The sequence below is a fragment of the Protomyctophum bolini genome (assembly GCF_963924005.1).
Source record: "Protomyctophum bolini genome assembly, chromosome: 18".
Taxonomy (NCBI): Eukaryota; Metazoa; Chordata; class Actinopteri; order Myctophiformes; family Myctophidae; genus Protomyctophum; species Protomyctophum bolini.
This window is the reverse complement of record NC_137879.1, coordinates 39,053,257-39,125,172: the sequence shown is the minus strand read 5'-3', so window position 1 is coordinate 39,125,172 and position 71,916 is coordinate 39,053,257. Positions and strand designations below refer to the sequence as shown.

The 71,916-nt window shown below is 45.1% G+C and overlaps 3 protein-coding genes across 7 annotated transcripts in view; 1 reads left to right on the top strand and 2 right to left on the bottom strand.

Annotated features, from left to right (window-relative positions):
• The window catches only part of vps35l (VPS35 endosomal protein sorting factor like), a 36,570-nt gene extending 31,978 nt beyond the window's left edge, over positions 1–4,592 (bottom strand). For all 4 annotated transcript variants that reach the window (XR_013965814.1, XM_080789933.1, XM_080789934.1 and 1 more), the window contains exons 1-2: positions 4,561–4,592; positions 1,494–1,593 (exon numbers count right to left, since the gene is read on the bottom strand). Coding sequence is in view for 3 of the 4 variants with exons in the window: in XM_080789933.1 (XP_080646059.1) it covers positions 1,494–1,593; positions 4,561–4,577 (117 nt within the window). In the remaining variant the exon portion in view is untranslated. The remainder of the gene's footprint in view (positions 1–1,493; positions 1,594–4,560) is intronic.
• A 288-nt stretch (positions 4,593–4,880) lies between these two features.
• zdhhc16b (zDHHC palmitoyltransferase 16b) lies at positions 4,881–29,653 on the top strand. Its single transcript, XM_080789562.1, has 11 exons — positions 4,881–5,004; positions 14,822–15,024; positions 16,855–17,033; positions 18,646–18,840; positions 19,990–20,078; positions 20,455–20,483; positions 21,020–21,153; positions 24,702–24,787; positions 24,892–25,015; positions 26,234–26,304; positions 27,681–29,653. The coding sequence occupies exons 2-11, from the start codon at positions 14,916–14,918 to the stop codon at positions 27,784–27,786; spliced, it is 1,122 nt and encodes a 373-aa protein (XP_080645688.1). The 5' UTR covers positions 4,881–5,004; positions 14,822–14,915; the 3' UTR covers positions 27,787–29,653.
• Positions 29,654–35,879: 6,226 nt separating this feature from the next.
• Positions 35,880–69,828, bottom strand: mms19 (MMS19 homolog, cytosolic iron-sulfur assembly component). 2 transcript variants are annotated; one of them, XM_080789558.1, is made up of 31 exons: positions 69,723–69,828; positions 67,466–67,514; positions 66,035–66,135; positions 65,339–65,424; positions 64,500–64,589; positions 63,980–64,049; positions 62,448–62,576; positions 62,268–62,329; positions 60,444–60,530; positions 59,337–59,411; positions 58,790–58,867; positions 57,673–57,811; positions 56,701–56,855; positions 55,418–55,496; positions 54,713–54,835; positions 54,063–54,139; positions 53,294–53,390; positions 52,517–52,681; positions 50,903–51,058; positions 50,273–50,369; positions 49,598–49,700; positions 49,106–49,177; positions 47,241–47,367; positions 46,369–46,472; positions 45,147–45,203; positions 44,816–45,002; positions 43,176–43,258; positions 42,146–42,310; positions 40,469–40,528; positions 38,996–39,096; positions 35,880–37,355 (listed from the first exon to the last, which is right to left on the bottom strand). In XM_080789558.1, the coding sequence occupies exons 1-31, from the start codon at positions 69,814–69,816 to the stop codon at positions 37,325–37,327; spliced, it is 3,099 nt and encodes a 1,032-aa protein (XP_080645684.1). In that variant the 5' UTR covers positions 69,817–69,828; the 3' UTR covers positions 35,880–37,324. The 2 variants fall into 2 exon arrangements, with proteins under 2 accessions (XP_080645684.1, XP_080645685.1); XM_080789559.1 differs by having other exon boundaries at positions 64,500–64,574.
• Between the last annotated feature and the right edge of the window lie 2,088 nt (positions 69,829–71,916).

Here is a 71,916-nt window from a genome sequence, read left to right as displayed (position 1 = left end):
GGGCCAATAAGTGCCATTGGCCCTTCAAGACAAACATTTGACAATTAATAATAATAATAATAATAATAATAATAAAACTTTATTTGTATAGCACCTTTCATGACATGAAATGCAGCTCAACGTGCTTTACAGAAAAATGGAGAATAAAAGAAAAGCAAGGCAACAACATTAAAAACAAGCAGTAATGCAATACAGTGAAGACATGAATAACAAAATAAAAAAAAAAAAAGATCAATTAAAAGCAATGTTGTAGAAGTGGGTCTTGAGCTGAGCTTTAAAAAATTAATGATAATTCCACTATCATAATGAATTATCTTTTAATCTGCCATCAGTCAGTTTTAGTTTCAGAGTTCAGACTAATGAGAACATATTGCTTATTTTACTGTTCAATGACATGAAATGGCACAAGGGAAGGACTCCACAAAAAGACCACCCCAAAAATCGGCGCGCGCTATGCGCGTGCACACATGTGCCCTTTTCTGGAGTTTGAGCCCCTGGCCCCCCAGTGCTCTCTGCACGGCCCTGACTGTCATAAACGTGCATGGTCGCCACAGTGACAAACACAGACCGAACAGCAGGAGGAGATTGCAAAACAGCATTTTGTCACAGGCTGTGACAGTGACGTGAGCAATGTTATTTAATTAATGCTTCACAGAATCACAGGTTCAGGTTTTCGTTCACTAATCTTGTTGTATGTTAAATGCATAAAGACTTTAATAATTGTAACAACACACAGTGACAGTTGCTTGCAAGTATGTGCGTGCGTGCGTGTGTGGACATGATAGCCAGACAAGCGAGGCAAGAAGAAAACATGTTCAGGGTAAAGCCATTATTTAATAGAACAGCTATTATTTAATTCATGCAGGTGTTCGCTCTTTATTTATTTAAGATACAACACACCATGGGCTTGCAGGTTGCGTGTGCGTGCGTGCGTCTGTGTGTAGGCTATAGAGGGGGGGGGGGGGGGGGGCAAGGCAAGCAAGGGGAAACTTTTTATTGGCTTTTTTCCATCATGTAACCATGGTTTCCAACTTTCTGTTCCGTTTATGACGTTGTTTGGTCATATTGCAGTTGTTCATGTCGCAAAAACGAGGGCGAGGCTTCATTTCATATAGGGCGTGGCAGATTGATTTCAGCCGTCACATTTATCACTGCTGGATCAGCTGTTTGCGATCACTTTATGAATGCGGTGGCGGGCGTGAGTGTACTACAAAACCTACACTCGAATTTGGGGCAGATTTTACACTCAATTGATAAATGAGGGCCATAGTTTTCAGGAAAAAAACATATGTTTCTACAGTATCAGTGGTTGCTCATTTAATGTCAAGGACCCCAAAAATGATATGTACTGTATCTGGCCAGAGACCACCATGGCAGGCACCATCTGAAAATATGTTGTTCCAGGGACCCCCCCAGAAGCAAAGATTCAATGTGATTTTTTTTGTTTTTCCTCAAATGGTGGAGAATGGGTGTTAAAGTGCCGTTGGACTCACTGTGATGGCTTTGAGAGGATGGTAGTCACCAAACTCCACCGGCACGGACTCCAGACGACAGCTCTGCAGCTCCGCTTCATATCGACGCTCACGCGAACGCCTTGACACGCAGGAAACACACACAACAACAACACAGCCATTTATGATTAAATCCCATTGAAATTAGGCTTTTTTTCTCCTCTGCAAATGTATGCTCTGCTGATGAATTTAATACACAGGAGTAGGACCACATACTTTTAGCCTAAATGTTATACTGTACCTCCGTGCTGTTTATTATTTATTTTATTTTATTTTATTTTATTTTATTTTATTTTATTTTATTTTATTTTATTTTATTTTATTTTATTTTATTTTATTTTATTTTATTTTATTTTATTTTATTTTATTTTACGATTTTGCAACTAACCCATTTTTTGACCCAGTGTCAATTATCTAATGTGATCCTGGGCGCTACACTTCCTCTGCCAACCTGGGGGGGGCAGCGGACTGACCTCATGCTTCCTTCTATGCAAGAGGAGACCAGTCTGCGTCTTTTCACCTGACAGGGGGGAGTTTCCCTGGTTGGACGTAAGCACATGGAAGGAACACGTTATTCCGACCAGTTCCTTTCCCCTCCATCAGGCGCCCTGTCTGGCCAGGGGGAGGTAGTTTAGAGACCAGGATTACTTTTTTGTGAGGGTACCTATACCCTAGGGGACACGGGGAGAAGATGCAAACTCAACACAGAAAGGCCCTTTCGCCAACCCCGCCTCGGAAATGGGCACTGATGAGGAGAGAACACGCCCCCAGCACCCACAGCGTCCCCTGTGGGAATTGAAACCAGGACCTTCTAGCTGTGAGGCGACAGCACAACCGACTGTGCATTACCCCTGCATTACATTTTTGACTAAGGTCACATTCTCACCTAATACTTCGGTAGACTCGAATGCGTATGGGCGGGGATTTTGGGATTCTTGCATATTTAATTGGCTGCGGTTTGCCTTCACACTGTCATTCGCAGCAATTGGAAACGCAGCAGGGGGGGGACCTTTATCAATGTGTTCCATTCATAAACTAGCCTACACAGTGAAATCTATGGTAATAAAATTACACTCATAACGTGCATGTGTCGTGCAGCCACACACTGTTCTTTTGGGCATGGAGGCACAGCGCTGCATGAGCGCACTGATATAACTCCCTAGTCCCCACACAGTGACAGCACTGCATGTTTACGGCACGCACAGACAGACAGACAGAATATTCTGTAGGCTATAATAGGCTACACTGCAGTGTTTTTATGTGTTTTCTTAAGCAATTGATTAATGTACACGTCCTCATTTCGATCAGGGCTTCAGACAGTCTCCTCATTCGACCACGTCTATCCACAGTAACGGGACATCTTTGCGCTGCGTAAAAGATGCCTTCTCCGTCTCCAACTGTGTTCAGCTCCTCACCCGCCACATTGTTTGCTTCATTTCCTTTATTTACTGCGGATTGCATTCACACCTGCACCGAATCGTAGTCAAGTGCGATTGGAAGCGAAGCGAAACCCCCGTTTTTGGGCGGAGTTAAAATGCGGTTCTTTGCTGCGCATTAGGATTCGAATGAGCCTTCACACCTGCCAAACGAAGCGCACTTTCTGAAATGCGCAGCAGGATTCGTTTTAATCGCAGCAAAGCTCTCTGGTGAGAATGTGACCTAATGCAGTATTCAATCAATCAAAATCAAATCAATTTGCAAAGTAATTCTTGAACACAGATTAGAATATACAGGGATAACTTGTCTTATTTAGTTTTGACCAATTCTTCCATCTAAACCAAATATCTCTTTGGCAAAAACAGCTGACCTACTGTACAAGCTAACAATGTGTCAACGTGGTGTGAGCTTGTAAATTAACCATTCTTTTGGCCAAAGTTCCCCAGGATGCTGGACGCTGGTTGACCAAATGTTTTTCAAAGACCCATTTTGGGACAATTTCTGCATACATTATGTTTTCCGTTTGGAGATGTAGCCTACAAACTGTTAGTAGAGATCAACCGATCGGCCACCAATCGGTGATCGTCCGATATTCACTCCAAATGACGTCCCAAAAAAAAAAAACCTGGTGGGAGCCTCCCTACTGTACTGTACTGTACTGTGCAGCATTAATCCATTTGTGTCTCTCACATGTCTCTCTGGGCAACAACAGCAGTCCTCCTCATTAAAGTTGGTCTAATCCATTTAAATGGTCATGAAGTAGAGTCACATGATGTCACATTAACACAAGTCTATTAGGTCACTGGGGTCCTCAGTGGAATGCAGAAGGGAAAGATAGTGCATTCACTCAAGTATTGTTCACAAGTTCACTTGTATTGCGAGGACCTTTTTACTTTACTTGACTGAGTATTTCCATTTTACTCTCCCCCCCCCCCCCCCCCTCCCCCCAAATGTATTACTTCTAACGCTGTTACGATTATTCAATAGCTGTACTTACTAGTTACATTGCAGAGTTAGACTTCTTTGTACAAAAACACACATTGGTAAACTGGTAAATTGTAGAAAGCAACAGGTACAGTAGCACAACATATTTAAAAGCAGTCCCATCTTTACCAGTTGCTACAACATCAAAGTGATGAACACATTATTGCTATGCATTACTAATTCATTACAATACAATAATAATAATAATGGTAAGTGAAATGGGCCATTATGCATGAATGAAATACAAATAATTGGTACTAAAAATGTTTGATGGTTGCACCTTTTCTCAAGTAAAGTACAGACTGAGCAACCCAGTATTTCTAAAGTGTTGGGTTTTTTTTTGCACTATTACTGTAGAAAACATGCCTACTAAAATGACACGACTAAATAACGTGAATCTTTCTATGTTGTCCTAATAAATATTGACTGTATAATATGACAAGTCTTATGCAGACTAAACAAAACAAGTCAACACTTAATTAAGACGTCGTGCACAAGCCTCATCCATTACTGCGGCATCCTCTGGGATGTCATTAAACGTGGTGCGACTGAACGAAAAATACACGTACAATAAAAATGTAAAAAACACATTTAGTTGTAATTTGATGATGATAACAGAGCATCTTACCACTGCACGGCCGCCATGTTGCTTCAACTGTCTGTCACATGACGTGATGTCTCAACACTTCCTGGTTCAACTTTTTTGGAAGATATGATATTTTATATCAAATATATATATATATTTTAACTTGTCCAAAGCTAATAAATAAAACAAACAAATGTTTCGTTCGCAATGTCGTGGACCGTGGACGTGGATAGCTGCGTTTTTTGTTCAACAAAATGTTGCCGGAGAACACAAATAAAACTACATTTCCCGTGATCCAACGCGCCTCCTTTTCCACCCGGACAAGACGGTTGGTTCCTGCTGCTGCACACTGCTGTGCCTCTCTGGCTACAATGAAGATTTATTTAGACAACAACAGCACATAATGATACGTTATATATTGTATTATTAATCATGACCTGAGCATAGTGTGCACGTGCATCCGGACCGGACATCTCTTATTGAGAGGTAAGTTGTTCACAATAGGCTGGTGATTGATTGTGGCGCCTTACATTTATTCTAGCTATCACCTTCATATAAGCATGTAATGACAACAAGCTCTGCTTTTGTGCAGCCAGAGACAATGCATTGTTTGTGAATGACTGAGTGACAAAGTGAGAGATCAAGCCATTTTTACATCCTTGTTTATGATGATTTCCTGTTTTTTTGGCTATAATATAGAAGTGTGTACGTCTCTATTAAATGCTATGATGAATTGGAAACGGTGGACCCTCTTGTAAACAAATGTAATGCTTAATTATGGTGTCCACTCACAGTTAGATTTTGTATTGAGTTGTGCTTGAAATGTAGGCCTGCCGCCTACTGTAATTGTGCAAACTGTTAATAAATACTTCAATCAATCAATCAAGCAAGCCTGCTGTATGTATCCTAAAGCTATATCCATACGATCAGAATAAATATATGCCTTTACATTGATATTTATGATGATAAGACTATATCTAGACATACTGATGCAGGCTCTATTATATACTGGAGGTCATTAGGTAAAAAAGATAAAAATAAAAAAAACAGATAATCACACTTGTGTGAAGTGAGGGGCGCCCACTGCATTTATATCGGCCACATGACGTTTTACGTCGTCATTCAGTGTCCTAAATTATTTTAAAACAAATCTTTAGAGGTCTACTTCGGCTGAAAGCTTGTCCAAATATGGTGGTGACTGGTGTCATAGTAGTGATGTCATACAGTACATGAGTGATGTCATAGACTGGTCACACGGAGCTATGTGGGTGGGTGGTGTGTCTGGCTGGGTGGGTGGTGTGTCTGAACACGAAAACAGCATGGTTCTTGTTCACCACCTGTGTGCAACCTAACCTACCACACACACGCACACACGCACATATTAACTGTATATATGGTGATTTTGGGTGTGCCAGTACAGTACAGAGACCGTACAGTACAGTACTGTACAGTAGATGGGACCCCCAAACGGTAACTCTGTCAACTCTGTCATTTCTCTGTCGTTTCGGACGCGGGGCGGCTCGCTGGAATCGGGCCGGCAACCTGGAACTTCCCACCCACCACACAGAGTTGCACCACTCACTTCACACGGGTGTGATTTTTCCTTCTTTTAGTGAGGTTGTTGGCACTGAGCTCATGCTTGTTATTTATTCTATTGTTGTTGTTGTTGGTTGTCATGGCTGCCAGTTCCGACCTGATGTTGTGTGGGAGTTCTGATTGGTCCAGAGCGTTCTGAATAACTGTTTGCTTACATAACATCTTAAAGGACAACTTTCGTTTTTTTCAACCAAGGTTCATATTTTAGGTTGTTATTAGAGAAACTAAAAGGTGTGTGTTAATTTTCTTTCATTTGCTGCTTTCTTTGGTTTTGGGGATTTTAGCAGTTTTTGACAGGGGGCGGGGGCATTCGAGCATGGGGCTAAATATGTATTTTTTTACAAAATATTATGGCGATTTCTTTTTTTTAATTATTTACTATAGTCCTATAAACATTCACATTCACATTCAGTAGATCCTGTGATCATCCCACAATGCAACAGCACATGATACCATACATTCGACACGGTCCTTTCCTCTTAGGCTTAACCTTCTTCCGGGAGAAGGTCTCTGGACTGATTTTCCACAAGTCATCGTTCCAGCCAACAAATATGTACAGCTCTGCATTGTAGGTAAATGCTGAATGACAGAAGCGTGTTCCTTGTAGAAGCTGTGCAGAAGGTGTGACCAGCCAGGCGTTGGTCTCTGTGTCAAACACTCTGATGGTGTAGACCAGCTGGTCCTCCCCACGGCCCCCGAATACAAACATCTTTGTCCCGGCAATGGTGGCATAGTGACCTAATGAAGCAGGAGGTGGAGTTCCTCTGGTGTTAATTAAAGACCTGACCATTATGTCATTAGTGCACATGAGTCCAGTCAGCTTGGTGTATCCTCCATGGATAAACATGACCTTCTCCAACACACAGGCTGAGTGGACACACCTCACCTCTGGAACAGTCCCGGTAACTCTGTGTTTGAACCATCTGTGGGTGTCGACGTCGGATGCATAAAGCATGACATTTTAGACCTCCCCTCTACATGCCCCGCCCCAGATGTAGACTTTATCTTCCACCAACACAGCTGTGTGGTAGTCTTCTTCCAGGTCTCAATGGAGGTTACTTCCTCCAGCATAAAGACACTGTGTTGAAGACATAGACATCCATGTTGTCCATTCCTCCAAAGGAATACAGTTTGTTTCTCACCGCTACAGCAGCATGATAGGCTCGCTTTGGTCCTCCTGCTTTGGAAACGGTCCAAGACAACATCTGTCTGTCTGCTGACACAAGCTGTTGCCACGACGCCAGTTTGTACAGCTGTTGTAAACTGTTGCTAGATTCCAGTTGTGAGTCAGTGTGTGAACCAGCGCCACTCTTGTCCGACACAGAGAAGAACTCTTAACTGCCAGCGATGCGAGCGAGCGATGAAAGCTCATTAGAATACATGTTATTCAATAGAGCGTCGCAGTCCCGCCCCCTCGAGAGACCCGTAAAATAATTCCCGTTCATTTTCCTCAGACTTTTCAAAAAGTATTTATTTAAAGGTATTATGACATTATTTTTAACATAATTTTAACAACATTAAAAGTCTTGGCCATGGTCCTTCAAACGTGTCTAAAAAGTTTGAACTTTTTTTGAACACTCCAGTATTTCTTGCCAGGAGTTTTTGTGTGTATGTAATATGCATCCTGAGAAGGCATAGAAAAATACATTATTTTAGCCTGTAGATGTCGGTAATTCCCCCTTTCCTGTCAATCACTACCCAGCTCCGCCCCCCCACCCCTCAAGCCCTCCATACCTCTCCGCCCCCCTCAGAGAAAGGGACTGTTCTTTTGTTTTTCCTTTACAAGTTCACAGCATCTCAGCCATAGCAACGCTGCCAGTGCCAACGCACGCAACTTCTTCTCCTTTTATAACTATTTGTTTATAGTTTATATAAAATGTTATTTATAATAAGACTATCACTGCATGTATGTACTGAGGGGATGGACAACAACATGTATTCTCTGCTGCAAAAGGAGAGGAGACTGGAGCAACACGGACATTTAGAGCCTTTTATTAAGGTGCTGAGTATACAAAACGACTAACGTTTCGACCTTGCGGTCTTCATCAGAGTCCACTCTGATGAAGACCGTCCGCAAGGTCGAAACGTAAAAGGCTCAAAATGTCCGTGTTGCTCCAGTCTCCTCTCCTTTTGCAACTTTGATGTCCCTGCACCTGTGAAGCACCGGATCAGCCGTTTTAGGCTTGAGGCGCGTTGGTAGACTCCCTTTGTAACATGTATTCTCTATTCAACGTCATCGTACGAGCAACAGTTGGTAAACAAATAAGGCACGTTTGGAAATACCGCACCGGAGCGCACTCGCCTATTAGTTTGCATTGCACAGTGCCAGTGGGCTTAGTGCGCTATTTCCGAACGCGCCTATGAAACTCCTGCAATATCTCACCCCACGACCACGTCGACATAAACTTGTGTAATGTCATCGTCATCGATATCATACTCAATGACTATAGCCTATCATTATTCGCCATACTTTTAACGTGGATTATATCACACGAGCGTTGCTATTCCACTGTATCGCATTACAAGAACAATAATGAGCACATGCAATCTACAACAGCTGGTGCACGCCACGAATCAAAGATTAATAATAGTCAAACACACAGCTAATGCGGGTAGTGGCAGTGATTGACTATAAATTAAAAGTAGGCTACCATGAAGCATTTCGGAGTGCTGCAGGCGATTGATTTTTTATTGTGAGTCCACTCAAATAGTACTGCACAACAATTTAACACAAATCATTGCAGTATAAATACTTATAGTTGGGATTGGGACACGAATGCTTGGTATTGCTCCTGGGTTCATAAAAAGTTTGGTTGCAAATCCACTCTGAACTTGTCCGAGATTTGAAAAACTTTCTGGGGTGAAATGATGTGCGCACACCAAGAGTCCCTTCTTTGACAACTTGGTTGGAACGTTACCGTCAAAAATAAAATGCATCCACCTAGAGCGTGAATCTTCATCTAGGCCAGTTGGTGGAAAGTGCAAGGACTTGTGTTGATTGACACAGCCGACAACGGAGCAGATTGCTTTTTCTCTAGAAGCCATTATTATTATTATTATACTGAAACAAAGTCGCGGACAGAATGAGGAAGAAGAGAGGAGAGCAGGTGGAGGAGAGGAGAGGGGCGGGGATGAGGAGGAGGGGGGCGGGTAGTAGAATTGGTAGACAGGGAGCAGAGGAGAGGGGGCGGGGTTTAGCGTTACATTACGTAGGCCTCCGCCGTCCAAGCCACGAGTCATATTTGCATAATTATTCACAAAAGTCCAGACAGCGGAGAATACACTGAATGTTCAAATTTGTTTTTTTTTGGGTGAAATTGATGTCAAGAAAAGCCAAAGAACACAAAATATCTACAAAAATGTGTTTTAAATGTCACAATCCCTTTAAAGACGGTTACACATTTTTTGTTGTTTTTCTTCTTTGTAATTATTTGTTTTGTCCACAATATTGTGTTATGTTGTCATGATTTGTCACAACTCGAGTTGGCTTTGTGTACGATGCTTAAAAGGTCTTTAAATAAATACTTTTTGAAACGTCTATGGGGAAAATGCTTTGGGAATTATTTCCTGGGCCTGGCGTTGTCATGAAAGGGGGCGGGACTGCGACCCTCTATGATACTGTCCTGACGTACCACGAGCGACAGCGCGCCGTGCAGCGACATCCTATATTCGTTAGCGAATCAATGGAGGGGGCGGAACTAGCGATGTACATATCCTGCCTTCCTGAACTATGGCTATGCTGGATCAAGAATGCATGTAAGCATTTTAACACATCGAGTGCCACCTGGTGGAGAAAAGTGGTGGTGCTTGGGTCCCGGGTGATTTCAGGCCATTCCACTATGACTCGTGTCTGGTTTTGGCTTCCATCTTTGATGCTAAAGTATTAGGGTTAATGCTACCGAGCTAAAATAAGGCCAATCCTGAAAAAGGCACGTGTGCATGGGTGCGCGTAGTGCGCGCCAAATTTTGGGGGTGGTCTTTTTGTGGGGTCCGTCCCTTGTGCCATTTCATGTCATTGGACAGTAAAATATTAAGCCCTTATTGGCCCCCCACGTAAGCCCTTATTGGCCCCCCACACAAGCCCTTATTGGCCCCCATATAAGCCCTTATTGGCCCCCCACATAAGCCCTTATTGGCCCCCCACACAAGCCCTTTTTGGCCCCCACACAAGTCCTTATTGGCCCCCCACACAAGCCCTTATTGGCCCCCCACACAAGCCCTTATTGGCCCCCCACACAAGCCCTTATTGGCCCCCCACACAAGCCCTTATTGGCCCCCACACAAGCCCTTGTTGAGCCCCCCACATAAGCCCTTATTGGCCCCCCACACAAGCCCTTATTGGCCCCCCACACAAGCCCTTATTTGCCCCCACACAAGCCCTTATTGGCCCCCCACACAAGCCCTTATTGGCCCCCCACACAAGCCCTTATTGGCCCCCCACACAAGCCCTTATTGGCCCCCACACAAGCCCTTGTTGAGCCCCCACACACAAGCCCTTATTGGCCCCCCACACAAGCCCTTATTTTCCCCCACACAAGCCCTTGTTGACCACATTGCCCCCCCCACCCCATGCCCTTATGTGGACTTCAGTGCGGGCAACCGTGCATACAAATACGTTTATGCATATACTACTGTACATTTTTATGAATAAAACCCCCAATCAAAAATAGGGTGTTTGCACAGAGGATATTTTTCCACAGTTGCCTGCATTGCGTTGTGCTAATCTGGTGTTGGGTGAATACACAGCCTAGAAGGAGATTAGAGTAAAGCTCATTAATGTGACAGACACGCACCACATAATTTATCCTACACACTCCTACATTGTGTACTTTGTAGTTAAACAAACATATATTTAGGTGGGATAGATGGTGTCACAACACCAACTTTGATGAGGCAGTATTGCTTTGTTTTCCAATTATAAGGATTTCTTAATTTCCAGAAAAGGGTAGCCTTACTAGCCTATATTTTTCATTTCCTGAAAATTTAACATTTTGGAGTTTCTTCCCGACAGCAGAGATATGTAAAAATAAACTGGCATCCATATTGTCTGTGCATTAACCCATTTAGACCTGACGACCATTCTTAAAAAAAATCTTCTAAATCCTAAAAATCCTATCAGTGGTGCTCAACCTTTTTCATGTCAAGGACCCCCAGAATTATTTGTATTTGGTCGCCGACCCCCATCTGAAAATATGTTGTTCCAGGGACCTCCCCATAGAAGCAAAGATTTGAGTTAAAAACGTTGGCAACTGGTTGGAATAACGTGTTCCTTCCACGCGCTACGTCCAACCAGGGAAACTCCCCCCTGTCAGGTGTAAAAGGAGCAACTTGGACACTCAGGCATGAAGGAAGCATGAGTTCAAGTCCGCTGCTCTCCCCATGTCCCCCATATATATGGGGACTAGGTTGGTGGAGGGTGTGTAGAGCCCAGGAGCACATTAGATAATTGACACAGGGGTGAAGCTCGTAGTGCGGCACTCGGTGCTGCGCTATGAGCCTGTAGATCTGCTATTTTTCAATAGCTAAAGTGTAAACACCAAAAGGGGTTCCCAAAGGTTTCACAATTGTAGAAATGACAAAAGCAGCAGGTCACTGTTTTTTTTGACATATCCAAGTATAAAATAGGTTTTAAGTGGTTCATATTTTGTAGTGGGTGTTGTCATTAGCAGACATTAGCAGAACTTTGCCATATATAGTGCATCATTATGTGTCGCTTCGATGCACTGTAACATTTTCCTATGGGGCCACATAGTGCCCATGGGCAGCGGTACTGGTCTGGTACAGTACCCGAACCCCAATGGCAGACGGTAGTAATGTCAAATGTCAACGTCACTCAATCACCTGAATGTCATTATGTTTGATTAGCAGCTCAGGGCTGATGATACCATATCATTCATCTGCATTAGACACAGATATAGGCTTTCATTCTGTCGTTCGTGTGTGTGTGTGTGTGTGTGTGTGTAACTGTGTGTGCGTGCGTGTGTGTGTGTAACTGTGTGTGCGTGCGCGTGTGCCTCAGATACAACTAGGGCAGCAAACATGTTCATCAGCTACTGTTTATGACGCTCACAACTTTAGCTGCCACTTTTACAGTATTAACCAGATAAACTGTTTGATTCTGGGGTGAACATTTGTGAATTTTAGTGTAGAGGAGGGGAAAACTATAAGGGAACCTATTCTAAGCCACCTGGCTTAGAATAGGTTCCCTTAGTTTGTGTTTCCTACATTTGGTTTTTAACCGATTTTGGGTTAGCATTATGTTGTGCTTTAGCTATTGAAAAATAGCTCATAGCGTGCCACCGAGTGGCGCGCCACGAGCTTGTAGATCTGCTATTTTTGAAAAATCGTGAAAATGCGGCACAAATCTTTGAATGTATATTCTTTCAGAATACTTAAATCTTTTTATTTCGACGTCAGGCCTAAATATACGGTCTGAGGAAGAGAAGGGCTGCTGCCCGAAACGTTAGCACTTCAGTAAAGAAATACTTGGAGAGTTGGGAGCATAAAATGGTGTGCAGATCTTTTCCATTTCTTGATTTGTGACTTTATTTTCATATTGATACCAGTTAGTTCTTTGTGGCTGTTTGTTCAGCCTCATCTACTATAATTATTTCAAAGCATTTACACAAAACCTTACCAAAAAACTAAAAAAACCTGAAATCCTCATGAATTAAAAACAAAATTCAATGATTTTTCTTTTCAGTCATTTCATAAAGAAATCACAGAGAAATCTGAGAAATTCCATAAATTAGGAAAAACAAATGTTTTAAAAAGCCGATCTTCTATATGTTCACTATAGTTTGGGTTCCAGGCAGTCTCTTTTGGGGTCACGGCTCACGGGCAGTTTAGGATAATAAATAAATGTCTAGTGTCTGTGTGACTGTTGAGCTGTTGAAACAGAGCAGACGGTATTGATTGACTTTGAGGTTAGCGGTGGTGACCTTTTGTAGTTATAGTTTGTGGATACCAGTTAATCTTAAGAAGGGATTTAAGGGGTCTTCTTTCTCACATTCCCCCTTCTGCCCCCTGGGGGGGCGTCTGGGCGCCTCATGGGTGTTTTGGCTTGCCAGGTTGCAAGAAGCAGCCCTATACTGTAACAACCATTATTCTCGTCCCTCGTTGTATAGCGCTAATTAACTGATTAAGGGGTTTTCTGATTTTGTTTCCGCCACTACGTCCTCAAAGCAGACAAGACACCTGCTGCAGTGAGCCTTAATTAGCATCTCTAATTATTGATGCTCCTTGTTTTGGACCGACCACAACAAGACTGTTTGTCCCCGTCCGTCCGTCCGTCCGTCCGTCCGTCCCATCCATACCCGTAACCAATACTCACTTTCATGACATGGCGCCGCCCGTGGCGATCAGGTAACCACCGCACTTATTCCCTTCTTAAGAAATTAATCTCCCCCGCTTTCATCCTCTTATAAGGTTACTGCTCTAGCATCTACCCCCACATCGCACGCACGCACGCACCTCCCATGTGGGTTCCTAAAAGACTTCTTGGCCTCGTCTGATCTCTTTTTGTCGTGAATTATTGATGATGGCAGAAGTTTTTTTTTCTTTTGTGCGGCGCGGGTTGCGGATGCGCCGCGTGCGCAGCTCATTACTCGAAAGGCCCCGTCCTCGTTTCCCTTAAGATTGATTGATTGATGATGGGCGGGACAACGTCAGGCTCCTCCCTCCCTCACCTGATTTGGACTGACTTGATGACTTTTTGTGCGTAGAGAGAGAGAGAGAGAGAGAGAGAGAGAGAGAGGACGCATGATGATGTGTCTCTTCGTAGAATCTGCCGAACGGGCCGCCTCGCGTCTTTGGCCAGTCGGTTGGACTTTTTGATTTCGGTGTTTAAAATCCCGGGTTAATTTCACCGATAGCATCCTGTGTGTTGAGATTAATAATAATAATATATTCATGACCCCCTGTGGAGAACCGAGGACATTTTTGTGAAAGAAATTGGGCAGTGAGAGAACTTCTTTTGACCGATTTTATAGAAAAGCTGAGAAGAAGACCCGCCTAATTTGCCTCCTTGCCTTTTTCAGGAGAGAGGTGCCGCACCTGTGTTGAGGACTTTTTTTATTTGTAAGCTGCCTGGATATCAGACATCAGATACCACTTTGGTTGCAATTTGGTGGTATCATCATCATCTTCTTGTGCCAAAACAGAGCGGGCTTCCAGTTTAACCTTTGACACCAGTTTCCGCTGTATTCGTCAGACTATACTAAGAAAGGTGATATAGGATAGGAGGAGAGGTTGTTTGAACACGGAACAAAGAGAAGAGAAAGTTCGCCCAGAGGTTCGACCGACCTATATACCGCAACCATCTCCAGCGCAAAACGTTATATTCTTGTGACGTTTTGGAGAAATTCAGTAGGCTGCATTCTGAAAAGGGGGGGGTTCACCTCACGCATGGCTTCAGAAACGAGTTTCCCGTCCCCCCCCTGCCTGCAACACACTTTAGACCAGACACGGACAGACGGACGACCCTTCTAAAAAAAAACGCATAGCGCTATATATATATACAAGAGAACCAAAAGAATATAGGACCGCCCATCATGATGGGGGCCCCGGCGCCGGGCCCCCCCGGGGGGGCCGGTGCCAACAACGACAATAAGCCGCCGCCGCACTACGAGGAGCTGCTATTCTTCGCCGCCTGCGTGTGTAACTGTTGGGGCGTGTGTCTGTGCGTGTGCGTCTGTCTGGAGCACAGGGGCGGCTGCGGTGGAGGAGGAGGAGGAGGAGGCCGGGCCGTAGGACGTGGTGGTGGTGGTGGCAGTGCGGGCGCAGGTGGCTGCGCAGGTGGCATGCGTCTGCAGCACAGCAGCTGGAGGTGGCAGCTGTCCCGTGGCATGCGGCTGACGCTGCGCTGGTGCCGCCGGTGGCGGTCGTCGTCGTCGCGGAGAGCCGGCGGAGGTACAGTATACAGTACACCGAGTACAGTAACAGTATAGTGTATAGGCCTCTCGCGGTTATTACGTATAATCGACGCCTAATTGGCACTTCTTTTAGAAGCTTACGACACGTCACTTCTAGGGTTGGGGGACCCGGAAAGCGGTTCTTAGATTGTATTTTTGGAACAGTTTCTAGGAACCATGGTTTTTATCACACTGTCAGTCAGGGCTGGTTATGCCAGTGGTTCTCAAACGTTTTAATTTCACTCAGAGTGAAATTAAAACCCCTTTTGGGTGTTTTAAAGCATTATGTTATACTTTAGCCATTGAAAAATAGCCGATCAACAAGCTCATAGCGATGAACTTGTAGGTGTGCTGTTTTTGAAAAATCGTGCAAATGTGCCTCAGATCTTTGAATATATATTATTACAGGGTGAACATTTTAACTCAAATCTTTGCTTCTGGGGGGGGGGGTCCCTGGAACAACATATTTTCAGATGGGGGTCGGGGGCATAATTCATATATTTTTTGGGGTCCTTGACGTGAAATATTGAGCACCACTGATACAGAAACATAAGGTTTTTCAGAAGACAGGTCTAAATGGGTTAAGGATTGCCATGGGCACACTTCATCTGCTGTGACGTATAGCAAATGTATACGTTCTCTTGGCTTTTTAGTTTACTTAGCAAATCCCGTCGCTTCGTTTTTATTTATTAGTCTTTATTGGTTGCGTTAGTACACACGTTCCTGTTCTCCCTTTGAGCTTCTTCGGTGGTGGGTTCTGTATTTATGAGCGTTGTATGTTTGTCCTGTTTTTTTTGTCTTGTATGTATTGTTACTGGCAGAGCTGTGCTACTTATTTAGCCAGTTCACACTGTGTAAAAGAGACTTCAGTCTCAATGTGTTTTTTTACTGGTTAAATAAAGGTTAAATAAATAAATAAAAGAGCAACCGGAATCCTTAATCGTAAAGGTTCCCCATCCCCACCCTAGTCACTTTGTAGATCAACTACTTCAGCCATTTTGGAAATTATTTTGGAAAGAAAAAAAATGATGAAACGTGTTGTCTTTGTATAGTTACAGATCACAGATCAGACATCTGCCCAGTTACAAAGCCTAAAAGGCAAAACAGAAACAGAAATTGTGTAACGTTCCAATGTTCAATGCAAAAAAACAAAAGAAAAAAAAAAACTATCAAATCAACACATCTTAACCCATTTTGACCTGGGAACGATTCTACAAAATATCTTCTAAATCCTGACAGTTTTCTGAAAAACCCGTGTTTCTATGTCAGTGGTTCTCAAACATTTTCATGTCGAGGACGCCAAATATACATGACATTGGCCGCCGACCCCCATCTGAAAATATGTTGTTCCAGGGACCTATATACCCAGAAGCAAAGATTTGAGTTAAAAACTTCATTGCTCTGTAACAATATATATTCAAAGATTTCAGGCACATTTTTCACAATTTGTCAAAAATAGCAAACCTACAAGTTCTTGTAGATCTGCTATTTTTCAATAGCTAAAGTATAACATAATGCTTGAAACACCAAAAGGGGTTCCCGGCTCCCGCCCAAACTGGGTTTTAACCCATTTTGGGTGGGAACCCCTTTTGGTGTCGCTATACGTATGCTTTAGCTATTGAAAAATAGCAGACCTACAAGCTCATAGCGCGCCACCGAGTGGCGCGCTATGAGCTTGTAGGTCTGCAATTTTTTGAAAAATCGAGGAACCACTGACATAGAAACATGGCTTTTTCCAGAAAACTGTCAGGATGTAGAAGACATTTTTTTAGAATCTGATCTCGGGTCAGAATGGGTTATTATAATGAAACCTGTACTGTTGACACAGCCCTAGGAGGAGGCGAGGCATCGTGGAGGCGCGCGACGCTGGGCGAGGCGTGGGCGTACGGCAGACTGCTGCTCCGCTCGCTCTACCACAACAGCCTGTGTAACTCTGACACCATGCTGGACGCCGTCTTCGAGCCCGTCTACTGGATCGTGGACAACGTCACGCGCTGGTTCGGAGTGGTGAGCACCTTATTTTTTTGAGTGGTCACTGCAACCACTCCAGGGAACAGCAATGTCCGTGTTCACCTATGTGTTCAGTTCACCTATGTGTTCATTAATGAGCACCAGTATAATGAGTACCAGTAGGGGCGCTGTTTGCCAGAGACAGAGACAGTGCTGCACTGTTGCCTGCTAATGAGAGAGAGAGGGGGGGAGTTGCACCACTCTGTTCACACGGGTGTGATTTTTTTTTTTTTAAACAGCAACTTTTGGTTTTTTTTCAACCAAGGTTCATGTTTTAGGTTGTTATTAGAGAAACTAAAAAGTTAATGTTAATTTTCTTTCATTTGCTGCTTTCTTTCGTTTTAGGGATTTTAGCTGTTTTTGACAGGGGCATTCGAACATGGGGCTAAATATGTCTTTTTTTATGGTGATTTATTTTTTCTTTCTGAGCCTTTGACACACAGTATAATCCTTCCCCCAGTAGGCTACCTTCACATTCAGTAGATCCTGTGATCTTCTGTGGCCTGATGTAATTTCCTGGGGTTTATTAGCCATAACTATAAAAAAACATCGCATGGATGCACCTGGGACGTATCCTCAGTGATGTATCCGGAGGTCAATTCGGGTCTCTCAACATCATACCCCTCACTCAGGCGACCCAGCCGAGGGTGATCAAGTCCCGACTTACGTCCCAGTAGCTAACCCTCAATCAGTCCCACCAGGGGCACACAATCCGTTGGAACTACTCCAGAACTACTCTGACAGGGCTGGGAGGTACACTTCTGGCACATGGTCTCCTGTCCGGGCCCCTCCTACGTGTCACCAGGTCGAGCGAGGACCTGTGCGTTGCACCAGAGTCCCAGCACCAGACAGTTCATTCAGGAGTGGTGGGCAATGGTTCCGCAGGGTCATGGTGCTGCGGTTCCGCTTGCTGCTTGCATGGCCCTCCCAAAGACCTCACCGAGGGTTATTGGGCTTCCTCCTCACGGAGGACACAGGCTGGGGCGCTAACCCACACTGCTCACCCGGGTGCCGTCTACATTCCGGCTGTCACCCGTCTCTCCGGTGGTCACCAGACTATACCTGGTTGTCACATATAGTCTATTCCTATGAGTCACTATAAATAGAAGAACTATAACTAAAAAACAGGACTATAGTAAATAATAAAAAAAATTAATCACCATAACATTTTGTGTAAAAAAAATACATATTTAGCCCCATGCTCGAATGCCTGTCAAAAAGAGCTAAAATCCCAAAAACGAAAGAAAGCAGCAAATGAAAACAAATTAACACTCTTTTACTTTCTCTAATAACAACCTAAAACATAAACTAAAGTTGTCCTTTAATATCTAACCCTTGATACCGGAAGGTCACTAGTTCGTATCCCTGGAACCGGCACGTTCAAATTACCACCGCTGAAGTGCCCTTGAGCAAGGCATTGAAACCCCTACCATGAAATGTTCTATGAGCAGGGCCTGGCTGTAAAACAAGTTCTTGAGCTTAGTCCAGTTACCCTGGGTAAACGTAGTAACTTTGCTTTGCTCTCTCTGTCTATCTCTACTCTACTGTCTCTGTCTGTCTCTACTCTGTCTCTCTCTCTCTCTCTGTCTGTCTCTCTCTCCCTCCCCAGGTGTTTGTGTCCCTGGTGGTGGTGTTGACCAGCTCCGTGGTGGTCATCGTGTACACGTGTCTCCTGCCGGTGGTGCTGAGCAGCTACCCGGCGCAGTGGATCGCGTGGCACCTCTGCTACGGCCACTGGCTGCTGCTCATGACCACCTTCCACTACTACAAGGCCACCAGGACCGCCCCGGGACACCCGCCCAAGGTTTTCTTTTAACCCATTTTGGTGGCGGTAACACCCTTTTGGTGTTTTAAACATTGTGTTATAATTTAGCTGTTGAAAAATAGCAGACCTAAAAGCTCATAGCGCGCGCTACGAGCTTGTAGGTCTGCTATCTTTTGAAAAGATCGTGAAAATGTGCCTCGAATCTTTGAATATATATTGTTACAGAGTGAACATTTTAACTCAATTCTTTGCTTCTGGGTTGGGGTCCCTGGAACAACATATTTTCAGATGGGGGGGACATGGGAGGCATATTACATATAATGTTTGGGGTCCTTGACATGAAATATTGAGCACCACTGATACAGAAACATGAGGTATTTCAGAAAACTGTCAGGATTTTGAAGACATTTTTAAAATTTCGACGTCAGGCCTAAATGGGTTAAAGATATTTTTGGGGGCTTTGTTTGCCTAATTATTTGACAGGTGACAGTAGGGGGGACGCCCCAGGGGTCCGTGAGAGAGCTCCAGAATGTGTAATTGCGAACGCAGTGATTGCGAACGCAGTGAGCACTAACTATGAGACCTAGCAGAACATGTCTGTCTGTCTGTGTGTCACGCTGTAACACCACCCTCCCGCCACCAGAGGGCGCATCTGTATCACACACAAAACACACACACACACACACACACACACACACAAAAAACGTACAAAAAACCTAACTTAAAATAAACGTAACTTAAATAAAACACTTGAAAAAACGTAAAGAAAACTTTTAAAAAACACACGCACACACGCACGCACACATACACACTAAAAAACTTTAAAAAACGTAACTTTTAAAAAAAAAATCTTAAAAAACCCAAAAATGTACGAGCTGCGTTCGCTTCCTGCGTTTGCGCGTCTTACTTGTTGCGAACGCAGTGATCACTTACTATGAGACCTAGCAGATCATGTCTGTCTGTCTGTGTGTGTGTCTGTCCCGCTTTTGTGCCCATATATGGAGCTGAGTGATTTGTTTGTGATTGATGCAAGTGTCTGTCCCGCTGTTACGTCACCATGACTCAGCCATAACCATATAAGGAGTCCCCAAAGCAGCTATACGTCCAAAACCCAAATATGTACGAGCTGCGTTCACTTCCCGCGTTTGCGCGTCTTACTCGTATATCAATCAATGTCTCCCCCTACAGGACAAAGCAGACATCCCGTCCGTGTCCATCTGCAAGAAGTGTATCGTTCCGAAACCAGCCAGGACGCATCACTGCAGCATCTGCAACGTGTAAGCAATTAAATCTCAACAGGCCCTTCTTTTACATCAATATTATTATATTAGTACTGTATCATGATTATAAATAATAGTAAATATTAAGTGCTCGAGTGGCGCGCTACGAGCTTGTAGGTCTGCTATTTTTTGAAAAATCGAAGAACGACTGACATAGAAACATAGCTTTTTCAGAAAACTGTCAGGATGTAGAAGACATTTTTAGAATCTGATCTCATGGTCAAAATGGGTTTAAAGGTTTAACAGCAGACAGATACTGTGTTTCTTGACCAAATAAAAACTGATGTGCGTGCGTGCGTGCGTGTGTGCGTGCGTGCGCGGTTGATTACATAATGACAAAATCCTGTTCTGGTGTTTACCCATTCTCTTCCAGGTGTATTCTGAAGATGGACCATCATTGTCGTATCCTTTCAACCAGTGCTTGTTAACCCATTCTGGGCGGGAACCCCTTTTGGTGTTTTAAAGCATTATGTTATACTTTACACTGAAAATGTGCCTCAAATCTTTGAATACATGTTATTACAAATTGAACATTTTAACTAAAATCTTTGCTTCCGGGAGGCATATTACATATAATTTTTGGGGTCCTTGACATGAAATATTGAGCACCACTGATACAGAAACACAAGGTTTTTCAGAAAACTGTCAGGATTAAAAAAAAATAATTTCGACATCAGGCCTAAATGGGTTTAAAGAGGCGGGTATTACGACGACATCAAGGCCCGCCGAAATCCATTTTAGTTTTACTAAAATATTACTAAAATCTAATGATATTAGGTCGACTAAAACATTCCAGGCGACTAGACTAAAATGTGACTATAAAACTAAATGAAAACTATTCATGATGAATGACTAAAAATAAAAAAATGTTGCTGTCAAAATCAACCAGACACGTTGTATGTGGACCTTAGCGGCGGGTTCCTTCCTTCCTTCCACAGCCTGGCTGAACAACTGCGTGGGTCACTTCAACCACCGCTACTTCTTCTCCTTCTGCCTGTACATGACGCTGGGCTGCATGTACTGCAGCGTCAGCTGCAAGGACATGTTCCTGCAGGCCTACGATGCTGTCGAGGTGAGTGAGTGAGTGAGTGAGACCGTTGTGTGCGTGTGTGTGATGTAGTACAGTCTACAGCGATGGGCAACTTTGACGATGGAGAGGGCCACTATAGTTCCACACTCACTCCAGAGGGCCACTATAGTTCCACACTCACTCCAGAGGTCCACTATAGTTCCACACTCACTCCAGAGGTCCACTATAGTTCCACACTCACTCCAGAGGGCCACTATAGTTCCACATTCACTCCAGAGGGCCACTATAGTTCCACACTCACTCCAGAGGGCCACTATAGTTCCACATTCACTCCAGAGGGCCACTATAGTTCCACACTCACTCCAGAGGGCCACTATAGTTCCACACTCACTCCAGAGGGCCACTATAGTTCCACATTCACTCCAGAGGGCCACTATAGTTCCACACTCACACCAGAGGGCCACTATAGTCCCACACTCACTCCAGAGGGCCACTATAGTTCCACACTCACTCCAGAGGGCCACTATAGTTCCACACTCACTCAAGAGGGCCACTATAGTTCCACACTCACACCAGAGGGCCACTATATTTCCACACTCACACCAGAGGGCCACTATATTTCCACACTCACACCAGAGGGCCACTGTATTTCCACACTCACACCAGAGGGCCACTGTATTTCCACACTCACACCAGAGGGCCACTGTATTTCCACACTCACACCAGAGGGCCACTATAGTTCCACACTCACTCCAGAGGGCCACTATAGAGCGTCGCAGTCCCTCCCCCTTTCAGAACAACGAGTGGCCCAGGAAATGAATCCCAATGCATTTTTCCCATAGGCATTTCAGAACGTATTTATTTAAAGACCTCTTAAGCGTCGTACGAAGCCAACTCTTGTCGTGACAAATCATGACAACACACACAATTTTTAGGGCCAAACAAAGAATCAGAAAGTAGAAAAAAACGGCAGGTTACAACACTTTTTTTGTTGTTTTTCTTCTTTGTAATTATTTGCCTCGTTTTAAAACATTTAAAAGGGGGTTAAAAAGAAATGGAATAAAACACGAGAAAACAACTCGGTGGGGGGGGGGGGGGGGGGGATTAAAAGTAATGCATTTAATGGCTAATTAAAGAAAGTGACACCGGATTAAAAAGTGAACGCCGTACTGTACCTTCCAGGTTTATCTAACTGGCCCTAACTGTAGAAGCCGTGCTGTACAGTAGCTTCCAGGTTTATTTAACCCATTCTGAACGGGAACCCATTTTGGTGTTAGCATCATGTTATGCTTTAGCTATTGAAAAATAGCAGATCTACAAGCTCATAGCGCGCCACCGAGTGGCGCGCTACGAGCTTGTAGGTCTGCTATTTTTGAAAAATCGAAGAACGACTGACATTTTTAGAATCTGATCTCAGGTCAGAATGGGTTGATCAGACCAGTGTGTGTCCAGTGGAAACCTCGTATGAATCTGATCTCAGGTCAGAATGGGTTAACTGTAGAAGCCAGGGAGCTGAAACGGGAGAGAACATCTGTTGGTTTCGGGTTTATACCGCCGGCCGCCGGGGCAGGAGAAGGGCTCACCTGGCTGTTGATTGGGAGACAGATTAAAGGAGTAAGCCGATGACTGCCGTCTCTGAATAGTAATTTGGTTGAATGGTCACAAGGCCACGGTCCTCCAGAACCCTCCCGGGATCGCTTTACCACTCTCACTATCATGTTGGGACGTGTATACGTACGGTGTAACTTACCCATATGGCGAGTCCATGCCAGGAGAAACACCCAGCTGGAGGACTTGGGGGGTGTATCGGTTACAATATTTGTAGCCTCGGGGGAAAACCCAGACGTTTTAATTTCCAGGGAGAGAAAGAAAATAGTCTGGGACAGAAGTCCACTTCAATTTGGCATAGAGTAGCGCAAACGTCGGTCACTCTCTGCTGATTTCTGATCGTCTGCACCTTTGTTAAATTGACGCGCACACGTACACACACACACACACACTCCTCTATCTCTCTGTCGCTCTAATTAATTAATCTCATGTCGCGCAGCTGCGTCTAGCTGCCTATACCATAGAAAGGTTCCAGTCTACTATTTGTAACTGTCAGTGTGTAAAGGCTTTAAAATGTCATCCGGGCCTTCCCTAAGAGAAGTGGATGCCATTTATTTTTAGACAAACAGAAAGGGTGACGACACAGTTTGTTTCCCATCCTACCAGAAAGTTAATTGCATTCACCTGGTCGCAGTCCACTTCTAGCTGTAAAATCAGCAATTAGCCCTTTGCTAAACCCCACCCCAAGAAGCGATTGTCCAATGCCAACCCATAATAATGACGCTTACATTCTAAAACCTGACCTGAGGTTTCTGGAAAATGTCAAATTCTAAAATAATATATATGTTGCTACATGTATAGCAATACTAATGAGACACGGAGGCATAGTATAGGTTGCAACAGGTCTAAATGGGTTTGCCAATAAATTATCAATAAGAAGAGTGTATTAAGATTTAATATACAACTTGCCAGCCCTGTTTACAAGCAGCCTTTTGTATGTTTTATTTTTCTAGCAATACAGGCTTGTTCAGGACGCTTGGGCTGCTTATTGGGCTGCTGAAATGAAAATACACTCATACAATATGAGCGGACAGGTACAGCTGCTAGCTCATTGCCGTAGTTGACTAGTCGTAGACCATTAGAGGACCGGTACAGCTGCTAGCTCGTTGCCGTAGTCGACTAGTCGTAGACCATTAGAGGACAGGTACAGCTGCTAGCTCGTTGCCGTAGTCGACTAGTCGTAGACCATTAGAGGACCGGTACAGCTGCTAGCTAGTTGCCCTAGTCGACTAGTCGTAGACCATTAGAGGACAGGTACAGCTGCTAGCTAGTTGCCGTAGTCGACTAGTCGTAGACCATTAGAGGGCAGGTACAGCTGCTAGCTAGTTGCCGTAGTCGACTAGTCGTAGACCATTAGAGGACCGGTACAGCTGCTAGCTAGTTGCCGTAGTCGACTAGTCGTAGACCATTAGAGGTAATCAAAGGACAAGATTCTTGGGGAGAATCTCCTCCTTTTGTTAACAAGAGGGCTCTCAGGACTTTAGCTGGAGCTCCGGGTGTGGCTGCAGCCGCGCCCGGCAGCCGGCGGAAACTAGAGTTCTCAACAGGCCCGAAAATGAAGGACCGGCCCTAACTGGGCCCTCATCAAACCCTGTACCTTCAAGACACTGGCCCTGCTGCCACCCTTAGATCTCCATATATGAAGCTGACCTGTTCTGACATTCCATTATGTTGATCTGACCACACCAAACCCTGTACACTCAAGACACATATGTGGCCAATACAGAATTCATTCCATATGTTGATCTGACCCCTCCATGCCAAAGCGCCATCACTCACCCAGCAGTCTGTTGTCACCCAGGCAGATATGTTGATCTGACCCCCCATGCCAAAGTGCCAGCTGCGTGCAACCTCGCCCTTTTATGAGGAGGTCGCTTCTCGCCCTTAGGCGTCTTGACTCTTTAGTCGACTGGAATGCCAAAGACAACTAACACTGTATTAGATCATTGAACTTGCGACCTCTGTTCCCGTCTCGTGCGTAGAGCTACTACCAGACTCCTCCCCCGGCGTTCACCTTCAGAGAGACCACCAGCCACAAGAGCATCATCTTCCTCTGGGTTCTCACCAGGTGGGTATACCAGCCCAAGGAGTGTTTTTTTTGTTGTGCTCTTTGTGCATCTCACATCTTGCAGTAGTGTAGGTTGTTGATGTTGTAATGTCACCTCCCTGCAGCTCGGTGGCAGTAGCTCTGGGGGGGCTGACCCTCTGGCACTCCATACTCATCACGCGAGGAGAGACCAGCGTAGAGCGCCACATCAACAACAAGGAGACCAGGCGCCTTAGAGACCAGGGCAAGGTGAGTCAACATGCTAATGTTATAGCGCCTTAGAGACCAGGGCAAGGTGAGTCAACATGCTAATGTTATAGCGCCTTAGAGACCAGGGGAAGGTGAGTCAACATGTTAATGTTATAGCGCCTTAGAGACCAGGGAAAGGTGAGTCAACATGTTAATGTTATAGCGCCTTAGAGACCAGGGGAAGGTGAGTCGGCATCAGTGGCGGAAACTCTGTGGGTTCAGAGGCGCGATTGAACCCCCTGGCATTTTGGCAAAGGCGCGACTGAACCCTGTACTGAACTGCAGTAAATTATGCACCCACTGACTGTCCACTGAAATTTCCCCTCCCCAGTGGTCATGTTGTCATGCACGTAGTCACATACCTTTACAAGGGGTTACGTTACAAGATAGGTGTTGGGCCGCCGCGCATGCCGCATTCAAATGCTAATAAGGTGGCTTTTGTTAGAAAAAACAAAACTCGTTTTTTTTCCACCGCTGGGGGGGGGGGGGGGGGGGGGGGGAGTGGCTGCTTGAACCCCCTGCCGTTATAAGAACTTTCCGCCTCTGGTCGGCATGCTAACGTTACTTAGCGCCTTAGAGACCAGGGAAAGGTGAGTCAACATGTTAATGTTATAGCGCCTTAGAGACCAGGGGAAGGTGAGTCGGCATGCTAACGTTACTTAGCGCCTTAGAGACCAGGGGAAGGTGAGTCGGCATGCTAACGTTACTTAGCGCCTTAGAGACCAGGGGAAGGTGAGTCTGCATGCTAACGTTACTTAGCGCCTTAGAGACCAGGGAAAGGTGAGTTAGCATGATAACGTTACGTAGCACCTTAGAGACCAGGGCAAGGTGAGTTAGCATGCTAACGTTACTTAGCGCCTTAGAGACCAGGGCATGGTGAGTTAGCATGCTAACGTTACTTAGCGCCTTAGAGACCAGGGCAAGGTGAGTTAGCATGCTAACGTTACTTAGCGCCTTAGAGACCAGGGCAAGGTGAGTTAACATGCTAACGTTACTTAGCGCCTTAGAGACCAGGGCAAGGTGAGTTAGCATGCTAACGTTACTTAGCGCCTTAGAGACCAGGGCAAGGTGAGTTAGCATGCTAACGTTACTTAGGGCTTTAGAGACCAGGGGAAGGTGAGTCGGTTAGCATGCCACCACTAACTAACGGTTAGTCTGGTTAGTTACTAACCAGACTCTCACTGTGTTACTAACCAGACTCTCACTGTGCGTCCCCAGGGGTTCAGAAACCCGTACCACCACGGCAACATCAACAACTGGAAGATCTTTCTTGGTGTGGAGAAGAGGAGGTGAGTTACAATGTCACATTAACTGCAACCATACTGTATGAACGACAATAAAGATGGCGCGACGCGTCTAATCCTAGTCGAATCCTAGTCTGCTTCAAATATCGTGGGCCAGACGATAAAAACAGGGTTTTAATGGAGGAGTAGGTAGAAGGGTGACCACCTCTAACCACTGCTGATGTACTAGTTCTATTGTATTAACATACTCTACCATACAGATCTACTAGTTAAATTAACATACATACAGATGTTATATTGTACTAGTTAGTGTATTAAAGGCGTAGTGAAATGAAAAATACATTTTTCACACTTTTAGACCATATCCGTGGTCATCATATGGGCATACCTAACAATGGTGGCAAAGAAATTGGCAAATTCTCATTTCTGTGTTTAAACATATTTTAATTACTTCCTGAAAACATAAAACGTGCTGCGTGATGACGTGTAGAGATACACATCGATAAAAGCCAATACAAATGAAGCTCACCCGTTTTATTCCCATGCTTCTTGATTCCTCCTCCACAGCTGGTTTTGATTAAATAACTACTTTTAATCAAATTCAAGATGCCATCCAGAGAGTGTATTACTTGTTTTAAACTTAATCATCACGCTAAAATATGTACGGTATATAGGTTGTGTATAGGTTAGAAATAATCTGCTGGCTTTTCCCCCATGTCTCTCTGTCACTTTGTTTACAAACGAAATGCACGTGCAGGAAGTCACAGACTTTGAGACCCCATAGCCTGGAGGGATGCGACGCTCTGATTGGTTCAGAGACTTCAGAACCAGCGTTTCAGGCTGTCACTTCAAAATAAAATGTCCACCATTTCCGTTTTCCCTACACCTTTAAAATACGCTACCACAAATATCCCTGATGAGTTTCTAACACATGATAAATATTTAATCAAGATCCTCTTAGCATCAAGTAAAAAAGCAATCACACGACGCTGGTACCAACAGGACCCACCAACGAAAGATCAATGGATGGACATTATTGAGGAACTGTATTCTATGGAAAAACTAACATTCATACTGAGACTACAAGAGGATAAATTCTATAAAAAATGGGAAAAGTGGAATCTCTTCTCTCAGCCTAGCGATATTGCAATAGAATTTCATTGAATGTTTATTGTAATATGAAAAATGCAGCCTTTTTTCTTTTACTTTTTGTCCTTAGTGAAGAAAAAAAAACGCTACCACACAGATGTACTAGTTAATGTTGTATTAACACACTACTAGGGCATTCATTTACAAAAAAAAAAAAAAACCCACAAAGCTAAATTCTAGATAATTGGAGATGAGAGGTTTCCGCTTGCCAGCAACAAACAACGTTGGTATAAATGTTAAAAATTGTTCCACCTTTTCTTTGTCTCCCTCAGTCACTGGGTGACGCGGGTCCTCCTGCCCTCCGGCCACCTCCCCGGAGGAGACGGCATCGTGTGGGAGTGCAGCTTCAGCCGACGCGACGACCCCATGGCCATCTGACCCTTTTAAAAAAAGATTGTTTTGTGCCATATAAGACATTACGTATACATGTGGGAGGAGGGAGATACGAGAGAGAGAAAGAGCAGAGAGGGGATGCTAAACGCCACCGGTCGTCGTGAGCCGAAGGATTCAGATCACAGAGAAGAAGATTGTGTGCACATCTCAATGCCTATATTTAGGCGCAGGTGCTGGATGGATGTCGGGGCATCAAGGAAGAAAGAACATCCGCACACTCGTTCCCATAGAGCCTCCGAGACTTACTTTATTTAGAGGCAACAAAATGCAACCTTTTCGACCTACAAGGTCTTCATCAGGCGAATATTTGCCTTGTAGGTCGAAACGTTGAAGTTTGTTGCCTCTAAATGACTTTATTGAGAGGCAACAAAATGCAAAGTCTCGGAGCTCTAGAAACTAGCGTGCGGATGTTTTTTTTTCTTCTCTTCCCTGAAGGATTCCGAGCCATGGCGTGAGCTTGGTCCACTCTGTGCCTTTTACAAGTAAAGCAGCACGCGAGGACTCGTGGAAAACTCTGACTCGTCTGAAGTGAGTGGTACTGTACTGTACTGTACTGTACTGTACTGTACTGTACTGTACTGTACTGTACTGTACTGTACTGTACTGTACTGTACTGGCCTGGCCTGTGTGTGTCAGCGTCTGCATATTAGGCTGTACAACAGTGACACTTGGTGGTGAACAAACGCTATAGCGCTATTTCCGTGCTCGGACAGACCTAGGGACCCAGCCAGGGACAGACCCAGGGACACACAGCTGTCTATAGGAGTGGTTGCACCACTCAAAAAAACATGCATGGAACGGAACGGACACACCACTAGGATCAGGCCTCCGGATCCCGATGGGGGAAAAGACCTCTTAGCGTCTCTCTCTCTCGCTGGCATCTCATCCTCCAATATGGTTCTTACCTTATACCGGAAAAAACTATCTCGTCTGTGTGTCATATATACAGTACCAGCATTGCATGGTTTTTCATCATGACTGTGAAATTCTGTTAAAGTCATATTAGGACTATGGAGATTCTGTGATATTCAATTCGATTAACCTTTTGTTTTATTTACGTAGCGGCGCCGTATCACGACAAAACGTTATCCGACACTTTAGATGTAAAGCAGCTACGGACAGTTCCCACACGAAGAGGTGCGCGGCAACGACAACAAGGGTGTAAACTCCACTTTTAACTTTTGTTAAGAAACAACCTGGAGCAGAACCTGGCTCTATGGTGGACGGCGCTTCACCGTCTGCACGGACATGACAAGAAAAAAAAACTACAGCCATCCTCCCCTCGGGGGCCACTAGTGGCAACAGCTTCGGGATACCAATCCTTCCCGGTGGATTCTGGGTATTGTAGGATCGGACAAGGAGAGAAGGGCCGTGTTCGGAATCATCATGGGACACACAAAAATGGCCCCTTTTCTAAGTAAAGGTGGTGGTTGCATTTTAATGTCATGTTACACATTGACATAGGAGTCTGTACCTTTTGCGATCGGAGTAATTCTCAAAACACACTTTAACCCTAGCCGTCCCTATACATTAACATTAGGCAAAAGTAGCAGATCTACGAGCTCGCAGCGCGTCGCGACACGGTGTGAGCTTGTAGATCGGCTATTTTCGCCAAAGATATTAAAGTGTTGAGCGGAAACAGGAGGGTCTAAAGCACCTTGAAGGACTGTCATTGTTGTTTTCGTCGACTATAATACTATGACGAAAAATGTCCGTCGGCTACGTTTTTTCACTGACGAACTAAATAAACTAAGCTACGATGACTAAAACTAAGACTAAATATATTGACCATTTTGTCAACAAGTAAAGGGACTAGTGGACAAGAGATCTAGTACAAGTCATTTTACACTTGGTTGCATGCTGAAAATAGCAGATCTACAAGCTCACAACTTGTGAGCTTGTAGAGTCGTTACGATGGCATCAAGGCCCGCCAAATACATTTTGAGACTAACACTAAAACATTCCAGGTGACTAAAACGAAATTAAAACTATTCACGAGCCTATGACTAAAACAAACTAATATCAAAGTTTTCTGTCAAAATCAACACGTGTCTGGGTATATGACGACACTCTTCTACTGTTAGCCACTGTGAAGCTAGCTTACAGCTAACAGTGGGTCATGATGATGATGAGTATGTGTAGCGGAGTGGAGTGGTGTCTGTCACAAGGTAGTGTGGGCCAAAAAGGCACTTGAAACTCTCAAAGTACTCCAAAAAACAGAGAAAAATCTGAAAAAGAAAAACAAACTTGTTTTTATTCCCCTTTAGTGTCCCGTGGCAAGCATGGTGATATATAAAAACGGTTAGTTTTTTCATAGAAAAGACTGCTTGCTATTTTTGGTATGTTGCGCGTTTTGGGAGTATTTTTGAGAGCTGCCTGGTTCAGTGGCAATTTTGGCTCATACTACCTTCACACTAGGTGAAGTGTGACAGTGTCCCTTAATTCCCATGCGGACCCCGGGTTCCAATCTTTATTTAGTTTTCTTTGTGGGCGGCCGCGCGTGCATGCGAACCCAACACGTGCAGAAGCACTGTTTTATTTATTTTTTACTGATATAACTGGTTGTTTGTTGTGCCAAAGACTTGTTGACCAATGAGGTGCGACTCACCTGAGCCACATGAGGATATCACCACTTCTGCCCGGGAACTAAGATCTCGACTTTAACCCCTTCTGGGCGGGAACCCCTTTTTGGTATATTCATTATGTTATGCTTTAGCAGATCTACGAGCGTGGCATCTGCTATTTTTTGGAAAATTGCGAGCAAATCTTGGAATTATTTCAGACTCCGAGTGAACGTTTTCAACTCAAATCTTTTCTTTTGGGGGGTCAGTTTAGACAGTTTTTGGTTTAGACTAGTCATTGGTTAGACCAGTCATTAGTCCTACAGCTACAACCCATCTCAAACCCTAAACCTAACTTCCCACGGGGCAGCACACCTAAACCTAACCTTAACCCATGTCTATAACCAATGACAAGTCTAAACTACGTATGCACCCCCATATATATTTTCAGATGGGGGTCGGTGGCCAATTAACATTTTGGGGTCCTTGACACCACTGATATAGAAACATAGGTATTTCAGAAAACTGTCAGGATTTTCGTCAGGCCTAAATGGGTTACGGGGAATTCTGCCCCCAAAACTGTTTTTTCACCATTTTCTAATGTTATTACTTATATTATGTCCTACCATACAGACATAGCACAATTGATATTGATTTTCATATTGGTCATTGTTGTCCGCTCACCCGTCGAGTACCACTTGCAGCTCGCTGCACCCCATTCGACCCGTATCTCTGTATTGAATCGGCGAAATCATCCGTTATCAGCACCTTTTGAAAAGGGCCAGTATATGGCCATATACTGGCATACTCACTGTTTCAGTATCATGTCATTATCAGCTATTGTGACGGTGGTGATAATGTCACTGATGTCAATGACGGAGGCGCGCCGTGTCTGGTGGCCTTGAGCCACGTGAGGCACCGCGCCGAGCGTTGCGACGGCCACCGGACCTCGACTCAGCCCCGTCCGAGTTACGTCCCGATAGGCAGAGAATAGTATATATTAGTAGCTAGCGGTGTCAAGAAAAACGATTTGAATTAGAATCGCGATTCCTGTTTTTTTCCCCTTATTTTCTGGTTAGTTACAGGAGTTTTCACTACATGGTGTTTGTGATATGAAATGTAAGCTTACCCTAATCACAGTAAACATCATGTCGTCGATCATTTTCAAGTTACTGTAGTCACTTCAGTTGGCTGGAGTAGATTGTGATCCTATGTATTGAATCGAGAATCATTTTGAACAGAGAATCGATTTTGAATCGAATCGTGGGACACCCAAAGATTCACAGCCCTATTAGTAGCCCCTAGTTTCCATGATTTCGCCGATTCAATGCAGAGAGAACGGTCGAATCCACTGCTTAGAACCGTAGGTGAATCGATTCATCACCTATTTCAGATTGCATTTTGTTGTTGCAGATAATAGTCCCAATTTCAGCTCTAAGGTATATTAATGACATAGTAAAATGTTAAATGAGTGGAATTCCCCCTTTAATATACTTGACAGACGGTCATTCGGTCAACAATTCTCAAAAAAAATCATTTTCTTTAGTGGTCATAAAATATTAAAATATTTTGAAATAAGATATTTTTGATTTTCATGAGCTGTATGTCATAATCATCAAGATTAAAAAAAAAAAAAAAATTAAATAGCACTTTATGTGTGCCTGATGGCCTCAAAAAAGTCTATCTCCCCCAGTCCAGAGGAATATCCCTTTGATGTTGGACTTTCACGCGGGAGGCCCGAGTTCAAATCCCGGGCGTTACATATGCACAATGAATTGAAAATATGAAAGTTTCACTTTTTGAATTATATTTGGGACGAAAATGAACTTTTATACAATATTCAATTTATTTTTTTGTGCTGTACATATGATTTTTGGGGTCCTTGACATGAAATAGTTTGAGAACCACTGGTATAGAAACATGAAGGATTTTGTAGAATCCGGTCTTTAACAATATCGCTCTCAAGAGTTAAAGATCTAATGAGGTTAATTTGGTTACAAACTCTACATCATTTAGCTGGTGACCCCCAATACAAACTGACTGCAAAAATAACCTTAATAGAGAAAATATATCATGAATACTGAAACCAGATATAATCATTAAGGAAAGTTTACGCATGTACTATGTAAACTCTTCATTTCCATTTCCCAGCCATTCAGTTGCAAAAACGAGACCCACGGGTTGAGAACCCCTGATATAGTAGACCATTCCTTTGTCACCAATGAGACGCCGATGACTTATGGACCTGTGCCCTGGTTGGTCGATGACTTATGAACCTGTGCCCTGGTTGGTCGATAACTCATGAACCTGTGCCCTGGACCTGGTTGGTCGATGACTTATGAACCTGTGGCCTGATTGGTCGATGACTTATGAACCTGTGCCCTGGACCTGGTTGGTCGATGACTTATGAACCTGTGCCCTGGTTGGTCGATGACTCATGAACCTGTGCCCTGGACCTGGTTGGTCGATGACTTATGAACCTGTGGCCTGATTGGTCGATGACTTATGAACCTGTGCCCTGGTTGGTTGCCATAGAGACTGATTGTGGATTTGACCAATGGGAGCTGTGCTCTAGCTTGTTTCGGTGTGTATAAATTTCACTGGTTTTTGATTTAAAAACAAAATGTTTGATATCAGTTTTAAAACAAAGCATTTATTTATTGAACGTGTTTTAAGCCATATCTCAAACTGCTGTGAAATTAAAAGTTATTTCATACAAAAAAAAAAAGATCATTTTTTTTATTGACATTAACTTAAGACATTTTTAAATATGGTCCATATATCCTTGGCACTTATAGGTCTGGACTTATTTGACCTTTGACCTCACTGAATTAAACAATCCACACACAGCCAAGCTGGTACATTATATGCCTTCCTTCAAATATTGAACAGTCAAAAGAAAAGGCAAAACGGTTCAGTGTATCTATACATATTATCTTACCATCTTGATCCTCTTTAAAGTTACATAACAATATAATCAATATAAACTTACAATAACGTTCCGCTCGTGTAAAAATTAAACGTAAAAATATGTTTCTGCTAAATGGAAGTGCATCCCAGAAGAATTAAGCTAGCGTTCATCTCCATCATCATCGATATGCTACTGATGCGATAGATGTACGTGCACATTTATGAGTGTAGAATAATTGGCACGTAAATGCCAATCCTTAAAGGAGAATAACAGACAAGAACGCTTTCTTACCTTTAACACATTATGTGCACTTTTAATCTTTCAAAATGGCCAAGACGTCCACAGACTTCCTGGGCACTACATGCGGTAATTCCTAGGACGTCTGTGGACGTCTTGGGCACAAAATGTGTTAATTGTAGTGGTTACGTCCCCACCAAAGAGGTCCAGGTGTTATTTTGTGCAAAAGCGCATTATTGGCCATTTCCCCTACCATAAACCTGCAATGAATTGAATTGAATGGGGCATTGGGTTTAGTGCTAATCCGCTTATTTCCATCACTCAAAAATATTTGTTTTATCCTCTTCATAATGTAAATAGTATCCCAAGCGGCACACTTTACTACTCGATGGAAATAAGCGAATTAGCACTAAAACCCATTTGAGGGCTTATACTAGGGGGAAATAGCCAGAATTATGCTTTGGCACAAAATAACACCTGGACCTCTTGGGTGGAGACGTAACTAACAACTACAAATAAAGGTAAGAAAGCCTTCTAGTCCGAAATTCTCCTTTAAACTAAACGACATCTCGGCTGCTTTTAAGAGCGGTTGCCCGCTCACAACATTGGTCTCTCTCAGTGCCTGGCTGGCGACATGAAGTGGCCGTTTCAGAGGTGGTACCTATGTACTTGGCAGTGCTCTGGGCTTGGCGTGGTTTCGTTGTAAAGCAGGGGTGGGGAAACTTTGACGATGGAGAGGGCCACTATATTTCCACACTCACTCCCTATAGGGCCATGTATTACTGTCGTAGCAATCGGCTATTTTTTACTATATTCGAATTGAAATCTTGAATATTATTTTTTTGCTATTTCTGAATTGAACATTTCTCTATGTCATTTCAAGTGCCTTTCATTATACTTGTGCTGAGCATTGAGCTACTGATTTAGACTGAAGTAATTAAAGTGGGTCATGTTGTGGAATTGTTAACGGCTGAAACCAATATTATAATCAGTATTCTGACATTAACCTGAGGGCCACATTGAGTGAAGGTGGGGCCGCCAGTTGCCCACCCCTGTTGTAAAGCATAATAAAACACTATAACTGCTGGTGCGAGTATGTCTGTGGGCCAACAAGCTGAGCACAGGCGGCGGCCACACAATGTGTGAACAGAACACAACCGACGTTAAAGGAGAACTCCAGATGGACCATTTTCTTACCATAATCTGACGCAGGGACGTGCAGAGAGTGTTAGAGGAGGCGGGGGGCCGAAATCCCTAAAAGAGGGCACTTTTGGACAACAATAGCGAAAATAGCAGATGAGATCTATACAAGCTCTCTCTCTCTCAACGTGTCACAGCGTGACGCACATCAGAGAGCTTGTACATCAGTTATTTTCGGGCCGCAACCCAGCACTCTTTAGCTAGTGGAGATGCGGTGTGTGTGTAACGGCATGGATTTTCAAAACTAATTTGTTCAACGCAAAATGCTCCGTTCCAAGTTCAGGAGAAAAAGCAATTCTCCTGAATTGCTACCTTCCTTGGAAAGGAGCGGCATGTGCATTTCTTCCACCATCAGTAAATGCTGCATTCGTGCTCTGGAAAGGGCGGTTGTTTTACTGACGGGTAAAAGGGCAGGGGGTCTGAAGCCCCCCCCCCCCCCCCTTTGATATATCCATGTGTGCACGTCCCTGATCTGATGTTATTATATAAGTGGTAGGGTTGAAACAGGCTCAATTGCTTAACCCATTCTGACCTGAGATCAGATTCATATACGAGGTTTCCACTGGACACACACTGGTCTGATGAACCCATTCTGACCTGAGATCAGATTCTAAAAAATGTCAGCCGCTCTTCGATTTTTCAAAAATAGCAGACCTAAAAGCTCGTAGCGCGCCACTCGGTGGTGCGCTATGAGCTTGTAGATCTGCTATTTTTCAATAGCTAAAGCATGACATGATGCCAACACCAAAAGAGGTTCCCGTTCAGAATTGGTTAATTGCTCATTTACATCGCTCAACTTTCTATTTTCTTTCACAAATGGTCTTCCGCCTACAGAGAGGCCGTTAAACCCTGACTCTCTCTCTCTATATATATCCACTACCAGTGGTTCATGGATATTATCAGAATTTGGTAAGAAAAGGGATACTCTGGAATTCTCCTTTATTAAGCTTTGTTCAGACTTGCCAAAAGAAAAAAAATCCTATTTGTCGAATACGATTTTCACGACTGGCTGTCCAGGGTGGACAGTCAAATCCGATCTGTTTTGCAAATTGCAAACACCAGTGTGGACTCCACACTCTGTTGTTTGCATTTGAGAACAGATTGGATTTGTTCATTCCGATGATCAGACATCATCAACCTCTGCATTGATTGCTGTGGTAACAACGTGACGGCATAGGCGGTTTTTTATTCAGTATTCAATCAATATTCAATCAGTAACACGTGAGTTAACATATTATATAAATCGGTCGTTACGACGCCGCCCGCTGAAAATAGCCAATCGGCCGCAAGCTCACAACACGTCGTATCCAGATAAATCCAACTGAAGTATAACTTAGGTTTGAATGCCAGACTGAGGCACATATACATCTTTAGGGAACAGATTTGATTAGCAATTCAAACCCAGGAAGGATCGAATGTGGTTCATATATGTGTTTTCCACAAAAATCTGTTTCCCCTGTCATTTCTTTCTGCTGTTCAGACTTGGTGAAACCAATGTGATTCCAATCTGGATCTGATTCGGGCTGCCCAGTCTGAACTGAACATAGCCCTAAAGGTCCCTGCACGCTGGACGCGTTTTCGGATTTTTAGCTGTGTTTTCTTCGCCCGTTTTCCGAAAGACGCGGCAGTGTGCAGGGACGTTAACACCTCATCTACACTGGCAGCGATGCGAGCGACCCAACGATGAAATCTCATGTTTTTCCCCAATGAGCCCGTCCTGACGTACCGCGAGCGTGCAGCGACGTCGTCCACCCGTCCTATATTCGCTCGCTCGAGTCTCTATTTGAGCGAGGTTTCGCCACGCCCCTTAAACACATTTATTGGTTGAGAGATCTACACGCTGCTATTTATTGGTTATTCGATTGGTTTTTAGGCAATGACCAAGACCAACGCAACGCTCAGTATCAGGATAGTTTTTCCGCAACGATATCGTCGTCAGAACGCTCGCTCCTTTGGCCTGTGTAGACGAGGTGTTATACCGGGAGGGTTGACGTTTTGGTCGGTCAACCCATCTGAAAACGGATAGCAGCCACACAACGCCTTGGTAACACTGAAATCTGTCACGCGCCCCACGGACCGACCGGTCAGTCTTACCGGTCAGTCAAACTGTTCATTTGTGCGTTTCATCAAAACATTGAAGTAGTGATAATAGAAACAGAGGAGAACGGAGGGACGGAAGAAACATATGAAGTTAAGTGTAAGTGTAGATAAGGTTAGGAAAATATCTGGAGGGGGAGGGGAAGGAGTTTGTCCCCAAGCGAGGGGTGCTGTTGAGGGGGAGGGGAGGGGAAGGAGTTTGTCCCCAAGCGAGGGGTGCTGTTGAGGGGGAGGGGAAGGAGTTTGTCCCCAGGCAAAGGGGTGCTGTTGAGGGGGAGGGGAAGGAGTTTGTCCCCAGGCAAAGGGGTGCTGTTGAGGGGGAGGGGAAGGAGTTTGTCCCCAGGCAAAGGGGTGCTGTTGTCTGGGAACGGAGGTTCCATCCTGGGCCTCCTCCACGTTTGGGCGAGGAGGTCGTCGTCCTGCCTATAGGGGGTCTCCTCTCTCCTCTCCCAGGCCGAGCCAGCCAGGGGTCAGGGAGACAGTGTGTGTGGGAAAGGTCAGCGGGTGGTTTGACCAATCACCTGCCTCCTGGGCTTCCCAACAGGAACCTGTGAGGAGTAACGACACAAACACACAGCCGGGTTGATTTGGTCGACTAGTAAAACTATATGACGTAAAACATACCTTTTTTCACTGACGAAAACTAAGAGCAAAGAGAAAACTTAAGCCACGATGACTAAAACTAAGAATAAATATACTGACAATTTCATCAATGAATACAAACTAGACTAAAATGTTAGGGGAAGGGGGATGTGCTCCCTGTGCTATTTTCAGAGAGCAACGGAGTGTAAAATCAGGCATTACGACGCCATCAAGGCCCGCAAAAACACACAAACGAACTGTAGATTTAGTCGACTAAAATATTTAGTCGGCTAAAACTAGACTGCCACTTAAAACCTTTCAGGTGACTAAAATCTGACAAAAACCAAATGGAATTCTGTTCAAAACAACACTAACACACAGGAGTTGATATAGTCAGGGTTTGAATCTAATGACCTACAGATCGTCACAAAAGTCGTCACCACTAGGGGGTGCTGCAACTACCCATTAGTTTCCTTACTTTTTTGATTATTAATTGGATAGTTGAAAAGAACACTTTAAAAAAACAAACTTAGCTTAGCTTGATTATTGACTTAAGCCCTATTTTATTTTTTATTTTTTTTTATCCCACGATTTTGTAAGTTTTTCTTATCACCCAGTGCCAATTATCTAATGTAATCCTGGGCGCTACACTTCCTCTGCCAACCTGGGGGGGCAGCGGACTGACCTCATGCCTCCTTCTATGCATGAGGAGTCCAAGCTGCTTCTTTTCACCTGACAGAGGGGAATTTCCCCGGCCGGAACGTAGCGCGTGGAAGGAACACGTTATTCCGACCAGTTCCTTTCCCCTCCATCAGGCACCCCGGCTGGCCAGGGGGAGGTAGTTTTAGAGACCAGGATTACGGCATGTTTTTGTGAGGGTACCTACCCTAGGGGACACGGGGAGAACATGCACACACATCCACACAGAAAAGCCCTTTCGCCAACCCCCCGCCTCGGGTATGGGCACTGATGACGCGGAGGAGGGAACACGCCGCCAGTGCCCACAGCGTCCCCAGCGGGAATCGAACCCAGGACCTTCTAGCTGTGAGGCGACAGCACTACCAACTGTGCCACCGTGCCCCCCTTAACCCATTCTGAACGGGAACCCATTTTGGTGTTGGCATCATGTTATGCTTTAGCTATTGAAAAATAGCAGATCTACAAGCTCATAGCGCGCCACCGAGTGGCGCGCTATGAGCTTGTAGGTCTGCTATTTTTGAAAAATCGAAGAACGACTGACATTTTTAGAATCTGATCTCAGGTCAGAATGGGTTAATCAGACCAGTGTGTGTCCAGTGGAAACCTCGTATGAATCTGATCTCAGGTCAGAATGGGTTAAGCCCCATTTTATATTTGCTGTTCAACAGTGTCACGCAAAAATAGCCCATCTACAAGATTGTAGATCCATTATATCTTTATATTAAAAACTCTATATACCATAATATCTTCGTATAATCAAACTCAAATCGATTTGGTATTTGGACCAGGAATGTCATGACCGTGGGGAACCCTGCAAGTGGAATTTCATTCAAAAGGACAATGACGGAAAACTCTAAATCAAAATGTCCTGTCAAAATCAACACCAAGCGCTCCTCCTCCTCCTCACCATTCTCCTCGTGCGCGCACCGCCTCACTCCTCACCAGCCTCTTCTTGTCGTCCAGGGGTTTGGACAGCGCCCGCAGCACCCTGCCACGGAACGGCATCACCTGGCACAGACGGACGTAAGGGACGGGGCACCGGTCAGAGAAGCAGCCACTTCGCTGATGACTGATGACTAAAACCAACGACTAAATATACTGACAATTTCTGCAACAAATAAAAACTAGACTAAAATGTTAGGAAGGGACTTTCTGTGTGGAGTTTGCCTGTTCTCCCCGTGTCCCCTATGGGTAGGTATACCCTCACAAAAAAAACATGCAGTAATCCTGGTCTCTAAACTGGCCCTGGCCCCCTGGTGGCCAGCCGGGGCACCTGATGGAGGCGAAAGGAACTGGTCGGAATAACGTGTTCCTTCCACGCGCTACGTCCAACCAAACTCTCCCCTGGCAGGAGTAAAGGAGCAACTTGGACACTCAGGCATGACGGAAGCAAGTCCGTTGCTCTCCCCAGGTTGGCAGGGGGTGTGTGGAGCCCAGGATCACATTAGATAATTGACACAGGGGTGAAAAATGGGTTACAAAATCGTGGGATAAAAAAAAAAAAGGAAGGAAGGGACTAGTGGACAAGAGATCCAGTATGAGTCATTTTACAATTAGTTGCATGCTGAAGAAATACTATCTACAAGCCCACTGCGACGCGTTGTGGGCTTGTAGATCGGAGAGAGTCGCAATCTGCTAGCTTAATGTAGATCTTTGATCAAGTGGGGCGTTAATTTATCTAAAAACTGATTTCCGCCCGACAATAGCAATATATTATTGGCCACCCACGCCCTTCATTCAGATACATACATTTACAGTACATACAGTAAGTGGTGCATTTATATAGCACTTTTATCCAAAGCGCTTTACATAGATTGTGCATTATCTTTCACACACACACACACACACACTCATACCAACTCTCACACCAACTCTGGGGGAGTCCGGGATCGAACTGGGAACCTCACGGTTTTCCCATCCAGGCACGCTACCGGCCACTCTACCCCCGAGTAGGGATGGAGCTCGTTAAGTTTTATTGATAACTAGAACCTTATCAATCAAGCTTATCGAGCCGGGTTCTTATCGAGCCCACTATCGACCTTTTTCTATTATATTGTGGAAAGACAATAGACAATAAATTAAGAATCAGAACAGAACCAGTATCTTTTTTTTTTATTGGCCGGGTGTGAGTGACCATCAAAAGATAAATGAAGTTGACAAAAAAAATTGATTTATTTCTTGATCACACACACACACACACACACACACACACACACACACACACACACACACACACACACACACACACACACACACACACACACACACACACACACACACACACACACACACACACACACACACACACACACACACACACACACACACACACACACACACACACACACACACACACACACACACACACACACAGCTCTACCTCGTGTTCAGGGAAGTTGGCCACAGCGTGGACGCATCGCAGCGAGGCGCTCCGCACCGTCTACGAATAAAATAAAAAAAGGCCACTGGTTATGAATATGAAACGGACTGGTCAATACAGTATACCCCTTAAACCATTTTGGACTGAGGTCGATAAAAAAAAAAAGGTTTACCGGTAATCTAAATCCTAAAATGTTGTTTCTACTTCAGTGGTGCTCAACCTTTTTCATGTCAAGGACCCCCAGAATTTTCTCTATTGGGCCACGGACCCCCCATCTCAAAATAAAATATGTAGTTCCAGGGACCCCCCCCCCCCCCCGCCAGAAGCAAATATTTTAGTTAAAAATGTTGCTCTGAAATATATATTTAAAGATTTGTGCCACATTTTGACGATTTTTCAAAAATAGCAGACCTACGCTATGAGCTTGTAGGTCTGCTATTTTTCAATAGCTAAAGTATAAAATAATGCTTAGTTAAAACACCAAAAGGGGTTTCCGTCCCATCTGTGGGTTGTGGACACATTTTATGGGTCCCATACATTTCCTACAGTTTTTTTTAAGCATTCCCCCTCAAAAAAGCAACACTTTTCATGTTGTGAGCTTGGAGATCTGCTATTTTCCCTAGATTGGGTCCCGGGCAAACGGCTCATTTTGTCTTTTGGGTCACAGGCTAAAAGGTTTGGGAACCACTTGCCTTAAAAAGGATATTTCTCTACTGGAAGAAAGTGCAGACACTCAATGTCAATAGTATTTGTAGTAGATAACAGAAGCACAATTTCAAATGTGCACCCTATGGCCAGAACAATAATGAATTATGACTACAGGGTTTGACTGGATTGCTGAATTCCTACAATGGCCACAATGCTTCAGTGCACTTCCCCTCCTTGTGGAGAGGAGAGTGGGGGGGGGGGGGGGGCTGCATGGAGGTGTGATTTTGTAGTCCGGGAAGGAACTGAGACCACATTTTCATGACAGGTTTTTGGTGACTAAAATATCTATATGTAAACATTATAAACATAAAAACCTCAGAAAAGTGTTTCTAGTGTCTCCTAAATATCATTAAAATAAGCTCTGGTTGCAAAAGGGGTGAAGTGGCCCTTTAATATATATCGATAAATGAGACTTGACTGGGATTTTCACTCACTCGACGATTCCTGATCGTCTGCAACTGTTGTCCCTAATAAAGATGATTGTATACGCACCATGGTGAGGGCACAGCAGCCTGGGGACAACCCTTTTGGTGTTAGCATTACGTTGTGCTTTAGCTATTGAAAAATAGCAGATCTACAAGCTCATAGCGCGCCACTCGGTGGCGCGCTACGAGCTTGTAGGTCTGCCATTTTTTTTGAAAAACCAAAGAGCGACTGACATAAAAGACATTTTTTTTAGAATCTGATCTCAGGTCAGAATGGAAAACTGTCGGGATGTAGAAGACATTTTTTTTAGAATCTGATCTCAGGTCAGAATGGAAAACTGTCAGGATGTAGAAGACATTTTTTTTTAGAATCTGATCTCAGGTCGGAATGGAAAACTGTCGGGATGTAGAAGACATATTTTTTTAGAATCTGATCTCAGGTCAGAATGGAAAACTGTCAGGATGTAGAAGACATTTTTTTTTAGAATCTGATCTCAGGTCAGAATGGGTTATATAAAACAGGTGATTGTATACTAAAACGCACCATGGCGGGGCTGGTGGTGAGGGCCAGCAGCCTGGACACCAGAGCCTCCAGCTGCTGCACCAGGACGGCCGGCGGGTCCAGCAGGACCGGCTGCAGGCAGGACAGGGTGGAGAGCTGCACCTCGCGGTCGGGACACGACAGGGCCTCCAGGATCAGGTGGAGGAGCTGCAAAACAGGACAACGTTATATATAACCCATTCTGACCCGAGATCAGATTCTTTAAAAAAATGTCTTCTACATCCTGACAGTTTTCTGGGAAAAAAAGCTATGTTTCTGTGTCGGTGGTTCTTCGATTTTTCTAAAATAGCAGACCCACAAGCTCGTAGCGCGCCACTCGGTGGCGCGCTATGAGCTTGTGGGTCTGCTATTTGTCAATAGCTAAAGCATGACATAATCCTAACACCAAAAGGGGTTCCCGCGGCCCAAAATGGGTTAAAGATGGGAGCGCCGTGATTTTTTTTCCTCCCCCACACTAAAACATGATCAGATCTGTATTTGTATTATTATTTACGGAGAAAGATCTTTTTTTTTTTTTTTTTTTTTAAGTGTACAGTATTTGTTAAAATGACGTTTTTTACGTTGACAGGCCCACATGAACAATTCAATTTAAAAGGAGCTTTATTGGCTTGAGAAAACAAACGTTTACATTGCCAAAGCATGTAAAATGCCATCCAGCGCCATCTAGGGGTGGCTTAGGTGCAGCGCTTGTGCCACGTATACGTATAGTAAGTGAAAGGGCTTTGGGCCGGAAACCGCTTGAGTCGGGAAGTAAAATCCGCTATTTAACATGTCCCAGGATTCCCAACCCGTGTGCCGTTTGAAATGCCCAAGTGTTGCCGTCAAAGAAAGCGAACAAATGTAACCCTCCTCCTCCGACAACAATGACAAATCGTCCATCACGGACACACAGACAATCGCCAGTCCATTCAGTGACGCGAGCTTCGGCATAGGAATGCTAATTTATGATTAAAGTGTGTGTGTGTGTGTGTGTGTGTGCGTGCGTGCGTGCGTGCGTGCGTGCGTTACTCACCGCCGGCAGCTCTGTGAGCTGCACCTGTTTGGGCAGGTTGTTGACGATGTGAGACAGAGCCTTCAGGTAGCTTGACTTCTTCTCTGGAGGGACCACACAGAGACAACGATATTTTAACACATTTAGACCCGAGGACGGTTCTATATGAAAAAATGGCTTCTAAATACTAACAGTTTTCTGAAAAACCTATGTTTCTATGTCCGTTCGGTTCTCAAACATTTTCATGTCAAGGAAGCCCAGAATTATCTGTATTTTATTTGGCCACGGACCTCTATCTGAAAATATGTTGTTCCAGGGACCCCCCCCCCCCCAGAAGCAAAGATTTGAGTTCAAAATGTTCGCTGTGGAAGAATATTCAAAGTTTGCCGCGCTATGAGATTCTAAATCTGCTATTTTTCAACAGCTAAAGCATGACATAATGATTAAAAAACACCTAAAAAGGGGTTCCTGCCCAGAATGGGTTAATGGGCAATTTATGCTCCGTCTATGCTGCTTCGTGCCGAAAATAGCGGAGCTACAAGCTCACAGCGTGTTGGATCCACGCCGCATTGTGCGCTTGTAGATCTGCTATTTGTGGCGCACAAGTGTAAATCGGCTTTTAGGCGGTTTCGTCTCGTCGCCAATCTTAGTTTGCTCTGAGCTCAAGACCGAGTGGGTTGATTTGCAAAGTGAAGTGAGCATTTAGAAATCCAAATAGTTTTTAGTTTTTTCTGGATTCAAATAAGTTCAACACGGGATATTAACACATTTTTCTATTCAAAAACTGAGAAGAGCTCATCATTAGAATTTGAATAAAACAAATAAAACCAAAGACCTCCACACATCGTGTGCATATAAAATACAAAATAGGTGCAGTGTTGATTTTGTTGACCAATACAATGACTAAAACTGTCGTCAGCTACCTTTTTTCAGATGACGAAAACTAGTCAACTGTAGTGTAAAATTAAGTAATATAAGCCACGAGAGGTCTCAGGTTAGCGGGTATTTTACACTGGCTGGGGGCGTAGGCAGACCCGACGCGCAGTGGGGGCCTCGAGTGGCTTATTGCTTTTCTAAAACGGTTACAAACATATAGCAAAATTAACCTAATAAAACTATTAAATTCACAAAAGAAGCTACGCTTTGCGCCACCAGAGCGAGCGAGCCAGAGCCACAACACTTCCTTGTTTTGCTCGGCAAGTAGCCTATGTGACGGGAGAATAGCGCTTGATGTATTTACGGGGCTGCCTGGAGCCACACATTCACAGTCATGTGAGCCGGGCGGTGCTCAGACGCCCGCACGGCATGTGTTTGCAAAAGCAATCAAGCGCTCCCCTTCCCCAGTTCAGCTACAAGGCTGCAGGATGATACAAAGTGATTGAAGGAGTGGGTTATCGGTGAAATTTACACCGGTCACGTGGCGGTAGCCAGCCAATCAGAATGAAGTATTGGGACTACCCGTTTTAGAATCAGTCATTACGAAGGCATCAAGGCCCGCCAATATTCATTTTAGTCAACTGTAGATTTAGACGACTAAAACTAAACACCAAGACATTCCAGGTGACTAAAACTAGATGAAAACTACTCAAGAGACCACGACTGAAACTAAAGTCCAAATTTGCTGTCCAAATCAACCCTGGTTAGGTGCTTATTGGCGCCACCTGGTGGAGCAGCGTTGAAGCCCTGGACCAGCTTGGCGGAGTTCTCCGTGAAGAAGCGCTGGCGGTACATGATGCGCACGTCGGCGTGGCAACCGCGGTTCAGCACGTCTGGAGAGTCGCTCATCAGCAGAGAGAAGCCCTCGGCCGCCAGAGAGCCCAGCTCACCGTCACCCAGGAGAAGGAAGAGCTGCGCACGCACACACACACACAGAACAATGTCTATTTGATGATGCTTTTAATGTTGTGGACATGAAGGTGTGTGTGTGCGTGTGTGTGTGTGTGTGTGTGTGTGTGTGTGTGTGTGTGTGTGTGTGTGTGTGTGTGTGTGTACCTTGTCAGTCATTGCTGTTGACAGAGGATGGTATCGGAGCAGCAACGCTTTGGCCACCTGCACACACAAAACAACACAATAAATCTGACGGATGTTACGGGCCGACATTTCCGGCCATGCACTCTATGCCTTATATTGTGACCTGGCTTTTCTCTTTGCAGATGAGTAAGGCTTGGGGCTAACCAGGAATTGGACCATGACCGGGTCATGATACTATAGGGCTGCAGTCTGACCTTCAGTCATAGAACAGACATGTGTTTCACCCAGAGGAGGAGTGTGAAGGCCTGTATATGACTCACCCAGAGGAGGAGTGTGAAGGCCTGTATGTCTCACCCAGAGGAGGAGTGTGAAGGCCTGTATGTCACACCCAGAGGAGGAGTGTGAAGGCCTGTATGTCTCACCCAGAGGAGGAGTGTGAAGGCCTGTATGTCTCACCCAGAGGAGGAGTGTGAAGGCCTGTATGTCTCACCCAGGAGGAGGAGTGTGAAGGCCTGTATGTCTCAACCAGAGGAGGAGTGTGAAGGCCTGTATGTCTCACCCAGAGGAGGAGTGTGAAGGCCTGTATGTCTCACCCAGAGGAGGAGTGTGAAGGCCTGTATGTCTCACCCAGAGGAGGAGTGTGAAGGCCTGTATGTCTCACCCAGAGGAGGAGTGTGAAGGCCTGTATGTCTCACCCAGAGGAGGAGTGTGAAGGCCTGTATGTCTCACCCAGAGGAGGAGTGTGAAGGCCTGTATGTCTCACCCAGAGGAGGAGTGTGAAGGCCTGTATGTCTCACCCAGAGGAGGAGTGTGAAGGCCTGTATGTCTCACCCAGAGGAGGAGTGTGAAGGCCTGTATGTCTCAACCAGAGGAGGAGTGTGAAGGCCTGTATGTCTCACCCAGAGGAGGAGTGTGAAGGCCTGTATGTCTCACCCAGAGGAGGAGTGTGAAGGCCTGTATGTCTCACCCAGAGGAGGAGTGTGAAGGCCTGTATGTCTCACCCAGAGGAGGAGTGTGAAGGCCTGCATATGTCTCACCCAGAGGAGGAGTGTGAAGGCCTGTATGTCTCACCCAGAGGAGGAGTGTGAAGGCCTGTATGTCTCACCCAGAGGAGGAGTGTGAAGGCCTGTATGTCTCACCCAGAGGAGGAGTGTGAAGGCCTGTATGTCTCACCCAGAGGAGGAGTGTGAAGGCCTGTATGTCTCACCCAGAGGAGGAGTGTGAAGGCCTGCATATGTCTCACCCAGAGGAGGAGTGTGAAGGCCTGTATGCGTAGAGGAGAGGAGGAGTCCAGCAGACCGCACATCCTCTTCATCAGCCTCTGGACCAGAGAGTCCAGAGCTTCACCTGGAGCACCAAAACACACAAACAAAGCGTCACAGCCATGCATGTTCACCACTGCACAAGTAAGTATGTAAGTGTATTCGTAGAGCACCCTTCGGACAATCAGAATCACAAAGTGCTTCGCAACAATACACGTCAATAATGAAATAAGAGAAAGGGTTTTTTTTGTTTTTTTTTAAACAATCGACAGCCAGTGAAAAAGCACAATAGGGCAATGAAAAGGCCTGTTTGAATACCGGTAGGTGAGTTTTGAAAAAAAGTTTAAAAATGTCCACAGAGGAAACAGTTTTGGGTTTTTTTTTTAGGTCCTCTCTCCTATGGCACCACACATCAATACAGTATGGAATTATGGACAATATCCTATCCGACAACAAGGACTTTTTGTCATTTTTGTCTTCTTTGGTCTGAGATGCTAAAACTCATCAAATGTTGGTCTGTGGCTAAAAAGCCAAATAAATAAATGGGCCTCTTGATATGAAAAGGGTTAAAAACCAGTGGTTAATTTAGACAGACGGTAAAGCAGCATATCTTTGAAAAACCGTGGAAATGTAGTGCAAATCTTTGTATATATTCTTTCAGAGTGAACGTTTTTAACTCAAATCTGTGCTTCTGGGGAGGGGGGTTCCTGGAACAACATATTTTCATATTGTTTGGGGTACTTGACATGAAAATGTTTGAGAATAGAAATAGGGGGTTTTCGGAAAACGGATTAGGATTTAGAAGACATTTTGTAGAATCGTCCTCAGGGCTAAAATGTGTTACGTCACTGACCTGCGGGCCTCTTGTTGAGCAGGCCGGCGTAGCACTTGGCAGCAGACGTGTAGGAGAACGGGTGGAGGCAGGCCAGGCTCAGCTCCTCCAGCTCCGACAGCAGTCTGTCCATCTGCGGAACCTCCATCTGGACAGGACGGCAGGACAGACACCGTCAGGACATACATGGCAGACTGCGTGGCACACGCTAATAAGGTATCTTCCTCGCTTTCAGGTTATTGGAAACGCCGCCCAGCCACTGCGTTAGTTTTACTGAGGTTAGGTTTAGGTATAGTTTACTGAGGTTAGGGTTAGGTTTAGGTATAGTTTTACGGAGGTTAGGTTTAGGTATAGTTTTACTGAGGTTAGGGTTAGGTTTAGGTATAGTTTTACTGAGGTTAAGGTTAGGGTTAGGTATAGTTTTACTGAGGTTAAGGTTAAGGTTAGGTTTAGGTGTAGGCTGTCAATCACAGCGACTGGCCAGTCACAGCGCACCATTTGGCTGGGGGGCGTTTCCAAGATCCCGAAAGCGAGGAAGATACCATATCAGCGTGGCACACACACCACCTTCTACCACTGGCATTCTTTCAATACGCCGTGTTGTTGGTCGCATTTACTATGACGAAAACCACTCCCGTCCGTTAGTTTGTCACCCCACACCTCCATATACGGTCACGCCTCGTGACATGACGCCTCCATATAGGGTCACGCCTCGTGACATGACGCCTCCATATATGGTCACGCCTCGTGACATGACGCCTCCATATATGGTCACGCCTCGTGACATGACGCCTCCATATATGGTCACGCCTCGTGACCATATATGGTCATGCCTCATGACATCACGCCTCCATATATGGTCACGCCTCGTGACATGACGCCTCCATATAGGGTCACGCCTCGTGACATGACGCCACCATATATGGTCACGCCTCGTGACATGGCACCACCATATATGGTCACGCCTCGTGACATGACGCCTCCATATATGGGCACGCCTCGTGACATGGCGCCTCCATATATGGTCACGCCTCGTGACCATATATGGTCACGCCTCGTGACATGACGCCACCATATATGGTCACGCCTCGTGACATGACGCCTCCATATATGGGCACGCCTCGTGACATGGCGCCTCCATATATGGTCACGCCTCGTGACCATATATGGTCACGCCTCGTGACATGGCGCCTCCATATAGGGTCACGCCTCGTGACATGGCGCCTCCATATATGGTCACGCCTCGTGACCATATATGGTCATGCCTCGTGACATCACGCCTCCATATATGGTCACGCCTCGTGACCATATATGGTCATGCCTCGTGACATCACGCCTCCATATATGGTCACGCCTCGTGACATGACGCCTCCATATATGGTCACGCCTCGTGACATGGCGCCTCCATATAGGGTCACGCCTCGTGACATGGCGCCTCCATATATGGCCACGCCTCGTGACATGACGCCACCATATATGGTCACGCCTCATGACCATATATGGTCACGCCTCGTGGCACCACGCCTCCATATAATATATGGAGGCGTGACCATATTATGGTCACGCCTCGTGGCATCACACCTCCATATATGGTCATGCCTCGTGACATCACGCCTCCATATATGGTCACGCCTTGTGACATCACGCCTCCATATATGGTCAAGCCTTGTGGCATCACGCCTCCATATATGGTCATGCCTCGTGACCCTGGATAGCCATACATGGAGAAGACTGGATCATCAACCTATAGATCTGCATTATATACATCTGACCTCAAACCCTTAGATCTCCATATATGGAGCTGACCTGTTCCGAGGGTCGAAATACATGCAACGTTCACGGAGACATTTCGTGACGCGAAACGGGGCCTCGCGTTCGACACGTACCGTGCGAGGCAGGGAGCAGACGCAACCCATCAGCAGACACACCAACTGGGACAGCCTCGGCGACGCCCCTCCCTGCAGGAGAGAAGACAAACACACACACACACACACACACACACACATGGCTCCAGTGTTTTAACCCAGTTTTCATTCTGACCCGAGATCAGATTCTAAAAATGTGTCTTCGATTTTTCAAAAATAGCTAAAGCATAACGTAATGCTAACACCAAAACGGGTTCCCGCCTAAAATGGGTTAACGGTCCTTTTTCCAGAAGGTGCCATGTACCGTGTTCCATGTTCTCACAGCTTGCGTTTGATTGGCCCGGCAGCAGATTTGAACCAGCAAACAAATAATAATGACACCTTCATGTGCATGCCTTGCCATGTGCAATACCACACACACACAAGACGCGCGAACACACGCACACACACACACACACAAGACGCGCGAACACACGCACACACGCGCGCACACACACACACACACACACACACCTTGAGCAGCTGGACGTCTGAGGGGAAGGAGTTGTCCGGGAGACAGGACACGTCACCGTCCAGGAAGAGAGACACAAGCCTGGACACCATCTGGACCGCCAGTCTGAGGACAGAACAGAGAGACATGGACCTTATTGGACACAGTGTGAGGACAGAACAGAGAGACTTGGACCTTATTGGACACAGTGTGAGGACAGAACAGAGAGACATGGACCTTGTTGGACACAGTGTGAGGACACCAGAGAGACATGGACCTTATTGGACACCAGAGAGACATGGACCTTGTTGGACACAGTGTGAAGACACCAGAGAGACATGGACCTTGTTGGACACAGTGTGAAGACACCAGAGAGACATGGACCTTATTGGACACAGTGTGAGGACAACAGGTTGTCCTCACACAGGTGTTGTGCTATGAAAATTGCAGATAAAGCTCAAAATGCGCCGCAGAGCTTGTAGATCTTATATGTTGTCGTCGACTAAAATATGACTAAAACTAAATTACATTTTATTCAAAAGACTATGGCCTTTTGCTGTCAAAATTGCACTGCAGACCACAGACGGACAGAGAGAGACAGACTTGCAGACAGAGAGAGACAGACTTGCAGACAGAGAGAGACAGACTTGCAGACAGAGAGAGAGACAGACTTGCAGACAGAGACAGACGGTACTGACTGTGGTTGGAATCTGGAACAGACAGTGCTGATGACAGGGACCATGGCCGACAGAACCGCTGGCTCCACCAGAGGACTACGACTCCCAGAATCCTCATCTGCAACACAGGAAACAGGAAGCAACCTGTAACCAACAAGGTAGTCTCGCGCAGAGCCATATAGGCCCTTTTTTTAAACTACTGTAGCTCCTCGCCACTCGCCCCTACACACTTCCACTCGGTTTTTTTGAGCATAGATATATAAATAACCGAGACGCAACGCAATGCAAGTGGACGGGAGGGGGATTCCAGTGCCGTCTCTATTATTTATATATCTATGCTCAAACCGAGTGGAAGTGTGTAGGGCGAGTGGGCGAGGAGCTAGTTTCAAAAAGGGGGATAGAGTAAGACAGTTACGAAAACTCCGTTCACTTCATGGGGCTTCAGTCCAAATGGCGGCTCTCCTACATAGACTTCTATTGAGAATGGGGACGACAAATAGTCCTGGACCCGGAAGTAGGCAGAAATGCATCGGACCCAGGCGGCGGCCACAGCCCAGCTTTAATGATCTTAAATCCCTTTATTTTAGAGTGTAATGTTTATGTTGTACGACTACTACCGTGTATATTTTGTGCTGCACGTGCTCAGCTCACCCTGTACGGCGGCCTGTAGGGCCAGAGATAAGAGGCGCGGGATGATGACGTCATGAAAACATCGAGCGGTCTCCTCCGTGTCCTGAGCTCGCTGCGCGACGCTCTGTAGGCTCTGACAGGACGCCACCACCTCCTCCACGCTGAAACACGCTGCGCCTGACACACACACACACACACACACACACACACACACACACACAGTGTCTTATCAGGTTATTGAGAGAGAGAGGGAGAGAGAGAGCCTTTCCCTCAATCCTTGCATTTTGGTGTGTCTGTGTCATGTGAGAGTCGGAAGTCGAGAGTGGAGATGCTTCCGGCAGTTTGCCAACTGAAGACTGTGAGCCATAGAGTCACACAGGGCCGATTCATACTCCTATTTTACCGCTGTTTCGGCGCTGTAGAGCCGAAATGATTTCGGCTCGTCAGAAATTCTCAGTAGCACCGAAGAGCCGACTTTAGGACGGTACCCCCCCCCCCCCCCCCCCGAACCTCAAATGACGTCACATTGTAGGCTCTACAGCACCGAACCGAATTTTATTCGGTTCGGTATGAATCGGCCCACAGTCGTAGACAAGTCAAGTACTTCCCTTTGCCGTAAAATGCCCATACAGTTGAAGCTATAGTTTCTTAGCCAAAATATTACATTATCCGTTTTTATGTGGGGCAGATGGCGAATTGCGCAATTGGGGTGGGGGGGGGGGGGATTATAATCTTCTGACATTAATTCAACATTAACCCATTTAGGCCTGACCTCGAAATTAAAATAAAATATCTTTTTAAATGTCATTTTTTGCTGAAAAACCTCATGTTTCTATATCGGTGGTTCTCAATATTTCATGTCAAGGACCCCCAAAAATATATGAAATTGGCCGCTGACCCCCCCCCCCCCCCATCTGAAAATGTGTCGTTTCAGGGACCAACCTCCCAGAAGCAAAGATTTTAGTTAAAAACGTTATTATATATTCAAAGCTTTGCACCACATGCGCGCTATGAGCTTGTAGATCTGCTATTTTTCAATAGCTAAAGCATGACATAATGCAAACACCAACAGGGGGTTCCCGCCCAGAATGGGTTAAATAAGCTTACTGTACCAGAGCCCTTCTCTGCTGTCATGGGAATTGTGTTGGAGCTGCTGTGTCGAAAGTACATAACAAGTAACTTTTGAACGAGTTCATGGCTTGTAAAGAGAAGAGGCCTTGAGAACTCTAGTTTTCGCCGGGCGCGGCTGCACAAATAACTCTGGGCCCGTCTAGAGTTCAAATGGACAGGTATCAAAATGTCAAAAGGGAGACTTTGAAAAAGGAAGGACGGATTAATCAACATGATGGAATGTCAGAAGTGGGTCAGCTCCAAATATATGGAGATCTAAAAGGTTTGAGGTCAGATGTGGAGTTTGCTGGCCGGCTCCATATAATAATGCAGAACCAGGCGATGATCCCAGTCTTCTCCACGTACGGCTATCCAGGGTTCGACGAGGTCACTGTCGTGACCTTCATATTACGGAGACGGCCATATATGGAGTGTGTCACGCACGACGCGCGACAGAATGACGGCCATATATGGTGGCGTGGCGTGACAGGTTTTGTCATAGTATACATCCGGCAAATGTCTAACCTGTATGTGCCGAGCTGAGGACCTCAAGGAGGACAGGCGTGCTCTCCTGGACCACCGAGGGATGGCTGGACACGGCGGCCAGAGCGGACAGACAGCGCTGACGCAAAGCATGATGGGAAAGCTGCTCCGTGGGCAGGGTGTTGCTGTCGCCTTGGGCCACGGGTTCTGCAGAGAGAGAGAGAGAGAGAGAGAGAGAGAGAGAGAGAGAGAGAGAGCAGGGGATAATTGTTGATACAGTTTCAATAGCATTGCTGTGATTGTTGACGATGTCAGTACAGTACGGTATAACACGATAAAGTTCCGCAAATTGATGTTGGATCCGGAAGGTTCTCGTTCAGCTCAAGGCGGTCCGAATTTTGTGTTACAGTTTGTGTCTCACGTTTGACAGCGTCACTTTGCTAAAAAATCACACACGTGTGAACTGAGTGGTGCAATTCCCCCCCCCCCCCCCCCCTCTCTCTCTCTCTCTCTCTCTCTCTGTCATTACACAGCACTACCCCTCCCTCTGTTTCTGCCGCCCCCTACTGGTATAAATCAGTAACATACTCAGGCTCATGTGCACAGGTACACACACAGGTACGTAGGTACATGGACATTGCTGATTGTAGGAGTGGTTGCACCACTCAAAAATAACCGACATCCGTATACACGTCTATTCGAGTATACAGACGGACGGCTGCGATAAATACCGCCGGGGTGACCAGAAGTGGCACCGTTTGCACACTCTAGTTCGTCGTCGGCGTGATTTGTCGGAGAAGGTCCCTATATAGGACTGACCTAAGGAGATGTGTTCTTTAAGTTGTGGATCATGGTGGAGATGAAGGCAGCTGGGTGCTGTCTGGACAAGGCCCCGGAACATTCCACTACGGCAACACTGGAGGGACACACACACACACACACACACACACACCACATCAGGACCAGGAGGGGTACTGCCACACTATCAAAAGAGCTGCGCACGTCCTCGGCTGTCCGCACCTTCTTTTTCCGGGTTTTTAAGACAGCTGGTGGATGGAGAAAATGCTCCACTTGTCTGCGGAGGAGGAGGAGCTTTTTTTCCCCATCCACCAGCTCTCTAAAAACCCGGAAAAAATAAGCTGCGGAACAGCTTCTTCTGTCCGCAGCGCAAAACCGTTTTCCGCTTAGGTCTGGAAACCCCCGATAGTGTGCCTTGTGGTTAGAGTGTACCTACGTCCTGAAACCGGGAGGTTGCCAGGTCATACCAAAGACCGCCTCCCTGCTTGACACTCAGAAATTTCACAGCGGTATAACGCGTGCGACTAATCGACTATACGACTTTGACTTTGAGGAGCGGGGATGAGGATTGGGGGGGTGTGGTGTGGTGGTTAAAACCATATAGTCACAGTAAGAGGGACGTGGACGTGAGGGCGGACATTGTCCTCAAAACAAGCACGACTTTAACACTACAAAATGTGTCACTTTGGCTTTAACACAATGACTGCCAATTGAAAGCTGTTTCTTCAGCATAACATACAGAGGGAGAGACAGAGAGAGAGATAGAGAGAGAGCTGAGAGCCAACCTGACTTTATCATCCTTCTCCTGCAGTATTAGTCTGGTCAAATGGTCTACGGCCTGTTGTACATCAGCATCCATCAACAGACCTGAGAGGGAGAGACACACACACACACACACACAAATTAAAACCGGGTGGTGGTGCAACTTATTGGATGGGTAAAGTTCCTGTCCACCAATGAGAGGACACTAGGGGCATGAATCATCCACTGTTGACTCGTGCTTGGCCTGGAGTCAAAGAAAAGAAAGAATTGATCCAGAAAGCAGAGTGTCACCTCACCTGTGTGCTGTCCCAGCAGCGCCGTGAGGACCTTGGGGTGGCTGACTGACACTCACCTGTGTGCTGTCCCAGCAGCGCCGTGAGGACCTTGGGGTGGCTGACTGACACTCACCTGTGTGCTGTCCCAGGGCCGTGAGGACCTTGGTGGCTGACTGACACTCACCTGTGTGCTGTCCCAGCAGCGCCGTGAGGACCTTGGGGTGGCTGACTGACACTCACCTGTGTGCTGTCCCAGCAGCGCCGTGAGGACCTTGGGGTGGCTGACTGACACTCACCTGTGTGCTGTCCCAGCAGCGCCGTGAGGACCTTGGGGTGGCTGACTGACACTCACCTGTGTGCTGTCCCAGGGCCGTGAGGACCTTGGTGGCTGACTGACACTCACCTGTGTGCTGTCCCAGGGCCGTGAGGACCTTGGTGGCTGTGATCTGCAGACCTCCGCTGTTCTCCGACACAGCAGAGAAAACCACAGCGCACAGAGACTCACGAAACGGGAGCAACACACTCTCTGTTGATGGGGGGGGGGGGAGAGGGAGAGAGATAGAGAGAGAGAGAGAGAGAGAGAGAGAGAGAGAGAGAGACAGAGAGAGAGAGATAGAGAGAGGGAGAGAGAGAGAGAGAGACAGAGAGAGAGAGATAGAGAGAGAGAGAGAGGACAAAACATTGGGAGGACAAAAGTAATTACGCAACCACACAGCTGAGATTAATCAAGAGGCCAGCTTGTCACACTTGTTCCCTAATGTTATACTCAAGTGCAATAATTTTCATAGAAAACAAATTGAATTATAACTGCTGATTTTGTTGCCGTATCACTAGATCTCCATCCACATTTAACCCATTTTGGGTGGGAACCCGTTTTTGGTGTTAGCATTGCGTTGTGCTTTAGCTATTGAAAAATAGCAGATCTACAAGCTCATAGCGCGCCACCGAGTGGCGCGCTATGAGCTTGTAGGTCTGCTATTTTTGAAAAATGACTGACGACCGACATAGAAACACGGCTTTTTCAGAAAACTGTCAGGATGCAGAAGACATTTTTTTTAGAATCTGATCTCAGGTCAGAATGGGTTAAGTAAAACAGTGCGACGGTCACCTTCCTCCGCTGCTGGGCTGTTTTTGGGCGGCTGAATGAAGCCCAGCAACACTTCCAGTACCGTCCGCCTCTGGGAGCACTGCACAGGGAGAGAGAGAGAGAGAGAGAGAGAGAGAGAAGAACATGTTAAAACAAGTTTGACTGATTAAAACGCATATTATTATTTGGGCTTTTGATCCGTTGAAAATCCAGGCGAAACCCGCCATCTTGGCGAGTGACGCCATCACAGCACAAGAGCCTCCTCCATGAGGAGTTGTAGTCGTATTCATTTGCATTGGCCTCAATTTCCCAGAAGCCCTAGCAGCCCACAGCATGTGTTGATTTTACGGTTTCGTCATCAAAACGAAACCATCTAGTCTCTCTATATCTCCGCGGCAAAGACAGAGTTTCTTTTTATTTATTACAATACGCCGGCGGATTAAACACATAAAACAAAAGGACGGGAATGTCGTAAATAGCAGTGCCAGTAACCTGGATTAAACAATTCCCGGGCAGTCAAACTGTTTTAAAGGACAACTTTAGTTTTTTTCAACCAAGGTTCATGTTTTAGGTTGTTATTAGAGAAGGTATAAGATGACTGTTAATTTGCTGCTTTCTTTCGTTTTAGCGATGTTTAGCTATTTTTGACAGGGTGGCGGGGGCATTCGAACATGGGGCTAAATATGTATTTTCTTACACAATTGTATAGCAATGTATTTTTTTATTATTTACTATAGTCCTACTAGACCCCACGAAATTACATCTGGCCACAAAATATCACAGGATCTACTGAATGTGAAGGGGGGGGTAGCCTACTATTGGGGGCTACCATACTGTACTGTATGGCTCAACAGGTCAGTTTTTCACCCCCTTCACATTCAGTGATCTTTTGTGGCTAGATGTAATTTCCTGGGATCTAGTAGGACTATAGTAAAAAAATAAATGGCTATAAAATGTTGTGAAAAAATACATATTTAGCCCCATCCTCGAATTCCCCCGCCCCCCTGTCAAAAACAGCTAAAATCCCTAAAATGAAAGAAAGCAGCAAATGGAAAAAAAAATTAACACTCATAACCTAAAACATGAATCTTGGTTGAAAAAAACTAAAGTTGTCCTTTAACAACATGCCCAATTTAAAGTATAGTACCTACAGTACAAACGTTCGATAAAATCACTGGTTTAATGACATTTCACACACACACACACACACACACACACAGGCTCAATGTGCCTCTCGGGACAAAATATAAACAAATTGGAAAATGCCGTCGTTTGGAACGTTTCAACGAGATGATTTGGACCACCTGTGTTCTGGTGTCGTACTGCTCTATGAGGGAGGGGATGACGGCGGCTGTCATGAGGTGACTGGCCCTGTAGGAGGTGCTAGAGGCCGCCTGCAGCAGCTTGGCGCTGGGCCACACCAGCTTGAGGTCCGGTTCGGCCAGGTGATGCTTGCAGTCTGCAAAACGACAGAAAACAAAACACGCCCACAACGTCACGCCACAAACTAATAGCAGTGGTTTTCAACCCTTCTCATATCAAGGCTCACGGTTCACTTCTTTGTGGTTCTTATAGTCCATGAGCCAGAGCTCCAAAAGTGGAACTTAATTATGAATTGAGTGTGGAAAAAACCATACCTATATTAACTCATAGAACGCTAGCGCCCTCTGGCGATAGTTCACGGTACACCAACCATTCACTTCCATTGTATTAGAGTGTGTAGAGACGAAGACCCGCGGCCACGGTCATCTCACGCGTCGCAGCAGTCACTAACTAAGAGTCTTTAGAAGCGTTCATATTTTAATCGGCGGTCAGGGAGGGGGTTTGCTATTAAGCCACCTAACACGGTCGCTTTGTTCTCTGAAATAGAATACGTCTAAAAAAGGACCACGAATGCTCCGGACCCCACCTTTTCCAATGCATGGTGGCTGAAGGGAAGGTCAGTCGACCGAGAGTTTAACCCATTTTGGACTGAGGTCGATTAAAAAAAAAGGCGTCCAAATCCTGACAGTTTTCTGAAAAAGCTATGTTTCCGTGTCAGTCGTTTCTTCGATTTTTCTAAAATAGCAGACCTATACAAGCTCGTGGCGCGCCACTCGGTGGCGCGCTACGAGCTTGTATAGGTCTGCTATTTTTCAATAGCTAAAGCGCAACATAATGCTAACACAAAAAGACGGTTCCCGCTAAATAACATTGGCGAGGAGCGAGAGCCTCAATGAGACGTTCCCAACCAGGTGGAAAAGGGGGTCGTCTGAGTGACGGTCGTATATATATACCGCTGAGGACGAGCTGGAGGAAGACGCTCAGGCCGTCCTCGGAGTCGGAGCTGAGGACGGAGCGAGACAGACAGGAGGTGATGGCCGCCAGCGCCGCCAGGCCTGCAGACTCCACCTTCTCACTGGTGGTCTGGAACACCTGCACACACACACACACACAACAACAATAGCGTGCGTATGCATAAGTTCATTCAACTTTTATTTATTCTCGAAATTACACCGAGTAATCAAACTCATTTTCAGCGTCGTCGAGTAGTACAATCACATAGAAAAGATAAATCACAAAAACATCAGAAGATCAGGAAAATAAAAACAAAGAATACAATACAATACGAGGTATACATTATAATAATACGCTGAAACTAAATTTCAAATAAAAGCTAAAAGAAATTTCAAAATGATCTAAAAAAAAACAGTCACACATTGTGGGTGTCTTGTATATGCTCACCGGGGTTTTAAAACGATGCAAGGGCACCAATTGTGGTACATTTTAATGTATGTTGTTGTATAGGTCGTTCCATGTATTAGGGCCACGGAAGCTAATGGCAGATTTACCGATAGTTCAGAGTTAACTTTTGGTAAAGTGAGTTTAACGTTGTTAACGCAAACGTTTCCGTTTGGATGTATGGGACTATCAAGGCCAGAAAGTACTTTTATTCAGGTTTCTTTTTTTGCACAGGAGGCGTTCCCCGTTTTGGCTGATTGATTGATTGACATATTTATTGACAATGCATACGAATAAACATACATTCCAAATTAACTCGAACAACTACCTCCGCACTGATGAAAAGAAACACTCATTAAGGTTGGATTTTATAAAGTTCGGGAAGGAACCGTCTTTGTTTTTAAACACTTTCAACCTGCCATCTGTATTATGGGTGTCAATACAGGTAAAATATTATCTTTTTTGTTGTTGTTGTTGGTATTCAGCGTTACTAAATATACACAGCTTGCTGGTTACACAGGATAAACACATGAAGGGAGACACACACACACACACACACACACACACACACACACACACACACACACACACACACACACACACACACACACACACACACACACACACACACACACACACACACACACACACACACACACACACACACACAACCTCTCTGCGTAGTGAAGCCCACAGGCCAGGTAGGAACTCCGCCAGGTGTTGCTGTTGGTACGTTTCCACACACGCAGCCTGGAAGGAAGCAGAGAGGAATGACGTCATGTTAAAGCTACAATCCGGGACTTCTTTTTTTGTTGTTGAAATAATTGGAACTGGACTTTACAACCTATAACGTCACGTCGTTATGGCAACGTGCCATCGTCCCGGCTCGACAGAAAGACTCTTTAAAGATATTAACCACTAACATGCATATCGTTAGCAGTGTAGTAGGTAAATGGTGCATTTTATACAGCGCCTTTTATCCAAAGCGCTTTACATAGATTGTGCATTACATTCACCCATTCACACACACCATTCATAGAATGTGCAATTGCAATGCAATTAGGGGTTCAGAGTCTTGCTCAGGGACACTTCCGACACCGACTCTGGGGTAGCTCCGGGATTCGAACTGGCACGCCGCCAGGTGGGGGGGGGGGGGGGGGGGTCCAGTGCTGATGGTACAGTAAAACACCAGGGGGTTGCGGTGGAGGGGGTTTCTCACCAGGGTCAGCAGGGAGTCCACTTTGGCGGTCTGCACGTCAGAGTCCAGTTTCTCTATGATCAGAGGCAACAGGAACTGGGAGAGAGAGAGAGAGAGAGAGAGAGAGAGAGAGTTTAATCCACAGAAAGACACTATCCAACATTCTGACAATGCAACGTTTGTGGTTTTCGCCAAAAAAAAATTGCAGATGTACAAGCTTGCAGCACGGCACCACGTGGCATGTTGTGAGCTTGTATATATCTGATATTTGTGTAATAGCCATTGCGCAAATCTACAATTACACGGAATGATGCTTTGCCGGGTTTTCCCTCTACATATTATAGTGGAACGCCAAATTGGAGCATTTTTATGGCAAAGGGAAGCGAAGCTGCTTGGTCCTTGTTAGGATTTGAGATTAATTGAGTTCAACGGTCCGTAATGGAAACATTAGACCTTGTATTGAACTGTACTTTCCTGTGCTTTTCCCCCCCCCCTGCAAACTGTTACTAAAGTATTCAATCAATCAATGAATGTACAAGCTCTGCAAGACGAATTTCATAAAACAATTGCTTAGAAAAACGGACATAATCATTGGCACATTTTCCCATTCAGTGATTCATTTGAAAGAGACTTCGATGCCAAGCCTAACATGTTGTCAACATTCACTGAATTATTCAGGTGAATGTAATGGTTTAGTAATAACTAGGGAGAAAATATAAATGAAATATTACATTTCTTTTTTTAAATCACACCCTTGTGAAGTGAGGGGCGCTCTCATCATACATCATGAAGTGAGATCTCCGTTCATTGTCAATGGGAATTTAATGTTTGTGTAAGACGAAAATACCCATTTGCTCAGACAGATATGACGTAAATTCTCCATTCATTGTCAATGGGAATTTGTTTAAACAACCCATGTTGGGCGGGAACCCCTTTTGGTGTTAGCGTCATGTCATGCTTTAGCTATTGAAAAATAGCAGATCTACAAGCTCGTAGCGCGCCACGAGCTTGTAGGTCTGCCATTTTTGAAAAATCAAAGAGCGACTGACACTGTCAGAATGGAAAACTGTCAGGATGTAGAAGACATTTTGTAGAATCTGACCTCGGGTCAGAATGGGTTAGTAGTACCTCAGCAAAGAGTGGCGTTCCAGTGAGCACAGTCCTCAGCGCCAGGATGAGCACTTCCTGCGTGATGCCGTGTGGGTCGTTGGGGGGCTGGGGGGAGGGGCAGGGGGGGGGGGGGGGGAGAAGATGAGAATAATAACCACATGCTTGTTACAACAGCAGATAACAGGATGCAGATACTACAGTATGACCGTATACACTGACAAGACAGGAACGCCCAAAAAACGTCACATCCAGTTTTAGGTCCCGGGGTAGGAACTTTCCATGGCTGCCAATGCAACTTGGTCCAATCCTTAGTCACATACGGACAAAAATGTATCTATGCCGAATGCCGATAATATCTAACTTGCGGAGGTAGCGTTGCCTTGTCCACGGCAGAGCCGTCGAGTTCTGATGATCCTCATGGGGGCTACCCGCAGCCCCGCCTCCCCGCACCCCCCCCGCAGCAGTGGAAAGAAAGAAGTTGATGTTTTCACTGGTACTTTGGGTAGGCTACAGAATTGCGTTGGGGGGGGGGACTGTCGTGGCCGAGCGGAGCGAGGCCGCCGCTGCAGATTTATTTATTTCCCAAATGGTCTAATGGTCTGTAATGTTAATATAAAATGTCCACGAAAATCTTCATGGGGGCTAAAAGGGGCTATTTAATTCTTCATGGGGGCTGTAGCCCCATAGCCCCCACAGAGTCGACGTCGTTGGTCCACGGGGCAACAGATCTTTCAACGTATATGGCATTGCAAATGCGTTTGATAATCGCTACTCTGCGCAACATTGTTTTGGAAATGCCGCAAATTGCATCGCAGTGAACGAGAGCAAATCACAACTTCCCCCGGGGGTGGGCGGAGTCAAGGGCTTGACGCGCCTTTTCGTGTCAGTGTATACACAACAACCACAAGCAGAGGAACGTACGTAACATCAAAATAGATCAATAGAGTGCATCATTCATGATAAGCTGTGAGCAGCTCTCAGTTTTGCATTACTAGCCGTGTGGTGACAGCTATAAATGAAGCAATGATTCACGCGAAACTGCAGATGGCTCAAATGTCTGATTGATTAGCAGTGAAAAGCAGTTGAAAATAGTACAGCAAAATTAAATAAAAAGCATCACACTCCTTTCATCACCACGACATTACGAAACATGTGAAATGTTCTTCAATGAATCCAGGAAAACTGTGTGACCTGGACTGTCTTCTCTACCTTTAGGAGTTAAGTTAGGACACATGCAGGAATACATTTATGTTTGTGCGGACCGTATTGCATGCAAAACAACCCAAGGCAATATTATGAACTACTTCCATTGTGCTGGCCTGGAAGGAAGTGGTCAACCATTGAGTTGCACATGCATGCAAGCACACCGGTGTGCGAGCACGCGCGCGCGCGCGCACACACACACACACACACACACACACAGGTGTGAGTCCGTGAGTCCATTACACCGATATTCAGTGTGGGAAAGAAATATGTTTACGGTGTGATTTTCTTTTTTCATTCCCGATAACAAAATCCGTCATAGACGAGATATGAGTGAAACCTCCCTGCCGTAGCTGGTACCATGTTAACCCATTTTGGTCTGTGTGTAACGCCAGTAAAACACACATGTGATATGAAGCGAGATGCAGAACGCAGACAGACAGGAAGACATCCAGTATGCTATTGCCATTATGACTTCCTGTCGAGGCCGCCCGAGTTCACAGGACGTGTGTGATGACACGCCTGTCTGTCTGTCTGTCTGTCTGTCTGTCTGTCTGTCTGTCTGTCTGTCTGTCTGTCTGTCTGTCCTGCTTTGCAAAGGCAGCTGGGTAAACAGAGAAACAAAGAGAGTTGACTTACTGGGCTGAAGTCGATGGGGAAATAACAGGATGTCACCTCAAACAACTCCTCTACGAATTTACCTGGCAGAGGGAGAGAGAGAGAGATGGATTAAAAAAGAGGTTAACACGTAGACAACATGTGTGTACGTGTGTTATGTGTGTGTGTGTGTGTGTGTGTGTGTGTGTGTGCGCGCCTCACCCATGTCGTAGCCTCTGCTGATGATGTCCGTGGCGATCTGGAAGGTCAGCAGCAGGTTCCGAGGGTCCCTCTCGCCGTCCATTGATTGGACGAAACCAAACACAAAGTCCGACCCCAAACTCTTCAGTTCTGAGGAGGACGGGGTCAAAAAAAGGTCAAGGCCAAGGTTGGAGAACACGGACACATCTTAACCCATTCTGGCCGGGAACCCATTTTGGTGTTAGCATCATGTCGTGCTTTAGCTATTGAAAAATAGCAGATCTACAAGCTCGTAGCGCTACGAGCTTGTAGGTCTGCTATTTTTGAAAAATCGAAGAACCACTGACATTTTTAGAATCTGATCTCAGGTCAGAATGGGTTAATCAGACCAGTGTGTGTCCAGTGGAAACCTCGTATGAATCTGATCTCAGGTCAGAATGGGTTAAGCCTGGAGGACTCTGGAAAGAAGAACCTCTTCCACAACTGGCTAGAGATGTTGTTCACCATTCCATGGTTTATCAATGGGCTCTATAGACAAATTCAGAAACGGGTCTCATGGTCGCAGCAAATGTATTTCCTGTAGGCGGAGGCGACATATCTGCGGTGTAAACAGCCAGCTCTTCAGAGTGACTGATGTCAGTCTGCTCAGACGCCACGATACTCTTTTACCTGCTTTTTACTAACACTAACTTGTTTACAAAGATGCCCAGAACATCGGGATGGACCTGTGTAGTTTATGGCTGCTCCAACAGTAGTGGAGAGAAATGTAGCTTTTAGCGTAGGTTCAATAAGGAAGATCTTAACCAACGCTTTCATTCGGCCTTTCAGCACTATCATGGCTCATCGTTATCTGTTCTCAAATCCTAGCACTTTGCAGCAGCCAATCAGGTGATTTGACTCCGCCTTTAAATATCTCTGCCTCTGACACTTTGCCATTCTCTTTTCAGTCTGCAACAAGCAGCCCACCTCCATCCCCGACTCCACCTTTCCATCTAGTGTTGAGGAGGAAGGAGGTTCATCAGCTCAGCTGCCACCACCAGCGTCTAGACTCCAATGCTCCAATGGGGGGCTAATCTCTAAAACTAATCTTATTCAATAAATGCAATTGGAGTCTAATCGCCAAAATAATGCCCATAATTTTGCCATTGCCATTGCCGTTTGCCATTTTGCTAAACTGCTGCCAAATCTCTCCTTGCTAAACTGCTGCCAAAATATTTCCAATAGACATTTGCTTATTCCATATTGGTGTGTTCTCTCCTTTATTGAAACGGAATGTCAAAACATACACCGTGGTGTCCGAGACCAGAGCCATAGAGTAATGGTTGAGACGAAGCAGTGAAAGGTCCTGAAAGATACATAGCGTCAGTCTTACCCAATACCCAATCTTTCTGTTTTATGAACACAAGGCTGCTGTACTTTATACCTCATACTTTAAATGCTTAGTATGAGGTATAATAAAGTACAGCAGCCTTGTGTTCGTGTGTGTGTGACTGTGTGTGTGTGTGTGTGTGTGTGTGTGTGTGTGTGTGTGTGTGTGTGTGTGTGTGCCTCACCCGTCTCTCTGGAGTCCATGAGGTTGACCAGGATGGTGTACACACAGTTTCTCTCTGCCAACATCAGGGACTAGAGAAAACACACAGCATGCTCTCTCATTACATTACAGCTACAGTACATTGTGCTCTCTCTCTCTCTCTCTCTCTCTCTCATTATGTAGCTCGTGCTAAAAGGTCCACAAAGGTCTGCAGACTCTAGTATACAGTAGTGATGCGTACAGTTAGGCTTCGGTCAGAGCAGGCCAGGAGATTCCACTAATAGGATGGTTTGGATGTCAGTAATCAAAAGAGAACCAGTGTGTCAGTGTGTCAGTGCGTGCGTGCGTGCGTGCGTGCGTGCGTGCGTGCGTGCCTATTTCATTTATCTGTGCTGCATTTGTGAAGATAAAACTCTTCAGAATTATTACACACATGCAAGTAAAGTAATGGAAAATGCATCATGTCACTTTGTAACCAACCACGTGTGCCTTTTAAGAGATACGATATGCTAATAAATGCTCTTTTGCGAGACTGGTCTCACCTGCACGTGGACATCTTGAAATATAGACCTCAGCATGGAGACGGCAGCACCAGGAGGCAACGCTGGGTGTTTGGCCTGAGAACAGAGAGACTGGGGATGATATTCTGGAGTGACTAAAGTGCAGTATCTCTGTTCAGGGCGGTCACAATTACACATGGAATTTGATGATGGACATTGGAAACTGGAACGTCATGAATAGAAAAGATTTACATTTTTATCCCACGATTTTGCAACCCATTTTTTTCACCCAGTGTCAATTATCTAATGTAATCCTGGGCGCTACACTTCCTCTGCCAACCTGGGGAGGGCAGCGGACTGACCTCATGCCTCCTTCTATGCATGAGGAGTCTTTTCACCTGACAGGGGGGGGGGGGGGAGTTTCCCCGGTTGGACATAGCGCGTGAAAGGAACACGTTATTCCGACTAGTACCTTTCCCTCTTCATCAGGCTCCACACAGAAAGGCCCTTTCGCCAACCCCCGCCTCGGGTATGGGCACTGATGACGTGGAGGAGAGAACACTCCCCCCCCAGTGCCCACAGCGTCCCCAGCGGGGAATCGAACCCAGGACCTTCTAGCTGTGAGGTGACAGCCTAAATTACATTTATGTTTGCTTTTTCGGCTTCGTAATAACAAAAAAGTGCACAGTGCAGATAACTGAAATATACCAAGAAATAAATGTAGTTTTTACAAATGTTAAACTTTTAAAAAGAAGATAGCGGAAAGCAGCTTATAGATCTGCTATTTGTTTTCTTTTTATGTATGAACATCTTTCGACATGGAAACGATTATGGCACTGTAGACACGCAGTACAGACTAGACAGGGAGGACCTTCACTCACCAACGCCTTCAGGCCCAGTAACACGTGAGGAGTGATGACATGGTGGTCCTTCAGTCGGTTCTCATAGAACGCCAGGAGCACTTCCACTGTGGAGAGAAGAAGGAGACCATGATGAGATAACCGGCGTGGGGTCCATTGAGCCACGCGGGCCGTGGCCCAGTCAGTTTAGAGCTTTGCCCAGTCGAAGAGAGGGGGGGGGGGGGGCGGAAAAACAAGAAAACAACAAAAGAAGATAGCCTATTGTACTTTGGCAGCCCTTGTGCATGCAAATTTCTGTTAGTAGCAAACTACAGCATGCCTTTGTTTTAAATGGTCCCCCATCATTGCTGATAATGTTTGACATTTTGGGGCTATAATGACTGAAATACAGACACCGGCATTGAATGTGGTTAACATGTAGGCCAAGCAACAAACCACCTGGAAAAAAAAAAAAACACAACACGACAAAACAAAACAACATGACGTGACACAGCGGCAATGCAGGGGGGTTTGCATTATTGACCTCATGGTCTAAATATGTCTCTAGAAGAGGCCAGCTTTCAAATACAACCCGTCGCACCCTTCAACGAAGTTATGACAATGTGTCGGTCAATAATTGACTGTCTTTATTTGACATGATATAAATTATATAGATCATGCATTATAAAGTCACCGTGATACAGATACTGGAAAACACACGCACAGTGAACCCATTACCTTCTTTGACGGAGAATTGTCGACAGCACTCCTGTACAACTTCGGACAGCATCTGCACTCCTCTGCCCCGTGTGGTCACCTGGGAGCTGGTTAGACTCAGTCTGCGCACACACAGGGAGGAGAGGAGACAGCAGAGACAGCAGCACACTTCAGAACACAGAGGTTTGCTTTGCATCAAAAGGATTCCGTTTATAGAATGCTGTCCTTTTCATTCTCCGTTACGAGGATGTGTTCTGTGATCTAGCAAACTAGCTAGTCATGCTGCAGCCAAACTTTCCCATCTGGGACGAGACGAAAAGAGGTTTATTCCTCTGGATATCATAACTAATACATCCACTTATGGATGTGGATTGATTGTGGATTGATTACTTTCTCTTCCTACATGAATGAATGGGAAATACCCGTTGTATACATTTAATTCTAGGAGTTTAACACAGGAACCCCTTTTTCGTGTTAGGATTATGTTATGCTTTAGCTATTGAAAAATAGCAGATCTACAAGCTCATAGCGTGCCACTGAGTGGCGCGCTACAAGCTTGTAGGTCTACTATTTCTGAAAAATCGACAAAACACTGACATAGAAACATAGCTTTTTCAGAAAACTGTCAGGATGTAGAAGACATTTTTAGAATCTGATCTCAGGTCAAAATGGGTTAATACAATAAAGTCAACAGTAGGCCTACACATTGTTAACTGCACATGATTGTATGCAGTTTTTAGCTTCTTATTTTCCAAGCTGCTTATCTTCATATTTTGTGTAATGCAAGACAGTGGCAAGAAACATTATTCTGATTTGAATGGGCCGTATACAACAATAACTACACATATATTTATAGTTACAGTTGGACATTATTATACTTATGTGGATGGTAGAGTCCACACCACAACTTCATTTTATAGCGCTTTTCCAAGTGCTCAAAGCGCTTTACAATGGTTCATTCATTCATACATTGGGAGGTGAAGCGGCGAACAGTCGACGCCAGCGTCCTCACTATCCCACATTCACACACCAATGGTGGCGAGCTCACACCGACCAACTCATTGGAGGTAATGTAGGGTTCAGTGTCTTGCCCAAGGACACCTCGACATGTGGACAGGAGGAGGAGGAGGAGGAGGAGCCGGGATTCGAACCACTGACCCAGGGATCATTGGACGACCTGCTCTACCTCCTGAGTATAGTGCTTGGTGTACTGTGGAAGGCCCTTAATCCAACATCTGATTCCAAATTGGGAATTCAAATTGAGATGTCAAACTTTAATTAAGACTACGACTGATTATTGTTCTGTTCAGTACATGACCAAGTACAAATCCTAGCCTTGACGTTATAGCAAACCGTTTTTATCAAAAACAGTAATGTTCTTTACTTAAGCTAACCCAATGACATATTTTGTTGTTGTTGTGTTAGTGTTATTGTATAATATCAATACATTACCCCAAGGCTTCCACCACCTGTAGGATTGTAAACTGTCCATCTTTGACTCCTGCAAAGGAAAATCATATTTACTCTCTCAGAAGTTAAACCTGCAGGTGCACATGTTTGTTTAGTCAGACACTCTCCCCAAACCCTAACCTAACAGGAAGCCACAGGTGATTTTTAACCCGCCGCACAGATTAGTTTTAACCATAGAGTAATAAAAGGATAGAGACCGATCTGGAAGAGTTAGCCCCTCCCCCCCGCAGCCGGAAGACAGCCGGAAGTGCAATTTATAGATCAATGGCTCGAGTGAGCGGAAGTTCCGGGTCACTCGACGTCCGTCCACCTCCATTAACGTGCTGCAGTTCCACTTTTCGCCAGTAGGGAGTGGCAGCTTCAATGTTGGATAGCCTTACTGGGGGCTAATCTAGTAAAAGTCAGAGTGGCGACACTAGCGTTGACTCCCATTGTATCAATGGAATGCGGAAGTGCTCATTCTATCTCAATGGGATAGTTCCAATGTTTGGAACTATAGCCCAAAGGCGCACGCTTTGCGGCGAGAGCAAAGCGTGTCGCCACTCTCTTACTAGATTACTCTGGTTTTAACCTGCCACGCATGTCGGGAGCCACGGGTGATTTATTTAACCCGCAGCACGGTTGATTTGTAACCCGCAGCGCAGGTTTGTCTGACTAATGACTGTTGGTATGTCAAACCAACGTATGTACCCCAGTGAAACCTTTCCAAACATGACCACTGGGATGACAACAACAGAAATATTGTGCAAGGAGCATATTATATGGCTGCATGTGTGGTGTCACAAGTTCACGACACAGAGTTCAACGAACGCCATCTCTCAGGACAGATCTATATCTCCAATACTGATTACATTAACTTGAAAACTTTAAGGTACTAGTTACTTTGTAGACTGGATTTTGATTATTATTTAAATGCATTACACACTTCAGCCCTATTGGCCATTTGAACAACAAGGCGAGAAATAGAGAAACACTGCTGGTTTTATTGCTGATAATGACGTCTATATTATTGTTATGTCTTTACATGTCTATAAATTGAATACATAGGATAGGACCGCAATGGAAACAAGTCCTCAGGACTTTGTGTTATGAGTCCGACTAGCTGTACTAGTATTTGGATTTCTGTCAAATAAAGTTTCTGTCAAATACCTTAAATATACAATAAAAAAAATATCAAATAATAAATACAAAGTGTGTAGGCCTATATGTGAACGTATTTTCTCTTGTGCAACATGTATGGACTATGGATGAGTCAGAAACAACGGTGGTGTACTGTACAGACGTACAGTCAATGTAAATGAGTGCATTCATTTGACATGGTCACCTTATCTAGCATCTCTATTATTTCTGTACTGTACCATCCATTATAATCATGACAGACAATATCCACCAGACAGTGTAATAGTGTGTATGCTGGAGGTGATGTTGACAACAACATGATGCTGATAAACTGAACGCTGTTCATGAAAACTAAAGGAAGGCAGCAAAGCCACAGGATGTTGCGCTAACTTGGCTAACTAGTTAGCCAGTGTTACAGCGACATTGGTGACCTATCGAATACTGTGACATGTTGATTGTACGTCTCCTACTAAATATCTTTCGTCAATTTCTATGAACTATACTACTATATACGAACCACGGATTATGGATTGGGATATCAACCATAATAGGCATTTAAGTGATATTTGACCTGTTAAATAAAAAATACATATTTCAGTTTTATTTGCAATATTGCATCACCCTCTTGTAAACAAGTGTGACGCTTTATGGTGCCGTCCACTCACAGTTAACAGTTTTTGTATTGAGTTTGTGCTTGAAATGTACTGTAATTCTGCAAACTGTTAATAAATACTTCAATCAATCAATCAATCAGATCAGATTCGTGATGTGTGACTTTAACTTCAAACAGACAACCACTGTGTATTATGTAAACATGTAAAAAGCTGGACAATTAAAGGTCAATAAAAAATAATTATGATGACCAGCAACTCAGCACTGATGATGTCTACTATTCTATTGCACGCACGCACGCACACACGCACACATCCCGATAGGACACCAATATCGGTGTAGCGCCCGGTGCACACAGCGGCGCAGCAGCACCGCATCATTCAGCAGTGTAGTCTCTCTCGCTCTCTCTCTCTCTCTCTCTCTCCGGCTCAGTGACCTCCATGACAGAGACAGACATGTCTGTCCCGCGGTGGGGAGGACAAGGACATGGAGGGTGTGACGGTGTTACCTGTCGCTGTGTCGCGGGCCTTGCTGTCCTGCAGTCCGGAGACAAAGTCCTCCACCAGAGACACCAGCACGGTGCTGTCCACAGCAGCCATCATGCACGTCGCACACACACTACCATGGCACTGCGCATGCGTCCCGGCGGTCCGTCCACAAAAAAAAGTTTTGAAGAAAAAAAAAAGAAAAAAGTTGTTTTCAAAGCGTGGTTCTGGGACCCCCTATGTGGGGGGGGGGGCAGTTTGTAGATGACGGTAGTGGGTTGAACTTCACCAGTTGCCCTATAGCAACGCAGCGCCCTCATCATCATTGTTGTATTATAGTGTTCTGATACTTGGTACTGTGTTCGGATATGTACTTGTATGTATGATGTACTGCCTGCCTGAATGGTATCATAAGAGTGGGGCTGTGTTAGAGCTGAAGGCCGCTGCGCTGGCAGGCAGGGATTGTGATGTCTAGTCTGTGACGTCATTAGGACATGAAGTATCCAAGATATATATGCTGCTGTAAGTGGAATAAACCGGGTGAACGTTTTGATGTGACCAAGTCTCGTGTCATGTTAATCTTCTCCCGGGCCGGCCTGTCTGTCTGTCCGCCGCCGAACCATGGAAATGCCAACCGGGTCGTCACACACCAGAACCAGACGAGGGTCCAATACGTAGAATACAGTAAATCATAACAGTTTGGTGTCAGAAACGGGACAGATAAGAGGTGAGTCACTTCATATTTTACTCTTCATTAGAGAAAAGTGTCTCTCCTCTGAAGAAGAAGAAGAAGAAATGCGTTCTGGTAAATCATGTTTACCAAGGGTAACTCGACTAAGCATCAGATACTTGTTTACAGCAAGGCCCACATGGAGCATTTCATGGTAGAGGTTCAATGCCTTGTCCAAGGGCACTTCAACGGTGGTAATTTTAACGTGTCGGATCGCTGATTCGAACTGGCGACCTTCCGGTATCTAGACCGCTCCGCAATCCACTCGGCCACCGCTGCCTCTTACCTGGTAATATATAGGTTATGATGCAGGGTTTACCTTAGTTAAACCTTGTCTTTTTTTTTCGTTCCCACAAGATTACATGCTTCCAAATTTCATTGGTATAGACCCTAAGTGGTAATTTAACATTTAAGTGACTTATACAGTTTTTTTTTTTTTTTTTTTTAGTGACGTGACAGAGTTAAGAGATAAGACTGTTTGGGTTCAAGCAGCAATATGGTTAGAGTCCATATATAAGCCTAATGAGGTTCATTAGCAGAAAGACTGCGTAGAGTTAGATACGCGCAGCAATATGGTTAGAGTCCATATTCAGCCTGACGTTTGGTACGCCAGCAGGGTTTATTACACTCTCCTTGTAGTAGGTCAGTGGTCCTAGTGCATGCCCACATGCTAGGATTAACAAAGCCGGACGAATGCTTCCGTCCGCACAACAGCTGGCAGTATACGCTGCAGTCTGTTGTTTTTATAAATCTGTTAGATGTTGTCTAACAGGGTACGTCTGTGAGATAAGCGTACTAAGCCTGTGGTGTGGTTCCCACAGCAAACTTTAGTTACACTCTGGTCATAGTCAAAAGTCACTGCTAGATTTAGCTACCAATTTCAAGGTAGCAGAGATAAGGGCTGGTGTGTGAACAGACATCGTTGTGCATTCCATGTGGTTGTCAATTCTTTTGTGTTTTGTGTTTTGTGTCTTGTCGCAAATGGACAGTCAAAGTTAAGATACCCCCAGAAAGAGGGGTGGACATGTGCAAGTAAAGTGACGTTGTGTTTCCCTGTCACGCTTTAGGAATACACAGTAGTTGCTACATTCATCCAAATATGCCAAGGAAATGGGCATATAAGAGTGGTTTAACGTGTTATCCCTGGGGTTTTCATATAACACTGGCATGCTGCTGAGCTACACTCTGTGTATTGAGTTGAATGTTAAGCGATTACAAACTTAAAACAACCCCTAACCTAAGGGGGCTGATGGATTGAATAAGTGAAATATTAATCAGTATTCAGTGAGACAATGAGTAGTTTCTGTTTCATTTCACTTAAATGAGTGTGCAAAATAGCAAATCTACAAGATGTAAATAGCCAAAATCGGTGTGGGAAGAAAGATCAGAAATATAGTAATCTAATGTTTGATTAGTGTAAAGTGTCTATTTAGCCTGCCCTGGGAGCTGGAAAAGTCAGTACACCAAACGTACTCGAAAGAAAAGGA

What these genes read in the sequence shown, in the direction of transcription:
- zdhhc16b (XM_080789562.1), top strand. Translation starts at nt 14,916, where the DNA reads ATGCGTCTGCAGCACAGCAGCTGGAGGTGGCAGCTGTCCCGTGGCATG. An exon ending in GAAGATGGACCATCATTGTC is followed by an intron (nt 20,484 to 21,019) that starts GTATCCTTTCAA and finishes TTCCTTCCACAG; the next exon opens with CCTGGCTGAACAACTGCGTG. An exon ending in AGGCCTACGATGCTGTCGAG is followed by an intron (nt 21,154 to 24,701) that starts GTGAGTGAGTGA and finishes TCTCGTGCGTAG; the next exon opens with AGCTACTACCAGACTCCTCC.
- mms19 (XM_080789558.1), bottom strand. Translation starts at nt 69,816, where the DNA reads ATGATGGCTGCTGTGGACAGCACCGTGCTGGTGTCTCTGGTGGAGGAC. An exon ending in CAGCCCAGCAGCGGAGGAAG is followed by an intron (nt 54,836 to 55,417) that starts GTGACCGTCGCA and finishes CCCCATCAACAG; the next exon opens with AGAGTGTGTTGCTCCCGTTT. An exon ending in GCTCAACAAGAGGCCCGCAG is followed by an intron (nt 46,473 to 47,240) that starts GTCAGTGACGTA and finishes TTGGTGCTCCAG; the next exon opens with GTGAAGCTCTGGACTCTCTG.